Below are 72089 nucleotides of genomic sequence, written 5' to 3' on the forward strand. Positions count from 1 at the left end.
GGGTTTGGTCAAGTGGGTAGTTGCACCAGTTTTGTGTTTTTTTGGTCTCCCGAGGTAAATTTTTATAAGTACATTTCCTTAGTTATCAATAAAGATTAAATTGTCAAATACACAGTACGGTGGAAAAGGGGGGAGGTTAATTTGGGGAAGTGTGTGTACATGGATGGATGATGGAACTGTCCAAGGAACAGTTGTTATGACTTCAATGGGGGGGGGGGGAAGCAGGGTGGTGTTGTGGTTTAGCCCCTTTTTTTCTTAGCTGTTCATAAAGCATTGAATGTTAATGGATTACTAGGCGCTAGGGTGGCAAAAGGGGGTAGGTAGGGAATTTTAGTTTACATATTAACCCCTTTCATCATGCAGTATGTTTAACCAATATATAGGGGTTTTTTTTTTGCCAGACTAACGGGTTAAACATATACACATGTATATTTACATTAATATTTCAACACATATTTCATGCAAATTTGCCTTCTATACCATTTGTATCTTATTTGCAATTAATTTGGCAGTACATACATACTGTAGGAAATATAGGGGTAACGACAGCTTGAATTAGGTGATAAATAATGTACTAAAAATCTTCAGTTAAGCTTGTTACAATAATTATCAGAAACGGTATGAATGCATATTTTTTCTTAAATATGGCTATTATGATGGTTTTTACAAGTAGCGATATTAGTTATCTCATAAGATAAAAATGTACCTATTTATTTCGGTGCAACAGTACTGCATGCTACAGTAGTTGACAAAAATATATTCATTTTTTAGATTACACTGCAATTTTGCTTTCCTACTACTTGATGTATGCGGTGTACGTGTCCTTTTTTTATTTGCAGTTCCTGTAGGTTTTAGTTCATTGCTACTCCTCTGACAGGGAATGGGTAACCGGTACAGCACTACTACTATTTGCAATAATAATTGGGACTGCAAGAGCATCATAGGCCCATATTATAGTGTATAATCAAATGAAACAACTTAAAAATGAATTAGTGGAAGATATACTCACATTCTTTTAATCTAGTCCCTGTGTTTGTTATTATAGTTGCTGCTCTTATTTGTTTTACATATACAAGTCACACCTCTCCTCCACATTGAAGAGTAGATATGGCCTGGAGCACCCTCCCCCACAGAGGAGGTTATGTCTCACAGCTGGTGGAGAAGATAGAGCTCAGTAGTGAATACATATAGTATATTCAGGGAGTATAGTTGTGTATAAGCAGAAACCTACTTTCTTCACAGCAATGGACTGTGAAGTTGGCCTTGACCAACCCGGTGACATTAATGCTAATATTAATCCAAAAGACCTTGATGGATACGATTGTGCAGGTAACTATAACTCCTCTCAAAATATCTTGCATACCTTCTCTGCAAACACAAGATTGATTGATTTCTTTCTTTGCCATTTTCTCTATGGGAGCTCTATGCTTAAGTAAAACTGAATTACTTTGGGTTGTGAAGGTCACATGAGGTCAGTTGTCGCTGCGCATTCACTGCATGACTGTGAAATGAAATGACCAAAATGATTGAGACTTGGGCGCTTTGGCCTGAACAGTAAAATTGTGATTTGAAGTTCAATGAAAAACTCTCCATTGAAGTCTCTCTGACTGGGTTGCTGGTAGTGAGTGAAAGCAGCCCTGCAATAAGTGAGCGCTAATCTGTTGCAGATACTGATTCCAGCCTTAATGCCTGTGTTATTCGCTTATCCTGGTTAGCTCTTTACAAAAGTGAGGATTGCAGTCATGTGGAGTCTCTAAATATGTTTTTTTTTTCTTTTTTAATTTGAACTAAAATAGCCCGCTTAGTGTCTCTCAAGACATTATAAAAAAAAAATAGCCTTGTAACAGACCATTAAAGGCTATGGCGTTTCAAATTAGTTTCTATGACAATAAACACATATATAAAAAATATTGATTAGCTGTTTTAGTACAACTTTTTCCACTCAAACCCTTTATCAACCTCTAGACTTTATTTTAAGGTGTAAATCTTATGCTCTGTCAAGATCATTAGGTTGGGGTACATTTGTTAATTGTATGTTATGTTAATTGTAACATTTGGCACTTATGTTGTCTTTGGAAAGCAAGATATGTAGTCTACTAGCCTCCAATTTAAATTATCATTACTTTAATTGAACCAATTTAAAAGCCATATTTTGTCAGTGCTGTAACTTAAGATCTGTCTAATTTTGGATTGTTTCTATTCACACAAACATTAGTATGATTTACAGACCAATTTAAAGCTAATTGCTCAACTTTCTTTTAACCTTGGTAATGTTTGCTTGAATTTTCCTGACACTTCGTGGCTAATAAGACTATTGTGTTACTTCAGTGAGTTATTTTGCTGCGTGCAATGGGTTGAAATGCATTGCGGTGGTTTCTGTGGACGTGTAGCTTACTATCTCAGGAGAGTATACCTGTGTATAAGCCTGTTCTGTCTTCAGCTCTGTTTTTCTCCTGTTGTTTCTCGGTTGCCTTGACCCAAGTTTCTGTCTCCTTTGGTACTATGTAAAGTGTACTATACTGTAACAGTCGATCAGAGCCTGTTGTCATCAGCAACTACCCTTCCCAGATCCCAAGGGTTTTGGTATGTTCCTCCCTCCCTAGCACTTGGTAATGTCCTGCTCTTCTTTTTTTCTGTTTGGCCAGCCTACAGTGTTTCCTTTTCAAAGCATGCAGCCAGGGCCGCCAACAGGGCGGGTCAGCCGGGGTTGGTGACTCAGGCCCGGTGACTTATGGGGGCCGCCCCTGGGCCCATGTCAGAAAAAAAAATGTCTGGAAAACAAAATGGCCGCTCCGCCTGCAGTAGGGGCCCGGGCAGCCGGGCCCTAACCCGTACCCTCCCCAAGTCCCCAGCCACGCTCCTCAGCGCCCCCCCCCCACCATCCCCAGGCCCCTCACCGTCCCCATGCCCCTACCAGCAACCCCTCGGCTCTCCCAGCTAGGCCCTCCCGCCCAGCATCCTTCCCCACCCCTCAGTCCGAGGCCCTACTAGGATCCTATCCCCTCCCCCTTCACCCCCTACCGCTATCCTTTAGGCTCCGCCTGCAGTAGGGGGCCAGGACTTAACCCGCGCTCTCCCTGAGTCCCCAGCCATGCTCCTCAGCCCCCCACCACCATCCCCAGGTCCCTACTGGTATCCCCTCAGCTCCCCCAGCCAGGCCCAACCTCCCAACATCCTTCCCCATCCCTCAGTCCCTACTAGGATCCTTCCCCTCCTCTTCCCCCACCCCTATCGGCATCCACCATCCTCCGCGGACTGGGGCTCCAGTTCTGGGTGGGACCCGGGCCTGCGCCCAGCACCCTCCCCAATCAGGCGGCTACTTAGACCCCCCACCGGCCGCCAGACCCCGCAGCCACCTGTCCCAACCATCCCCAAGGTATGTCTACATTTTTTTAATGTATTGGGGGAGAGTGGGGTCTTTTTATATGTAGTGGGGGTCTTTTTATATGTATTGGGAGGGAGTGGGGGCTTCTTTATATATCTTGGGGCTTTTTTATATGCATTGGAGGGGTTTTATATGCATTGGGGATTTTTATATATGCATTGTTTTTTTGTTTTGTTTTTTTTAAATATGTATTGGGGAGGTGTTTTTTTAAATTTTTTTAATATATATATATTTGGGGAGGTGTGGGGGTTGTATATATTTGGGGTTGCGGTTTTTTTTAAATGTATTTGGGGTGGGAAGTTTTTTTTATTGGGGGTGTTTTTTTGGTATATATTTTGTGGGAGGAATTATGTGAGGGGGTAGGGAATTGAGTAAGAGTGGTGTAATTTATGGAAGGGGAGGGGGAGTGAGGAAAAGAGGGAGAAGGGGAGAGAAATAAATGTGAGGCGGAAGAGGCAGGGATTGAGGGAGAGTGGGGTAATTGATGGAGGGGGTAGAGTGAGAGGTGAGATGGGGGGGAGAGAAATACATGGGAAAAGGGAGGGAAATAGAGGGGGCTAGCGAGGTGTAAAATGGGGGGCTCGCTAGGTGTGAAATAAGTCTCGCGACACTGCCATTTAAGTAAAAGTTGCACCTTTAAAAAAAAATGTCATGGTAGGTGTGCTATGGGGGAAGAGGGGGCCTGCTCCTTGCATTTGTCATGGGCCCCAAGATTTCTGTTGGCGGCCCTGCTTGCAGCCAGCTAAATTGTCTCCCTTCAACTGCTCTCCCTGTCACAGTATTGTTTTTTCGCTTTCTCCTAATTTATGTGTAACGGGTATTCCCCCACCCAATTGCATATAGAGTGTATGTGCGGGGAACCTAATGTTACCAGGTGTGGTGCTTTAACTGTTAGGCTCACAGGAGGCCTAAGCCTCCGCCACGGAGAGCCTGGGGTACGTTTAACAATCTGAGTAACCTCGTACTTGGTGCAGCACCTCCACCTGCGATGGCTCCCACCAGAGGGGGAGTGGTTCCTCGCCTGACAATATATATCACTCCACACAAAGCATGTAAAACAACCAATGACTTTGCTAGCGCCAACGTACTTATGCATATGATCAACAGGTGTCCCTCTCTAGAGGAGACACTAGCTACTGCGTCTCGCAGGACGCTCCCACCTCCACCGGGTGATCCCATCCCGTGTCCAGTAACCCCACACTATGTCCCCCACCCTTCAAGTGAGATAGATATGTGTGACTGCGCAGCCACTTGTCCCGTATTAATAATATATATGTAGGATCGTTGGTGCACTTGTTGATGGTTTCCTGCCGAGCACTCCAGTGCCCGGGCCTGCCCATGGAACTTTGCAAAGGATCCGATGGCAGCTGAATACAGGAACTACCGTCCGGGGCGATCCCACCCGGATGGCTGCTGCAGCAACAGCGGAGGTCTGAGCCCAAACCTCTGGATGGACGGGCAGCGTCTGCTGGGTCCCTAACTGGCTCTGGATAGTAAGGGGCAGGGTCCCTAACCTGGGGCCTGTCCCTGACACAACTCACACTACTGGGTGGCTCAGGGCTATCTGGGACCTCGGGGGCTGCTGGCCTAGTGCAGGGAGTCACTGACTCCTGCACCCTACCTCCTTCCCCTAGCTTCCTGCTGCAACTCACGCTTCCAACCCCGTGAAATGTATATAAATTCCCTGGTGTCAGGAGGCCTAAAGCCCTATTGGCTCCCTGGCATCACATGGGGTCCCCTAAGGCTCATGGGACTCATAATCCTGTCCAAGAGCCTTCCCTGGTAGGCTAGCGTTCGCGCGCTGTTTCCGCGCATGCGCAACTGCCTCCCGAGTGGCCACCGCAACGGAACCCTACTGCACATGCGTGCGCAAACTAAGATGGCGGCGCCCTGCTCCGGGAGCCGCCGGGAGTCTCTGAAGCCGCAATCGCCGCACTGCAACCTCCTCCAGCATATCGAGGGGCACACACACCCTCCCGCACCCGGCCGCGGTGAGTGCAAGGATAAGGGGAGGGGGGTGGTCCGTTGCGCAGAGGGAACCTGGCTACATATGCATCCCCAAACATTTTCTTACATTTGTTTGTGCTTCTGAATAAAGAAATTCAGCATTGGATATTCAAGGAAGACTCCATTTTGCCTGAAGGAGATGAGTTTATCTGCCCGTCAAAGCTTGAGCTCCAGGACAAAACAAAGTCCCTCTCCCACAGTACATTTGGGGCAGTATCGTAAATCTCTAGCTAATAGTATACTTGTATTGAAGCATAATCATGTCTCCATTAATTGAATTGGAATTCAGGATAGAATTTTATTCTCAAACATAGCCTTGTGAATGCTGAAAATGGCATTTTTGTGACTTGTACAGTAAATTGGAGGACATTTTATTTGAAAGTGCTGTCTTTGTTCGATGTATATTTTGATAAAGGGAACCGCTCTAGGTCTGTCCTGTGGTTTGGCTTTTTTTTAAATGTTTTCATTTCCTTTAACAATAATAAGTGTAGCCCTTTTTCTGACGCCTCCCAAAGGGACTACTGGTCACTGTACACAACCTGCGGCTCCAGGAGATCTGAGCCTCCGCTAGCTGGGAGCCTGGGGTAACTATTCTAGCGCAGCGCCTCCACTTACCCAGGATGCCCGTCATGCAAGATTCCCCTGGGCAAGAAACATACCACCACAATGCGTGCAACCAAGTTTTACTATGCGATATACCTTATACTCTATATGGCATCACACATAACATATTCTTATACTATAATGCTTGTCTTGGCAGCAATAACTAACACCTTTTATAACTGCTACGGTCCTTATACTATAGTGGCTCGGCCACACCTCTAGGGAATATTGTTCTGTACAATAGTGGCTCAGCCACGCTCTTACAGAGTATTGTCCTGTCTCCGCGTGCCCCACACACCGTGTCCTTGTATTGTATTATATGGTACAGGCTCAGTTCTCTAGCCACTCGCTAGTGTCCCTAAAGAGTTAGGCCTAAGGCGGGATCAGCGCCTGATGACCGGTGTTGGTGCACTTGTTGTTACAATATAATTCAGGTCACGGCGGTGACCGGTACCTCTTCACAAAGGATCCGATGCCTCCGACCCTTGACCTCCAGATGTCGCGGTGTCCAGCCATCTGGTCCCAGATGACTGCAACTGGCCGCAATGCTGTGCTTTGTCCCTAACTAATGTATAGTAGGGTGACAATCACTTCCACTACAGGGCATCCCTGCAGTACAGCAGCCTACTGTGACTCAGGGGATGCTCCTATGGGCCTGAGGGGATAGCTGTCCTATGCAGGCGGGTCACGTACCCCCTGCACCCACACTACCTCCTTCAACTCCTTCCAGATCTCCTCTGACTAGTGTGGTCTCTCCCCCACGCTTCCCTTTCCTGCTCCCGTCATCCTAGCCTTCTGATTGGTTCTTCACATCAGGTGACTGCCCAGAAGCTCATGGGAGTTGTAGTTTCTCCACGGAGCCTCTCTGCCTTAATCTGCACAGACACACAGCTATTGCATCAGCCACTGCCTGTCTCACTCTGCTCTGTCACACTGCAACACTGTTGCAGACACTCCACATGCTTCTCACTGAACACACATATGAGGATCCTACCACATCCCTACATAAGCCTTAATTGTAAAGCTAGAGTATATATTTGTCACACTGTGCTCACCACAAACAAGGCGGGACCCTAAAGCTGAGGTGGGAATGGTATAAACGACAGCCACGAGGGCGCGTCTGGAGTGTAGGTTGGAGAGGTATGGGTCATCGGTATACTTGCCAGGGTCAGGGTAGGAGAGGTCCGGATCGTTGGAGGTACTATTAGCCGTGGTCATGGTATGTGAGAGGAGAGTTGTCATTGTCTGAGTGCTGAGGTCAGGGAGGGAGAGAAGCAGATGGTCAGGAGTACGAAGGTGTGGAGTCCAAGGAACAAGCCGGATCGGAAAACAAACAAGGTTCAGCAAGACAAGGCAAGACTGTGGAGGCAGAATAGTGGAGAACAGCAACGTAACAAGAACTATGCTCAGCCGATGTGCTAGTGGCACAGGACGTGAGGAACCAATGGGAGAAAGGATGGAACAGGGGTGCATCCTCAGCGGGAGCAGGGACAGGTAGAGATGCAGGAGATAGGTGTAGGCTATGGGAAGATGATCATACCTGTTGACACGGAGCTTGTGTGCGTTGCACACGCGTCCCGTGCGCACATTGCTAGTACCAGAGGCGGGACCTTCTGCCAGTGTCACCGGCAGGGAGCCGGGCACAAGCCCACATCTGGCGCGGCGAAGAGGAGGCGCGGGACCCGAGGCTGTGCCGTCGGGAGTGGGGAGCACGGACGATGGAGGAGGTAAGACGGGAGCGCACCAAGTGTGGCGTGACTCCCGGCCCCTTACAATATTAAACATTAATTTGTGAAAAAAATAGAAGTTGAAACCACCCCATTGTTTATCATCCATGTTGGAATTCATGGACCACCTGTGCATCCCTAACCTGGCTCTCTAAAGAGGCTGGCCTCCATTTTCTTCTTACTACTTTGTAGGGAGCTACCCCAAAAGTAAGTGTAGCCCCCTCACTAATTTCCCCCGAGCCTGGCACATAAGTCCTGGAAAGAGCAGGCAGTACTAGGGTTAATAGTTAGCTAGTGAGATCAGCTCCCCTTGGTTGCTAAAGTGTAGCAGTTTTACAGGCACAAGTCTGGGATAGTGGAGTTGCAAGGAGAGGGGGAGGGATAGTTTGTCCCCTCCTGCTGTATGTTATAGTGTGGTTTCTGCAAAAGGCATGAGTCTTTCCCTCAGAGCAGGTTCATTCCTCCCCTTGGGGGTGAGGACCAGGGACTGCTAAGTTAAGACTGCCTGGGAACCCAGCTCCTGTGGGGCACAGTCAAGACCAAGAGAATAGAAGTAAGCCCTTCCTGAGTGATATTCAGGCTGAAGTATTTTGGGATGCAGTGTGCTAGGAGCTAGGAAGCCCAAAAGAGTTGTGGTGGACTAGAGGCAAAGACTGACCCAGAGGTACTTACCTGAATGGGAGGGGGCACCGAGGAAACTTGCCCTGAAGAGAGCATTATACAGGGGACCTGTCTAATGAGGTATTGTGCTCTATAAGATAATAATTGATCCTGTGCACGCCTGGAGCTGGTGTGTGCCTGTGCATAAAATACCTGAGAGTTGCAAAATATCCTGGCACCCTATTTCTTATCTTGTCCTCCAACCCACCAACTACCCTCTATTACAGCCAAGGCCTGAACCTGACAACGGGAACCCTGAGATCACAGGTAACTGACCGAAGGCTTTATCATACAACATAAACTCCCTACATATATGTAGCACCCTTGCTAAAATTCCCTTGCCCTGCATGGCAGCCCTGGTAGCTGCAGGCTGTGCCAGGGTTAAACAGCCCTCACAAGGCTAGACATGTGGGCAGCTACTGCATGACTTTGGGCACTATTTCTTTGGGTATCACATTATTTTTTGTTTGATGTATTTCAGATATTTCTGCCTACATATTTTGTTCTGTACCACACTGGAAACGTCTGTTTTGTATTTTAAATTATTTCAGCAATTCAGGATTTGGCATCTCTTGAGTTGATTTTTAAGTAAAATGTGTGTTGATTTTTTTGCATTGTAAAGCGTAGCTGGCATTTTTAGAAGCTTTCCTATTGTGTTTTTTGCTAGTATAGCCAGGTCCCCCATTTCCCCTTACCTCCTGTTATGGCTACGGCTGGCAGCGGAGGCTGGGGCGAGTACAGGTGGGTGTGTGGGGGGAGAGCGGGTCACTGGAGGTCCGCGGCGGCTCCTGTTGCGGGGCGCTGCCATCTTGGCCACAGTCGTGCATGCGCAGTATGTCTCGCCCATGCGCAGAGATGCTCCCAGTTGCGCCGGCCATTGTGGGAGTTTTGCACATGCACATTGGATAGCGCAATCAGCGGCCAATAGGGAAACGCTCTATGCAGGGACTACATGTCCCATGAGCCTCTGGGACATAGGACACATGGCGCACATCAGCTAATAGGGCTGCAGATATTTCCTGCTCCCAGATATATACATTTGGTGTGCTGGGAGGTCAGTCGGAAGAGGGTGCAGAAGCAGAGAGGTAGTGTTCAGGGAGCTGTGCTTCCCTGGAATAGGCCTAGCTTGCCCTGAGACCCTGGAGGCCCTGAGACCCAAACAGATTGTGGCTGCTTCAGGAACAGGCCCCTTAGATAGGGACACTGCCCCAATTAGAGTCTATAGTGTCGAGGACGCAGCGACGCCATGCAGTACTTACGGCCTGTGGTCTGGGACCAGACCACCACCACAGGATAAGAGACTCTCTTCACAGTGGTACCCTCCAGTCGGAGTCCACACCACGTAAAGGCGGACGCTATCGCTGACGGCGACGGTGAGGGACCGGACGGATCCCTTTCTTTAGTTTGCGATACCGGGTGCTGGAGCACCTGGCAGGTACAACAGACAAAAAGTGCACCAACAGTTACCACTCTTACTGTGGGCAGCTCTGTCACACACACTTGGGGTGGGTTGTGGCTCCTGCGGACACCGTGGGTTGTGGCTCCTGTGTGTTTAGGTGCCCATGGCACCTCAGTACATTGGGTGGTGGGGGGAAAACCTCCCCAGGGTGTGGACTAGGTGGTTGGAAAGTTTTCTATTCATTTCTGTTTGTGAATAAAGTTATTCAGAAATTCAAGGAGGACTCATCTTGCAAGAAGAAGGGGATGAGTTTAAAAACTTCCTAAAGCACACTGAGCCCTAGGAACAGAACATACATAGGCCCTGTCTTCACTGGTTTACAAGACAGCCTAGAGGGCTTTTTGTTTGGTCATTCTTATAATATCAGAGAGACCTGTGGACCATTTATTTTTAGATCTGACCTGTTTAGAAAAAAAATTGGACCAAAGAAATCCATGAGGTGTTTTAGTGCTGGATCGGCACATCCATCACAGCTTACAGAATAAGGCCCCCTCTCTTAAAAATGTACTTCTGCTCTCTTCTGTCTTTTAGACTCAAGAGGTTAAGAACACTGTACTATATAATTTAACCTTTAACAGCTGTTTGTTGGTTAATTAAAACATTCCACAATGTGTGAAAAACCTATGATTAGAAATATAAAGAGTGCAGGTTAGAAATTACTTTTTTAATGACTAACTGATTGTCACGGGAGACCAGGTTTATTGTGCACCTTTTTAGCAGGATCATATATTGAGCAAAACACGATAATGAAATAAATTGTGGTTTATTCACAAAAATAGGCATACACACAATGATACACAAAATACAGACGAAAAGACACACTTACTTGGGTACTGGGATCAAAAACGAGACTTTCTTAGCTGTATAGCACTCTAAATCAGAGTTTTTCCTTTACCAGGACTTAGCACTAAACATCCTGGTACTAAAATAGTCTTGCAATCTCAACCGCGACCACTACGTTCCTTTCTTGGAACTTTGTCGCAAAATATCTTGGACTTTAGAATATTTTTCAGGCAGACTTTTCTGAAGCCGGTGCAATGTTATTCGCGCAAGAGCACTTTCAAAAAGCCCGCCCGCACCTCTGGCGCTCAGAATCTCACCAGTCATTGGCTTAGAGGGTGCTTATAGTATTTTGGAATTCATTCACAAAATACTACAGCCAATCAGAGCGTGGGAACATTCTCAGCAGCCCATCAGAGGGAAGCTGGTCTGAAAAGCCGGGTAAGCGAGGAATCGGAATCTGCCAAGGGACATGCGCAAGTTTGCCACGTTAGTCCCTGGCTGTACAGATGCCACCCGTTGGGTCAGACATCTCTAAGTCTGGTGAGTCAAATGGCAGCCCGGACGACTGCCATTCATCCCAGGATGTGGGTTCTTGAGCTCTTCCCTGCTACCCAAATAGTCTTCACACCCCTGGCATCCTGTGGTGGCTTTCATCTCCGATGTTCAGCAGACGTACTGGCACCAACTTGGTAGCCCTTGAAGCCTGTCTGAATATTGGTTTCGAAAGTCCCAGCTCATTTACCGTGCACAACAGTACATACAATATTAAACCCAATGTTAATAAAATATACTTTTACTTTATCCTAAGTCTCTGGGCATGGGGGAATAGAAAGCTGCCCTTTATTTTCTACTAGCCTTTATTCCCCACACACTATCTAAGAGGCTTGGACTGGACTCTGAGTCCCCTCACAACCTCTTACTTATGGTTGGAGTGCCCATGGACCCAATACAGGTTCTGGGATACCTGGACATTAACTGGGTATCCGACTTAACCTAGTTACAGGGACCCTTTGCATCCCTTTGCCCCATTTACCTTTCTGGGCTGTGCTGAAGCAGGGAACCCTAGCCGTGTGTCGCACAAGTGTTTTTTTAAGGGGAGCGATTGCCCGGACAATGTGCCTACATGTATCCGAGAATCAGGCATGATTCTTGGGGATAATTTTTAGGGGAACCAACAACTCCGGACCCCAACTACCTAGGCCAATTCTGACAACAATTTCTCCGCAACCCCCCCCCCCCCCCTTGAAACTCATACCCCAGAAATCCCTGCTCGCTGGCATCCCTGGAAAGGTAAAAACACAAATTCTTTGTTGCAAAATACACATTATAGATGTACTGTTGCTGGGTTCAAGAGCTGACACTTCTTGAACCCCAATACACGGATCAGGGGTAACCATTCATGGGCTTGACCTTTATTGAGAGCCTGGTTACCCCATACCATCACACTGATATTATAGGAAAGGCACATCCCAATAAGACAGGGTCTACAAAATTTGAACAAAATTTGTGCTAACAAGTGAAAGTTCCATTTCCTTTTTCATGCAAGCTGTCAAAGACAAAATCCCCTGCCAGCAAAGCATACACAAAAAGAGTAATTGCAGCAAAGATTTCACTAAAAAGAAGTAATTGCATCTTAAACTGCACAATTGCTAGTTACTAGATGTTATAATATAGCCGATTTCACAGTACGTTTTGGACTGACGTGACATATTTTGATGAATTGCAAGGCAGTTTGTCCTCCCAAACACAATAAAGCTCTACTATGAAATGTTTTATTTAATGTATGTTAGTTTGCATTTCGATTGTGTGAAAATGGTTAATATTTTTTGCAATCTGCAGTCATTTTTTCTTCTTCATGTATAACCAGACCTTTTTTTATAATAAGCCATGTTATTATGTACCAGTTTCCTTTTATTGAGCAAATTGAAATAGCTAGTATTTGTGTAACTTTTGTGCCCCTAGGAAACCTATTAATACTTTGCTTGCAAAGCCACATTAAAAGTATGACAAAGTATTTTCTTAAGGACAATAAGGTGAATAATCAAGAAGTTTTCTTGTCTAGAAAATAAACTAGGGGTGTGTACTGTACTTGACGTGTTTTTTTTTTTTTTTTAACTTTTTTATATGTTATTACATTTTTTTCAAACATATATGGGAGGGGAAAAGGATACAGAAAAGAAAAAAGGATGGGGGGACGGCAACCATTTTGTATCAACATTCTTTACGAGCATCAACAACCACATTATAGACCGTACATTACGCACAATGTGCTCCAAAATCATCTCTTCCTCCGGGGACATCCCCTATCCAACATCACAGGGAACCTAGACACTAGCATACCTCTCAGTAATATGGTTCAGAAACAAGGTGAGTTTCTCCATTAGTTGGACATCATTAACCCTTCTAAAAACCTCTCTTCTGGATGGCGGGAGTGTTTGTTTCCATGCTGCTGCTACAGCACATCAAGCCTCTATTAGGATATGCAGGATCAACTTAAGTGAATAGTGGTTCATGTCTTCCATAGGTTTAGCAAAATAATTAAAATTTGGATCTAGAGTAACGTAATCTCAATCTCTGTTATGTCTTATCAATTTCAAAACTGTTCTCCAATATATCTGCTTTAGTGGACAATACCACCAAATATGTGTCATATCTCCTAATTGTCCACATCCCCTCCAACATCTATCCGAGGTTGCCGGGAACCAGCCACTCATCCCAGTTTTGCGGCCAGTCCCTACATGGATTGGCCTGGCGGGCATATGGCCCTACTTGGGTCACTTTAACATCAAGCATATTAGACTCTTTACTCACCCCCACATACCGCCACTACAACTGTAAGTCTCCATCTCCGTACTGTACCTTTTTGTTTACCTTACTTGAAACCATAGTCATTGATTATTTGTCCCGGGCTCACGAAAAGTTATTTCCCCTGCTACAATGGTGACCGGAAAATAAAAATCACCCATGGGAAAACCTCAGGTGCTCGGCCAGTTTTGCTTATTTGCTTCCCTCAGCTGACCTACAGATGCAGCCACCAGTATTAGAACACTTACCTGGGAAATTCTGGGAGATTCTGGGGCAGTCTCACAGTAAATGCCTCAACATTGCCTCAACATTTCTGTGAGATTCTTAATGGCTCATCGGATTAACACAGCGGGGGGTCCCTGCAGTCCCATTCAAACTGATAGCGAATTCCCTTTTCTTGTAAAATCAATGTTACCGGTCGTAATCCTCTTCGCCTGTCTATAGTCATCCTTGACAAATCTTGGAAGATCTAGATGGGGGAGTTTTCTAAGTCGATAGAACCCCTGTTTCTGCTTCCCTTTATTATCTTGTCTTTAGCCGCGTATTGATGAAGCCGCAGCACCACATCCTTGCTTCTTTTAGCGTCGTCAAATCTTGGACCCAGCGCTCGGTGAGCTCTGTCAATTAACAGTTCGCTGTCTTCTAGTTGGGGGTCAATTGAGAGAAACAGCCTGTTAAGATAAGGCTGCAGTGCCTCCGCAGTCACTGACTCTGGGATGTGGCGGATTCGCAAATTTTGTTTGCGCTCCATATTTGTAACGCTTGTGCTGCCCACGAGCAAGACAGGACCCCGGTACTGAGATGGGGAAGTAGCAAACCACGCACCCACAGCAGCGGAAGCGCGCCTGGTAGGCGGATTGTCAAACGTAGTCGGGTCTGGGTTGGAGAAAGTGGGTTAGTTGATGCTTGCCAAAATCTTGGAATGGAGAGTTCAGAATAGTCAAGTTCGTTACCCGTGGTCTGGGGTTGGAGAGGTCAGAATCGTGGAAGTCCATATAGCCATGGTCTGTGGTTGGAGAGGTTAGAAACGTAGAGGTCCGTATAGCCGTGGTCTTGGTTGGAGATATCCGCAGAGTCGAGGGTAAGCCGGAGTCAGTATCAAGAGGGGTTCCAAAAGTCAAGCCGGGTCGGTACACGGAGTTAACTGCAAGAGAACACAGGACAGGGAGCAAGGCACAACAGACGCAGGAGCTCAAGGCTACAAGTTATGCTCAGCGATGTGGGAAAGGAACTGCAGGGTATTTAACAGGAACCAATAGCAAAGGAGGCGCGGCCTCCATGGAGGCAAGGATTGGCTGCAGGAGACAAGTGGGCTAAACATGTACTTGCCACACAGCTGGGGAGCGGTGCATGTTGTCACGTGTGCACGCCGCATGTGAGAGAAGTGCGGCATGTCCGAGGGGGCGGAGCTAAGCTCCATGGCACACTAGAAGAGCTGCACGTGCGCGCTCAGTAAGCAGAGGGGGGGTGCGTGTACGCGCTGTGCCAGAGTGGAGGTCTGAGATATGACAGGAAAGGAGGGAACACGTCGCAAAGGACGTGTTCCCCGATTCCTTACACTATATTCTAAATCGTCCAGATTGTCTCTCATGGCTCTTACCTCCTTGTTGAATCTCAAGACTTCATCTGCATTCACTTGGTTTTGCAGGGAGACGCCCATTTTAGATTCCAGATCCATAGTTCTTTTAGACAGGGCACATATTTCAGTTTTAAATTCTCCGCTGGTGTCGCGTGCTGTTTTTGTCCAAAATGGGACAAATCCAGGGTGCTTACCTTCTTATCTATGCGCAGAGGCATGTCGGGTGGTTCCCCCGTCCTATGCCTCTAATACAGCGGCTTATCTTGGTGCCAATCGGAGACTCTAGTGAATTATATGCAGAAGCATGCACGGAGCTCTTCAGCAGACGTGCATGTGCTGTGTCATCATGTGCGCCCCCCGGTATGTTTGTTTTGTCTCTTAACAAAATGTTTTGGGGCTTTTGGTCTTGCCTAAAGTCAATTGGTTTTGAATTATGGAGAAAATGTGAATTTGGTTAAAAAAATCCCAATCTGGAGTTTTTTGCCTCTTTAAATCTTTATGTACAGAAGGAATCTTTCCTTATGGCCCAGCGTCCACGGAAATTCTAGAGCACATCGGGGACACTCCACAGTATAGTCCATGGCAGGCTGTAATGGCCCATCGGATTGACATAGCAGGGGTCCCTGCGTTTGAATGGGCCTCATGCGGTATAAATCCGACAGGGCTGCACCTGTCCGTAAGAGACACGCACTGAGTGAAACTGAATCGGTCACTCTCCCTGCACGCCAAACACAGCTTTTATTTTACTGTAATAGCACTGTATTGTAGCAGGGGCTCTCCGCAGCTCAACCGCATTAATTTCTAGTCCGGGGACCTCCTGCTTCCCGAGTTACAGGCCCCTATGTGGCAGTCGATGGGCAACCTAAAAAATAAAAACAAGCACCAAATAAAATACATTACATTAAAAAAAATAAGAATAATAATTTGCCAAAAAATGCACTGCTTGTCACTGTGCTAATTGTATATCCAGAAAAGGGCATCCTAAAAAAATACACAATGAAATAAAATACAATTAATGTGTTTCTTACCTTTGCTGTCTTCACCCTCCAAATCTTACTCTGTTACCATCTCTTGACCCACGACACAATGCTCCTCGACAGCCAATGGTCCTCTGTTGATTGAAGACATGTCTACGGTAAATTCTTTCCTTTTCTTCTGTCTTCTGTGCTTTATACTGTAATCCAATAGGGGTGGATGTTGTACCATCGTCTTCTTGGAGACAGGGAGAAGGGACAGGCCTTATATCAAGCCTCTGGCGTCACATTTTGAATGTCAAATGGTACAACCCCAATCCGATTGGTTGGTGTGACAGGGTCTTTTTTATTTTTTTAAAGGATGTGTTGTCATCTTAAAGGAGGGAAGCCAGCTAATCGGGAAGGATATGCTTCCTTCTCTTTTAGCACCCTTGCTAAATTAGCTCAGAGAGTTGTGACCCCTACAGGGTAGTTAAAGGGATACTTCCCTATAGGCCCTAGTTGTTACACTTTGTATCTTAATTGTTGACCACTAAAGCTTAGTGCCTGGCACCACCTTAGTTCTGGATGATGCCAGAAGGTTACCTGATATGGGATGACCTTATTGTAATGTGGAGGCCTATCCTCTAAATTTGTACAGTAACAGGGGTGGGATTGTAGTCCACACCCAGGGTATATAAGTATAGCCATGCATAATAATGTATACTACTTTCCTCTCTGTTGGCAGTAAGTCCTGATAAGTACAGGTATGCCAGCAGTAGTTATGGAGGTTTTCCCTCACACCCTGGTGAGGTGCCCTATGTATGGAGGGGAGTGGCTGTATGCTCTGAGTCCCTGGATAGTGACATCAGAGATGCGCCTGCCTCCTGAAGTATATAAGGCACAACACTGTCAGTTAGTGTAGTGTTGACCAGCATTTGTGTGAAGTAGCTGGTAAAGTGTATGCTCCTGCATAAGGGATTGTAGGAACACTTTTGTGACCCTAGTGCAGTAACTAGCGGTACAGGTTGACCAATCAAGTCTGTCTAAGCCACTCTGTGTCCAGGGACCTGGCACAGGGGTGATCTCCCTAGGAGAAGAGGGAATCCCACTTCAATACGGGAGGGCGTACCTGGCAAAGGGACAGCACGGAGAGATGTGCGGCTAGTGCCGGCAGCTGCATGGGGCAGTCTGCTACATCCCAAACTACAATAAAAATGCCTTGTTAATGAAAACCCCACTGTGTGAGTGTGAGATTACTCTACAGTGGCAGTCACCACGAGAAGGAGTTCCTCACCAGGACCATCTCCCTGCGGAAGCATAGATCCTGATGAGGTGGAGGCGCTGCACATGATGTAAGTTGGACTCGCACCCACTACCTCAGCTACCTGTCCTGATGACATCCCCTAATACCATCAAGCAGGAGACTCAGGAGTCCTGTTACTTGCAGGTGCACCACCATACACGATCACGTAATGGGGACCGGTTACACCACACGGGCCAATGTGAGATTGGGTGGGTCAGACAAGGGGGGTCCAGCCGTTACATAAGGTTGGGATCAGCCATTTTGTTTCAGACCCTAATTACCATCAGGAAGAGCCCCACTATCAGGAGGATTCCCAGGAGGTCTCTAGGCTCTCCTAGATTGTAAGAAGGAAACCTTTTTTTGTTTTTCGTATAGGGCCAGTATTAGGGGCTCCCTAGAGACGGTGCTTGGAAGAACCTACACTACAGTAGAGAGTAGTTCCCAGCTGCAGGGCTAAGAAGAGTCCTTGGTGGGCTGCTGGTAATTCCTGGATGCAAGGATCTAGGTCTGTACCAGACAGGGCAAGAGGTTCTATAGAAGGAGTACACCACTACAAATCTCATAGTATGAGGAACTAAAAGTACCAGTCTCAATATACTAAAAGCCTGTCCTGTTTGATGCTACAAGTTGAATAAACAGTTAAACGTTCCTGGCGCCCTTTTTTCTTTATCTGCACGCCTTGTCAAGAGCCTGTACGGATCCACAAGTACCCCTAAAAGGACCAGGTAAATGAACAGAACCAATACACCTTTTAAACTCTGTTCATGGTCCCAAGGTTCAACAAAGTATCCGGCCGCTCCTCCTTCTCTTACCGTGCACCCCAAAACTGGAAAAGCCTACCAGAGACTCTTACATCCACCACCAGTTTAAGTTCTTTCAAAACTAAGACTGTCTCACACTAGTTAATTTGGTCTGTAACAGTTACATACGCCTATAATATATATTATCTCTAACTGTGCATGCAATGTCTTGTATATAATGTATACCATGTTCACATATGTAACTGTATTTGTAACCATGTATTATTTGTCTTAACTCTATGTCCAGGACATACTTGAAAACGAGTTAACTCTCCATGTATTACTTCCTGGTAAAACATTTTATAAATAAACAGCAATCCTGTTTAAAGAGACAGTAAAGAAACTTGGGGCTGTTTCTGTATTCATGTTTTTACATGTGCACCCTATGCTTCATGCCGGGGAGTGGGGGTGGATGGGGGGGTTACATTCATATACAATCTATGTAGCAAACATTTTTAAAATATGTTTGTATAGTACAAGAAGTAGAGTAAGGGAATGTTTGACATTACGTGTATTTAATAATAATAATAATAATAATAATAATAATAATAATAATAATAATAATATAGCCAGGGCTGGTTTCTGGCTACCAGTCTGCCCTTCTTCTGGCAGTAAGCCATGGTAAGAGCAGGCCTGCCAGGACTAATTCTGGGTTTTCCCCACCCCCAGCAGCTTCAGTAAGTCACAGGGAAGGCGGTGCAACTAGGCCTATGTGTCCAATCAGGGACTCAGACCTGGTTCCTGCTTTTCCTGTATTTAAGGAGCTGCACGCCCCAAATTCAGCATTTGCCTCTACCTTTGAGAGAGGCTGGTCTACCCAACAACTGCACAGGGCTCTCTCAGTTTGTACTTCCTCCCCAAGGGGAGTGGAGTGGGAGACTATACCTCTTCACCAGGGAGTAAGGGAGGAGCTATAACTGCTTCAGGTTCCCTTGACTTGGAGTGAAGGTCAGGGTACATCCTTAGGGAGAAGCCCTAAGAATTGCCTGCTGTCATGAAGCTGTAAGATCTGCAGTGTGTTAATAAAGTGTTCCAGTGATTTACTGTACCTTCCTGCCTGAGACTGCTATCGGGGAAAGGGTAAAGAAGTTCTCCTGCAGGGATTGTCCCCCATATCCCTGGGTCTGCAAGAGATGGAGGCGCTGTCACCGTGAGTACGATCAGTAATTACCCCAGAAGCCTGTTCTGACCTCCTCCACAACATAGCAGGAGACTCAGATCTACTGTGAGCCAGCAGGTATGCACCACACCATGTAGCAGTGAAATCTCCCAGAGGTGGTGTGGGGGGGACGGGACGGGGGAATATGTGTTACAATAATAATAATAACTATATACAGTCTATACTGTATCATCCCTTTTCAATTCGATGATCTTCCAGGTAGTGCTCTTAACAAGTCTCATCTCCACATCGCTCCAACAAATTTTCTGATTTTATCTTCCCATCTTACTTTTGTTCGTCATCGTCTTAGTCTTTTCTTATTCCTAAAATAGTAATTTCCTGATCACCCTGGCAGTGGGCACCATTGGGTTAATCCCTTCTCACTCTAGCTAGGACAGGAAATAGACTTTTGCAGGTAGGCCATATAAGGCCCCTCCCTATACCTGCACCTCAGTCTTTTTCCTGTCCTCACAGCTAGGAGTAGGATTTTTTATTTTCTAACAGGACTTACCTACTGCACCTTGTGCAGATAGCCAGGGTCTCAGCCTCTCTGCCCTGAAGCTCCGGTCGACGCGCCCTACGGGTGGCAAGACGGAGACCCTTAGAGTCGGGGGAGCCCCTGTTGGGGGGGGGAGCAGCTGCAGCCGCGGGCGGGGAAGCTTAGGTGCAAAGCCCAGGACCGATCGAAGGCGCACAGCAGCTGCAGCTGGGAGCCGTGGAGGCCCAGACTCACCGCATAAGCGTCTGGTACGCTGCGGTAAAGTACCCAGCAGCCCGCACAGGCGGAGGGGGGAGCAGCCATAGCTGCGAGCAGAGGAGGCTCAATTGACCGCACTAGCGTCTGGAACGCGGCGGTGAATTACCCCAAGAATTCTGCTGCGAACCGAAGGAGGTTCATATTGACCGCATGTGTATCTGAGATACTGCGGTAAAAGGGTACAGTGCACGCGGCCGCTCGGGAGCGCGCGCGTCACGGCAGGCTGGCAGATGCGTGCACAGACACGCGAGCCATGCACGAGCACTTGATGACGTCAGAGAAGCGACGACCGCACTGTGTGTATGTGTGAGTGAAAGCTGCAGCATGGAACGCTCAGCAGGGAGAAGCCAAGTGCTTGATATGGATTCAAAAATGGAAACACCCAAAACTTCAGTTCCCAAGACTAGGTGAGTCCTTAGTTTTAGTTCTACATGGGAAAGAGAGATGGTATATATATGCATCAGGGTGTATGTTTAGTATTTATTTTGTTTTTATAATTTAGTTCGGTGGTTACCCTCCCAGAAGCAGAATCTTCAAAAGGGACAGGGGAATCCCTGCAACATAAAAGAAAGGTTGCTAAAAAAACGAAATGGTGTTCAGCTTGTGAGAAACCAGCTCTAATAGGGAAGAAATTATGTAAAGATTGTCTTAAGACAGCAGCAGGTGATGCTAATGAACAGATGAGCACTTTCCTTGTATTGATGAAGGAGGCAGTTAAACAGAGTGTGGATGAAGCAGTCCAGCAAGCTGTTAACCCTACGCAAAAAAGATCTAGATCCCAAACCAGTCTGGATAGGGGGAAAGGTTTTTCGTCAGATGAGTCTGAAATTGATTGTTTTCAAGTATCAGAGGGAGAAATGGATTCATCAGATCAAGATATTCAGGAGGAAGAATCTGAATTTGATGTAGAAGTAGTGGATCCACTTATCAAGGCCATGAGACAGGCGTTAGAGCTAGAGGACACCGAGGAGTTAGCCCACAAGAAAGATAAACTTTTTGGAGCAAGACAAAGAAAGGGTAGAGTTTTTCCTATCCACCAAGTGATTAAAGACCTCATTCAGGTGGAATTGGCCCGACCAGACGCCAAAATATTTGCGCCTAAAAGATTTGGGAAGATGTATCCATTCCCGCAAGAAGAGGTAAAAAATTGGGAGGTTAGCCCAAAGGTGCATACTGCTATTTCCAGAATAGTAAAAAAGACCACAATCCCTATAGAGGAAGCGGCATCACTAAGGGACGCTATGGATAAAAGGATGGATTATGTATTGAAAAAAGCATATGTTACCGCAGGAACAGCCTACAAACCAGCCATAGCAACTACATCAACAGCAAGGGCTATGCGAGTGTGGATTGCCAACATTGAAGAGGCAATAAACAAAGGCGTAAAAAGAAGTGCTATTCTTAAGGCACTGTCAGAAGTAAAATGGGCAACAGATTACATAGCAGAAGCCTCATTGGATGCAGTAAAATTAGCTGCTAAATCTATGGCGCTGGCGGTATCAGCAAGAAGTGCTTTATGGCTCAGACAGTGGATGGCGGACACAGCATCAAAGAACACCTTGTGTGCATTACCATTTGAAGGTGAATTCCTCTTCGGCAGCAAAATAGATGCAATAATAACGAAAGCATCAGGAGGGAAGAGCACTTTTCTACCTCAGGAATACAGAGCCAGAAGATTCGGCTTCCAACAGACTAATAGAAATCAGTATAAAGAAGCAAAGGGATATAAGCCTGGTAGGTCTTTTCCAAGGCAAACAACATGGAGAGGTGGCCAGAATCGGCTTTTTCGTGGCTCCAGAGGAAGAGGATCATTCGCAAAGAATAAATCCACATGAAGGTCAGAGGGCCCAGCAGTTGTCCGTAGGAGGGCGGCTGAGAGTTTTCCGCAACATGGGCCCAAACAATACAGGACGAGTGGGTATTACAGACCATTCGTCAAGGATACAGTATAGAATTCAGGGAGATACCAAGAAGGAATATGGGCGTAATAACATGTATACAGTCCAAAGAGAAAAAAAGACAGATGAATTCGGCTTTAAAGAAAATTATTACAAGCAGAAGTAATAAAAACGGTACCTCAGGAAGACAGAGGAAGCGGAATTTATTCCAGGATTTTTTTTAGTAAAAAAACCTACAGGGGATTACAGAGCAATCCTAGACCTAAGAAGGGTAAATTCATTCTTGAAGATAAGAAAGTTCAAGATGGTGTCTTTAAATCTGATTATTCAGGAGGTACAACCAGGAGACTGGATGGTGGTGATAGACTTAAAAGACGCTTATCTACATGTGCCCATAGCAAAAGGACATCAAAGATTCCTAAGGTTTGCAGTAAATCAGGATCATTATCAGTATACAGCACTACCATTTGGTCTGGCAACCTCCCCAAGGTCGTTTACAAAGGTTCTAGCCCCTCTAGTGGCAGAAATGAGAGAAAGGGGGGTAGAGATATACCCTTACCTGGACGACATCTTGGTAAAATCAAAGGATCTGGAGAAACTCCAACAAGACCAGAGAATGGTAATAACCTTCCTAGAACATCACGGTTGGTTAATAAACAGAGACAAGAGCCATCTCGTACCCACTCAGCTGTTAAGATTTCTGGGCGTAGAATTCGATACAGAAAAAGGAGAAGTGAGACTACCAGAGTCAAAGAGGCAAGACATAGCCGTACAAACAAGGAGGCTCAGGGAAGCTACCAGGACTTCAGCAGAAGAATGCATGAAACTCCTAGGGAAATTCACTTCAACATTAAGCGTCACAAAATGGGCAGCGCTACATATGAGACCACTGCAAAACAATTTTCTACAACAATGGAACGGGAATCACAAAGACACAAGACAAAGAATCTTGTTACACCCACACACAAAACAGGAGTTAAAGTGGTGGGAAGATACCCGAAACATGGAGAAAGGGAAAACGCTACAACCAGTACACTGGTTAAAAATTACAACAGATGCGAGCAAGACAGGTTGGGGGGGCCCAGATGGGAGAAAAGGTGGTGCAAGGAGCCTGGGGAAATCAGGGAAAGCACCTGCCATCAAATCTACTGGAATTAAAAGCACTACAAAGGGCCCTAGAAGCTTTCCAAGACCATATAAGAGGTGGCTGTATAAAGATAGAATCAGACAACAGGTCAGTTGTCCAGTATATAGCCAAACAAGGAGGAACCAGGAGCAGAAAGCTGATGAAGCTCACAGCAGAAATACTCTGTTGGGCAGAGTGCCACTTGTCAGATATTACAGCCATACATATCCCAGGACTGGAAAATGTCACAGCAGACTTTCTAAGTCGGAACATCATACACCCAGGAGAATGGGCATTAGATCCAGAAGTAATTCAAGAACTGGTAGAGCGATGGGGTCAACCAGACATTGATCTCATGGCGACACACCAGAATCGCAAAGTAAGGAACTACTGTGCCAGACAGTTTCATCCAAGCGCACAAGCTATAGATGCTCTCAGTCTCAAATGGGACTTCAAGTTGGGATACCTGTTCCCTCCAATTCCTCTGATTCCGAAAGCAATCAGGAAAATCAGGGAAGACAGAGCAGAGGTGATATTCATAGCCCCATACTGGCCAAGAAGGCTTTGGTTTACACACCTGGTAAATATGGCAGTAGATACACCATGGCACATTCCAGATCGCAAAGGCCTGATGAGACAAGGGCCAATATGCCATCCGAATGCCAAACAATGGGCTTTGACGGCATGGCGATTGAGCGGGAAACATTGAGACTGAAGGGTTGTTCAGAGAAAACAATTCAAACCCTGTTACAAGCAAGGAAAAGTTCCACATCAAGAGTATACCATAGAATCTGGCTTTGCTTTTGTGATTGGTGTGAAAAAGAGAAACAAAATTTCCTTTCACCAAGAATTGTATCTATAGTGGAGTTCCTGCATAAAGGATTTGAGAAAGGTCTCAGTCTCAGCTCATTGAAAGTACAAGTGTCTGCACTATCAGCGTTGTTGGAAAGAAATCTGGCAATGGAAAGATTGATAATCAGGTTTTTTCAAGCAGTTAAAACCTCAAATAAAGAACAGGGTACCTACATGGGACTTGTCTTTAGTGTTGGATGTATTAACAGCAGCTCCGTTTGAACCTATACAGGAGATAGGCCTAAAATGGTTGTCATGGAAAATGGCGTTTCTGATAGCAATCACCTCAGCAAGGAGAGTGGGAGAACTACAGGCTCTATCTGCCAAGGAACCATTCCTAATCATACATCAAGACAAGGCAGTTCTTAGACCAGTACATCAATTCCTGCCAAAGGTGGTATCACAGTTCCACATGAATCAAGAGATTGTGATTCCGTCATTTTGTCCAGAACCAAAAAATAAGAAAGAAGAAAGACTACACAAATTAGACGTAGTAAGATGTCTTAAAGTGTACCTAAAAAGGATGAGAGATATCAGAAACTCAGACAAATTATTCGTCATTCCAGAGGGACCAAAGAAAGGACAAGCAGCATCAAAGACAACAATTGCACAGTGGATTGTATCTTGTATCAAAAAAGCTTATGAAAGCAAAGGACAAGATAAACCTTTGAACGTGAAAGCTCATTCTACAAGGGCCATGGCTACTTCATGGGCATTTAAGGCCCAGGCTACACCAGGACAAATATGCAAAGCAGCTGTCTGGTCCTCATTTAATACATTCTTGAAATACTAAAGACTAGACGTACAATCATCAGCTGACGCAAGCTTTGGGCGTAGAGTGTTAGAAACTGTAGTGAAATAAAGTGTAAAGTGTATTAATAAAGGTTGAACTGATAAGACATTAAACTGGTGTTGTCTATTCTGATGTATCCCTCCCTAAAATTTGCACTGCTTGGGTATGTCCCAATGGTGCCCACTGCCAGGGTGATCAGGAAAGGAGAAAATTTAAACAACTTACCGTAATTTTCTTTTCCTGGAACCATGGCAGTGGGCACATAGTTACCCTCCCTATGGATGTCTAATGTCTATCAGTTATATATTTTCAGCTATGGAAGAATCGTAAGACTGAGGTGCAGGTAGAGGGAGGGCCTTATATGGCCTACCTGCAAAAGTCTATTTCCTGTCCTACCTAGAGTGAGAAGGGATTAACCCAATGGTGCCCACTGCCATGGTTCCAGGAAAAGAAAATTACGGTAAGTTGTTTAAAATTTCTCCTTTCTTCTTGTGATACTGTATTTTATTTCTTCGTCTTTGTCATGATACTGTATGACAGACTTTTTAATTTATTTTGAATCCATTCATTTTCTTTCCTTTCTCTCTTTGTAATACCCCACATACATCTCTCCCTATATGTTTGAACTGTCTAAAGCTATATATTTTGGTGTATGTTTTTGGATTATGAGGATTATAAGGTAGAGTATTAAGTGAGATATTGAAAGGACACAAATAGTTATGAACGAGAATTATGGTCAATAAAAACTTCAAGATGACTTACAAGCATATATTAAAAATATACCCTATAGACTCATTATTTCAACTGCAGACAATTAAAACCATATATTACATTTATGAAGCAGAGATTTTAGGAACATTGTTTTGACATTACAGTACGTGTCTAATAAACATTCTATGTACGCAAGCGGCTTAACAATTATGTCTATAGGATTTATTTCACTTTGTCATAGACACAATTCCTTTAAAACATATGAGAGATGTACAGTATTAAGATTTTCTAGGTCATTACAGTTACATTGCTGAATTGTTCCACTTTAAAGTCGGTTGAAGGAAATTAAAGCTGCAGTTCAGGCTTTTTTTTTTTTTTTTTAAATTATTTTTTTTACTTCAATAGTTTCATGTGGGCAATCTCTAATTACCTAAAGAACTGTATAGCTGCCAGTCAATTCGTTCTCCATGTATTGATCGGCATAATTTGGTGACATCATTAGAGAAGGGATATGTTTTTCATCTGCTACTGTCAGTCAGTGGAAGCTCATGAATATTCATGAGCACTCCTGCACTGACATGTGCTAGAGGGAGGGCAGGGCTGACAAAGGGGTGTGCCAGGGCTTGTGACAGGACATGAAGTGGCTGTGCCTTAGTAAATGGTTGTTAAAATAGAATACAAGAAAATTGGTCTTTCAAAGTTGTTTTTTCAAAAACAGAAAATGCTAAAAGTATTTTTTCTTACTACAGAACTGATTTATTAAAAAAACACACATGCAGGATATTGACTGAACTGCAGCTTTAAGAGAAAATCGATTAGCTGGAACTACCAATTACTGTTTTATTTAAAGACTTGCTACAAATATTAACTTTCCTAGCAGGTGATTCTTTGATGGTAACCAAGCTAAAACCAAACCATCATTATTTGAATACAGATATTGCATAGTTACATAATAGAAGAGGTTGAAAAAAGACATATGTCCATCAAGTTCAACCTATGCTAAATTTAGATGACGGATACTTATTCTATTTATGGTATTTTGATCCAGAGGAAGGTAAATAAAAAACCTCAGTGGAATATCCTCTAATGATATCTCATGAGGGGAAAAATAAATTCCTTCCGGACTCCAAATAATGGCAATCGGATTACTCCCTGGATCAAGATCTTTCCCATGTTTACTTATTTGGTATATCCCTGTATACAAAGAACATATACAGACCAGCGCCCAAAAAAGTCCAATAAGTCCCAAATAGAGTCCAAACAGATGGAGGGGGAGAGAATCCAAATGGTCCAATCACTGAAAGATCTCCAATCCAGGGGTCCGTGACATAGGGACAGAAACAAAAGAAAATAATAGTGTAATACGTAATATTAAAATTGAACAAACAACATAAAACACTTAACAAGAGACATACACTAAACAAACAAGCTGAAAGTAAAATAACTATTTATTAAAACAAACGGAGCCTGCTGCAGCGGGTCATCAAGGGGTTAAAACCCCAAACCCTCCTTACAACAGGACTGGAATAACATGCGTGTGTGACCAAGTGAGGCAGACGCCGGCAGCAGTAAGGGTCCTCGCGGGCTCCCCGATGTGTGGTATATGTCCCTCTGACTTCGGAGCACTCTCCAAGATGGACGCCGAGTAAGGGAAATCCACACACTCCTGCATGCCTGCAAAACAGCCTCTCTCGTGATATCTCGATGACGCTGCTTCCTGCTTCACTTGACTGACACGTTCTCATAACCAGTGTTTCTCCAAGTCACAGACCCCTGGATTGGAGATCTTTCAGTGATTGGACCATTTGGATTCTCTCCGCCTCCATCTGTTTGGACTCTATTTGGGACTTTTTGGACTTTTTTGGGCGCTGGTCTGTATATGTTCTTTGTGTTTTCTCTGGTGTTGTTCTGCTAGTGTTCCTGGCTGCCCTGTATACATTGTGTATTGTTACATGTTTTATTTAGTTTTTATATTGGTTGTATTTTTATTTTTATGGTTTATAGCGCCTAAGCACTTTCTTTTGTGTTATTTATATCCCTGTAGACGTGTCCTTTTTTTAAAAAGATTTCTATCGTATCTGCCATCACAGTCTTCATGAGTAATGGATTCAACATATATTTATATTTTTTTTATAACTCAAATTTTATTGAAATTTACTACTATACAACATGACACAAGAAAAAACAGCGCACACTGCAAATAGTGAAGTAGGTTCAATAAAAGTGTTATATTAAAAAGGTATAATATCTGTGTACATCAGGTTAGAACAAACAGGCATATCATGTACTAGGACATGTTTTACCAGACACATAGCTTACAGCGTAGGATTATCTGCATACGTTTGATCCCCTACTGTGCAAGTGTGCCTCTAGGCAATCTATCCATTCCCCGAGGCTCAGCGGGTGTCCAAGTGCTATTGAGCGACGCCGTATCAGCTGATGGCAGTCACTGCTTGGCGGCCTGCTGTAAAATCACGCGAAGCAACTGGGCTGTAAGTGTGATTGCGGACATTACTCTCCCCACACTGTAAGATATCTATCCTATAAGTTGGTTACCGGATGGGAACTTTTCCAACATCAGACGCAAGTTCCTTGATGACAGCAGTTACCTATCTGCAGAGATAATACTCCGAGGTTCCAGCTGAACACCGTCTGAAGGTGTCGCCTGTGAGACTGATCCTGCTACCGTCGGCATGTGGTGTCTGGTAACACATGTCCTAGTACATGATATGCCTGTTTGTTCTAACCTGATGTACGCAGATATTATACCTTTTTAAATATAACACTTTTATTGAACCTACGCACTATTTGCGTTGTGCTCTGTTTTTTCGTGTGTCTTACTATCTGTAGGGGTGCTGAGCCACTCCAATACTAGCAGCTGCAGATGCCTTTTCATCTATAGAGGTTGTTATCTCATATTTATCACAGAGGTGTTTATTCAATGTGTGGTTTACTGTTTCACACAATTCAGTAGAGGTTTATTATAGTAGCGCACTTTATTATTCTTTCTGTGTACCATACAACATGACCTAACTTCGCATTAATTTGAAACACAAATGTTATACAAAAATAAATACATATATGAAAAAAAAAGAAAAAGTTGGATCCTAAATCAGGTGGGGGGGGGCCCGTCCCGTCCCGTCCATCCATCCTCCTCTTGTCCTTCTCCTCTCCTTTTGTCCTCTGTTATGATCTTCTCCTCATTCGAATTTCTAGGCGAAGTCTCCCGCGTGGCCCGCGCTTCTGTCCTATACCCCGCATCCTACACTAGTCTCCTCCCTCCCATTTTTAATTACCCTTACTGTAAAGAAACCTTTCTTTTTGTTGCTGGTGAAATCTCCTTTCCTTCAACCTTAAGTGATGACCCCGTGTAGTTTGTACTGCCCTTGGGATGAATTGTTCTTTTAAAAGGTCCTTGTATTGTTTCTGAATATATATTTGTATATAGTTACAGTATTATATCCCCTCTTACATGCCTCTTTCTTAATGTAAACAAATATAAATTAGATGGCCTCTCCAGGTCAGATTTTCCATCTTTTTAGTGATCAAAACTGTACTCCATATTCAAGGTGTGGTCGTATGCTTTATAGAGTGGCATCCTAATGGTTACTTAACTTCCATCCATTCCCTGTTTAATGCAAGATGAGATATTTTTTGACTTTGCAGCTATTGCAGGTGATTGGGCACTATTGCTAAGCCTGCTGTCTTCAAGCACTCCTAAATCCTTCTCCATCAAGGATTCACCAAACTTTTGTAAGTGGCCTGTTTTATTCTTGTTTCCCAAATGCATAACCTTACATTTATCTGTATTAAACCTCATCTGCCTTTTCCCTGCCCAAGTTTCCAGTCTATCCAAGTCCTTGAGATAAATTATCCTGCTCTGGTTTTACTACCTTACACAATTTAGTTTAATTAGCAAAGATGGAGACACTGCTCTGTCTGCCAACCTCACTATCATTAATAAATAAGTTAAAAGCAGTACCAATCCTTGAGGTACTCGACTCGCAACTTTAGCCCCACATGAAAAGGTTCCAGTTATGACAACTCTCTGTTATCTATCCTTCAAACGGTTTTTAATCCAGGTTCAATTATTTTTACTGAGTTCAATTCTCTTTACTTTGTACACTAACCTCTTGTGTGGAACCGTATGAAAAGCCTTTACAAAATCTACGTAGACCTTATCAGCTGCATTTCCCTGGTTCATATTCCTATTTACCGCCTCAAAGAAACTAATAAGGTTAGTTTGGCACTACAGTATGCTGACTATTACTAATTTTATTATCCCTTATGTATTCCTGAATATTATCCTGTACTATACATTCAAGTAGCTTCTCCACAATTGATGTTAGGCTTACAGGTCTGTAATTCCCCAGTTGGGATCTAGCTCCCCTTTTAAATATAAGCACCATTTTGGATTTTGCCATTCTTGTGGTACTGAGCCTATGGAAATTGAGTCCTTTAATATTAAATGTAATGTTTTTGGCTATTACTGAACTTAACTCCTTGAGAACTCTTGTATGTATGCCATCAGGGCCAGGTGCTTTATTTACTTTAATTTCATCAAGCCGCCTATGCATAAGTAAGCAATTGTTTGTTAAAATAGAGGTTATGGCTTCCTCATGTGGCCCTATTTTTGCAATTGATTCCTCCCTGGTAAATACATAGGCAAATAAACCATGTAATACTTTTTTACTTATCTCCAATAATTGACCTCATACTGAAAGGGTCTTATATTTTCTTCTCTTATCTTTTTATTGTTAAGGTACTTAAAGCACTTTTTAGGGTTGATTTTACTACTTTTTCATTTTATTTTTTTTAAATAATTTTATTGCCCTCTTGCAACTTTTGTTATATTCCTAGTAATTTGGATATGATGTCATGTCTCTTCTGACTATTTAAGACTCTAAAAGCCTGCCTCTTCCTTTCCATTTCCTTCCCTGCCTGTTTATTTAGCCACATTAGTTTAGGTCTTTCTTTTATAATTATTACCAAAGGATATACACTGATGTGTACTTTATCTAACAATGTTTTAAAGACTGCTCATTTGTCATCCACATTTTTCTCTGCAAAAACGTCATCCTACTGCTACTGTGCTTCCTGTTACCATCGTTTGTGTCCCTCTTCCCAGGGGGTTCCTTTAATGTGAGCACAGGAAGTGGAGCTTTCTGATTGGGAGACTGCACTATTTATTGGATTATCTTTCTGATATCCGTACTCTTCGACAAAGCGCTACGATGCATGAAACGTGTTAGAGGTTGCCCACTGTGTTTTTTTTCACTTGTTGCTATGTGATCGGTTGAGCAATAAATATTTTGTACAGCGATCCAGTTTGCAATCCTGTCATGCTGTGCACCGTGTCATCCCTCCCCCATGAGAGGACTTCCTGTAATTTTATTCCTTGCAGATTATTTCTCAATTTATTAAAATCTGCCTTTCTAAAATGTAAAGTATCTGTTGAACATACATAATGTGTTTTTTTTTTCATTTTCAAATGACACCATGTTATGATCACCGTTTTCCAAATGTTCCCGGACTTGAATATTTGTTGTTACTTCTACATTTTTTGATATTACCAATTCCAGTATTGCCCCTCTTCTGGTTGGTTCCTCAATAATCTGGGTTATGTAATTGTCTTTTACAATGTCCAAAAACCTGTTTTCTTTCGTTGTAATGCTAATCTCATTACCCCTGTCTATGTCAGGATAATTAACACCAGCCATTATACAAGCATGACCTAGTTTTGATGCCTCTCCATTTGCTAAATTATTTTTGCTTCTTCAATTTCACAGATATTCGGTGGTTTATAGCATATTCTTACAAACATTTCCTTTTATACTTTTACCTCCACTGCTAATTTCTATCCATAAGATCTCTACATTTTCATAATTCCCTTCATTATCAGAGGGAATAACCATCTAAATGAACTGCCCAGTTAGGAATTTCACCCCACCATGTTTCAGTAATGCCTATAATATCATATTGCTCCCTTGTAGCTATTAATTCAAGACCCCCCATTTTATCTGTCTGGCTTCTAGCCTTAGCAAGCATGCATTTAAGGTTTTTTTTTTCCAGTCTGTACTATCGTTATCATCTTATTTGCTTTTGCCTTTCTACTCCAGTTGGATTGAGTCTTTAGAAGTGTTATAGTTGTATCTGTATTTTAATATGGTTGTCTCCCTGCTTGCCAAACTCACACTTCTCCCCATTTTTACCTTCATGACCCCTAGACATTTACCCATTCTTATCTATTCTGTCTAGTTCATTATCGGTTTCTTGTCCCTTTCCCCTCATGCCTATTTTAAAATCTCCAACCATTTTAACATCCTGCCCCCCTAGCACAGTAGATCCCTCTTCAATGAGGTGCAGTTCACCCCTACCATAAAAATATCACATCCCTGAAAAGATCTACCAATGCTCTAAAAACCACAAACCCTCTTTCCTACACCCCTTTTTTTAGCCTTTCATTAACTTATCTAAGCTCCAACTGTCTCCCTGGGGTAGTGCATGGCACTGGTAGTATTTCTGAAAATACTACCTTGAAGATCCTTGTCTTAAGCTTGCGGCCTAGGTACATAAAATCCTTTTTTAGGACCCTCCATCCTTCTCTAACTTTGTCACTGGTGCCAACGTTTACAAAGACTGCCAGGTCAATCCCAGCACCTCCACACAATCTGTCTACCCGATCCACAATGTGCCAAGCCCGAGACTCTGGGAGACTACAAACTGTTCAGTTCATGCGGTCACGGCAACATATTACCCTATTGACCCTCCTAATAATGGAGTCCCCTACCACCACAATCATTTTTTTTTTTTTCTCTCTGAGTATTCTGAGTCCCCTCTGTGCTGGAGGAACTATTCCCCTAGTTGCTAGATACATCCTCTCCTCCCTGCTTCCCCTTCTATGTGTTACCCAGCTACTTACCTCTTCCTGGTCCTCACAGAGTTTCACCCTCTGCACCACTCATCCCAGCAAGGGCCTGCTCAGTAAGTACTAAACTCCTTTCAAGGTTGTCAATGTCCCTCCAATGCAAGTTGTCTCTTCAGATAAGCAATCTGAGACTCCAAAGAGAACACCTGCTCACACTTCCCACAGTGGTATACTCCATGGAACAGCTGCTCCATGTGCACATATATGTGGCAAGATTTACATTGAGTGGCATGCTCAATCCTGCTCAATGTTGCACTATGGAGAATAAAGTGCTAACAATTTACTGTACTTCAATATTCCTTTCTTCACACCTTCGTTGTTCTATCTCAACACAATACAAAATGGTCTTCAATCAAACTGCAATCTAGTCACACAGCTCAGAATTAAAGGAATGTAGTTATATAAATTGTTCCGGATTTCTTTCACAGATATATTCAGTGCAAGTGTTCCATCTCTTGATTGTATGAAGAAAAGTGTTCTTCATAGTTGTTTCAGCAGGTGTTGCTCATTCCTCGATTTACATTATTTTCCAATATACATTACTATTAATATTGATTTATAGGATACCAGTACAGCCTGTCACAGTAAGGGCAACAGAAAAATACAATGTTTTCTTCACTATTATTAATGTTTTAAATTAAAGTTTATTTTGTTGTCCATTTTGTGGAGAATTATTTTCTTTTTGCCTTCTATTCCCTTTTGATCTTGGCCAGACCTTTGCTATTTCTAAACTGTTTCAATGTATAGGTGCTAGATTGTCCAAAGTAAAATGGTTGCTTGCCAGAGGGCTGTAGTCACAAATAATCTTTAGTTCAGATGAACATAATACATAATTTAGAAACAAAACCTCAAACGATATTTACTTGAAATTTTACAGATGACAGCCCACTCATCTGTTCATCTCTTCAGCAGAATTTAAGGAGCTTATATACTTAGGTTTTCTTATTAATATCAAAGTTAAACTTACTTATGAATGACATTTTTTTTCCAGTCCTGGATGAAGTACAGTAGAACATTATTTGACAAGGTGGGAGTTAACGGCCTTTTTTATTTGTGGAATTTTCTGTGCAGCAAGAATTTTAGTTGAAAAGACTCCATTACAAATATATACCCATATAGCAGTAGTGTACCCTATAAATGAGCATATTATTTGAACAGTACTCAGAGTTTTTCTCTCTCCTGGTTTCAGCAACAGTAAATGAAATATCTGATAAGCCTGTGAAACATGAACAGCGAAAACTAATAATGGCATTGTTATTTATCTTTGATGATAAGTACTGCTGGAAGCACTGTCTAATTTTCTTTAAATTGTGCTGGAGATGCCACAGATTATCTCGATAACCATCTAAAATAAAACAATGAATGGTCAGTGGAATATAGGGAAATGGCTCAATTGTATTGTTCAGCGACTTGATCTAAAATGGGATTCTCAAGACTGAACGCTCAAAACAAAAAAATTGCAGGGAAGAGGGCTTTGTGAGAGGAGTCAATAATCTAGCCCATTTCTCATCACACTTGGCTCTATTCTTGATTGAGAGCACAGAGACTGAATGTTCAATGAAACAGAATGACCTTTCATATCTAGTGAAGGTCTGTTTAGAAGGAATTACAGTTCTACAGTATAGCTTTATTTTACCTACCGATAACACAGAATATAGTATAACAGCAAAAATGCATAGAGCATGAGGTTATATAAGCATTTTGAATACATTTGATTCTAAATAAAACAAATGGTAACGCTTATTTTAAGACTGCATAATTCTTATTGCCTTTTCATGTTTAATTTTTTAATGGGTAAGGCCAGTTTTTTTTTTCATTGTGGAGGCAATGCATATAAAGCATGAACAAAGCAAGACTAGTCTGTAGCGTATGATTTTGTTTGCTCTTCTCAGGGTTAGCACAAACATGCATTAATGACTACAGTATATACAGTAATATCTCATTTAACTACAGATGTAGCAAGACGTTCTGTTTTTGGTACCATGACAAGGTGCAAGATTATAGCCGTGTGAATACTTTGTTCTCAGCGTATGTGCACGGGTCGGCTATGGTCAGTCAGCAGAATTATTTGTGGGGTTATTTATGTAATTGCAGTGCAGTATGTGTCCGGTAGATGGTACACCTAATATCTTTTCCTATGCCCGTAAAATGACATGCCCACTCGTGGTCATCCAGCAACCAAAAAGAGCTCAGTTAAATAAATAAATAAAACTTTTATTCATTATACATTAGAATAAATTCCAACGCTTTTTTTTTTGTTCTTGGAAAAAAATAGCATGCAATGCTTCCAAGATTGTGGTACTTGTACTAGTGACATAGGGAGAATTTATGAAGGCCTGAAGAAGTACAGAGGCCTGAACCTCAGGAAGCAGGGGTTCCCGGGGGTTGAAATTAATGTGGTTCAGCTCTGGAGACCCCTGATTCAATCCTCGGCCAGGGTTAGCAGCACATGCATTATATTTTATTTAATTGTGTATTTTTTTTAGGCTGTCCATTGATTAGCAATGTGTTTATCTATGCCCCTTTGAGGGTATAGATAACCACATTGACAATCAATGCATTTTTTGGCTAATTTTTGTTTTTAATTGTACAGTATTTAATTTTTTGGATGTGGGTTTTCTTTTTTACGTTTCCCATTCATTGCCATTGTGGTAATCCTTGCCTCAGTTGTGGGCATAGCATACCACAGTGACAGTCAATGGCTACTGTGTAATGTATTGTACAACATTGCAATGTCAATTTTATTTTATTGTGTATTTATTTTTAAAACAAATGGGCAAATGCGCTTTTAGCCCCATTTGGCTACAAGGGGGTTTGCCCCTTTGTATGTGTGGTGGTGGGGGATAGGACTAGTTTCCCTGAGTAGGCTGGTTATGCTTCGTGGGTGGCGAGAGCGGTCATTTAACCCCTTAATTACCATCGTAGTTAATAACCACAAAGGGGATTTAAGGGGTTACAGGCCAGTAGCTAGTTTGATTAATTTTAGTGTTGGTGCCACAGAGGAAGGATGGTAAGGGCCAGAATGATGAGGATGGCCTTCATCCTGGCAGGGGTTAATACAACTTTTATTTACTATATGCTGGCTGGATAATGTTTTCTTGTAAACGGGCAAATGCACTATTATCAGATCTGGATAATAGGGATTTTGCCCATTACTGTATGTGTTTGGAGGGGGGGGGGGGGTAGAGGGGGTGAGTGCTGATTGATTGCCAATGTGGTTATCTGTTCCCCTGTTTAGGACAGTGTTTACATTTACGGACACATTTTGCTACAACAGATTTTGTGTGTTAACGTGCCTAGTTTTTTCTATAATAAAAAAGGGATCTAGGACTCAATCAAATATTAATTTTACATCTTTTATTTGCATAACTGTCTCGGGTAGTTGAAGCCTGTCCATTTGAGGGACCTTTTGCGGAAGTGAAAAATGGGACCGTTTGCAAGTGGAGTATTAACCCTTGTTCTGTGTGCAGGTCACATGTTCATAGGTGTGGCATACATGACAATACTTTACTCTAATCTTCCATCAAATACAAAATTATGGGTGTTTCACTAAAATAATGCTTGTAAAAAAAACTTTAAGGCACTGTATCTTTAAGCCGTCACATTCAGATACAGGGCCTCATGCAGAGAGCATCGAATTTTCAAATTGGCGAATTTCATAAAAAGTAGCTTTTTTGGAGAGTTTTAGTCTCCATATGCAGAAAAGTTCGAATTCTGCTATATTTAACATGGATGCGTGTGGCGAGTTTAAATGGGTAAGATGCGCGCTTCAGAAATGTGTAAAGAAAAAATCGCGCATTTTTTGTCCCCTTTGCTATAGGCGGCGAGCGCCATCTTATTGCCAACTTTTCCTGGCGCGGCAAAAATGAGAAAATCGCGCCATTTTCCTGGCGCGAACAGCCGCTACATGCTGTTCGTACCTCTCTGCATTCGGAGAGTTTTAAAAATGGCGAGATGGAGGTTCTCGCCAGCCGCGAGGCGAGTTTTAGAAATAGAAAAAAAAAATTGGCGCGTTTTTCGTAACTCGCCATTTTCTGCAGTTTTCTGCGCGAAATTGTACAAAAAATGGCGAGTTTTGAAATAACGATGCTCTCTGCATGAGGCCCACAGTTAGAGTACTACTGTTCAGAACACTGAAACTAGAATGTACCTGACTTTTTTATATTACTATGGATCCTAGTCCAGAGATTGCTCCCACACACATGACGCTTGTGTGGATGATTTGGCCGAGGTTTCAGGGATGCCATAGTGGAAAATCTTTCCAGGGGCGACAGATGTCTCATCAGAAAATATAACATCCTCAACACGAGACAAGCATTTTGCTTTTGCAACGCTTGCGCTCACCGCGAACAAGGCTGGACCACGGTACTGAGGTGGGAAAGTATGAAACTGCGCACCCACAGCAGCGGAGGCACGCCTAGAAGGTGGATAGTCAAGATCGCCGTGTATGGATTAAAGAGAGTGGGTTAGTCGTAGTACTTATTGTAACAAAGTGAAAAATAAGTGCAAAAAATTTAGTTTGTGATTCTTACTTAATAATAAAAAAAATGTATAATTATGATGAAGCCGATTCCTCTGGCGAAACGCGTAGAGTGGGAGTTCCAGAGTACCTTGGAGCTTTGGGGAGAGAAGTCGCCAGCTGCCCAGATACTGCCAGACCCTATCCGGAAGTGACGTCAAACGCTACACTGGAACGTGCCAGAGCTGCGGCAACTGATCACCACACACTGTTCACACTTGGTCAGACCCAGGACTAACAGACATCGGCGGGGGCAGGACGGTGAACCAGTGTGTCTCTCTCTCTCTCTTTCTCTTTCTCTTTCTCTTTCTCTTTCTCTTTCTCGTTGGAGCCAGGAGAATTGTCGAGTGTCCGTTAGCCATGGTCAGGGATGGAGAATAGTGGAAGGTCAGAGGCAAGCCGGGGTCAGTAACCCAGAGAATGGTCCAAAGTCTAGCTGGGTCGGTACAAAGGGAGACAAGCAGCAACAAGGTACAGACAGGAACAGAAACAAGGCAGGCACAGGGAAGTGGGAACACAAGGTCACCTATGACTATGCTCAGCCAAAGAATGAGTGGAACGGCTGAGCATATATAGTGAGGGAAGACCAATGGAAGTGAGGGGAGGAGCACAGGTGTGAGTACAACGGAGACAGGGATAGGCTGTAGACGGTGCAGGAGACAGGTGAGGGTGATTAGAGTTGCTGGGGAGCAGTGCACGCGCGTCACGTGTGCGTGCCGTGGGGGACGACCGCGCATCGTAAACGGAGGGGCAGAGCCAAGCTCCTTGAAAGCCTTGCATGGGCGCGCGTGCTCTGTAAGGTGCACGGTAGACTCACAGCACAGGGCAGAGAGGTGAAGCACGCCGCAGAGGACGCGCTCTCAGGTTCCTTGGAGCTGAACGCTGTATAGCAGGAGGTAAGGAGGGAGGGCGCCGCAGGGGACACATTCCCCCAATTCCTAACAGCTTACAAAACAGACAAAAGGATGCGGATGAACAAAACTCGTGTACACCTGTGGATGGACCAAATGTTGAAGAACATCCATGAGCCTCCATGCAATGCAAGATGTTAGGAAGCACACCCAATATCCCAGACTGCGAGGATAAAATTGAGGCTTTAAGCCAATGTGGTAAAGGGACTGTCTGCAGGAAAGTGGTATCCCAGAGCAGTTACCTGTACCTGATTTCCAAAGCATACCTGTGGCACCACGGTTGCAAAAATGCATCAGTATCCCTGTCCTCCATGTTCGTGGTGATCCAGTAGATGTCTTACCGCTTTCAGTACTACCAGGGGAAACTTTGCATAGATATGTTACATATGACAAGTGACAGCTTAGTCGATTTTGCCCAGCTTATATTTCACCACCATGTGAGTTTTAATTGCTAAGGCAAGTGGTACAAACATGTGAACTTTGACTCCAGGTGTAGGACGGGTATTCCTAACATAACTATTGCATTCCCCACAGTGTAATTCATGCATCTATTTCTTTGTTATTTATTATTATTATTATTATTATTATTATTAATAATAATAAAGATCTAACAATTATTTTACAGGTGAAACACAGGCGACAGTCAGAAGATATCGTTGAATAAGATTGTATTCTTGTAAGAAGGTTGAAGATGACTTCACAAAGTCTTTGTTAAACTGTAATTTTCACTAATCAAAAAAAAGTAATATTTAAAAAAAACAAAAACAACAAAAAAAAACTTCGTATTAAAAGGTATTTTTTTATGGGAAAAAGTTGTGGGTTACATTAATATAAATTGGTTATCATATGAAATGAATGGGAATAAGGGGTGGGTTACTTTGCCTATACTGTAGATTAGAGAGACTGCAGATGACTGTGGCCACTGTTAAATTGAATTTTTGCTGCTGTGGCGCAGTAGTGGTCGTAAGGCCACAGCATGCAAATAAATGCTGGGGATTTACACTTAATTTTGTGCAGCAACGAAAACTGTATATAATTATTAATATATAGAGGAATTCTACAATTGATGAAATATGTACCGTAAATAAGTGTTCCATATATTTTGTAAGCTTCTCAACAATTATGATTATATATTCAATATTATGTTGTCTAGGAATGTGGCCATTACTTTATTAAGGTCCCTACCTCGTCACCACAAATCACCTAACCCCATATTTTTTTTCTTCTTTGTTTAATAATCCATTTACCCAAAGTTATAGTGAGTAAAACCGTGACAAAAAACCTCCACCGCATTGCATAATTGTATGTTAAACCTCAAACAGACCGTTAAAAGATATAGGGTACTGGAATAACAATAGCAAGACTCTCTGCTTTCTGGAGCATATACACCACTCAGTGTTCCTTGTGTTGGAGGAAGAAGTAGAGATAAGATGAGTAATTTATTTTATATTGACTTGGTGGAAAAGCTGGTTAAATAAGAGTGTTGTCTTGGATAATAAGACAGATGAGAGTATCCACTGGTTCGTTATCCATCTACTTTTCAAGGCTTATTACCTTTCCTAAGACCAATGCTTTTCGCTTTCCAACTCCCCTTCGTGTCTCTCCCAGCGCTTCTGAAACCTTTTATTTTTATTGTTTCAAGCCCACTGATATGGCAATTTTGAAAAACATGTTTTAGTTATGCAGATAACTTAGACTTCATTGTTACCCAGAAAACACAAAATATCCCTATATAATGCTGAACATCAGAGTTTAATGTAGTTTTGGTGCAACATATCCCATTATATCTCTCCAAAACTGAACAATGAAGACTGCTAAATCTGTATTCCTTCTTAACATCAGTTTCAACCTTTTTTGTTTTCCAGTTGACTCCCTCTGTAATGAAGAAATAGAATTACTGGAACTTCCTTTCTTCCAAGCAGATATTTCAAAAGTGTTTGAAAGTAAGTGTAATTTGCCAATCTTTAATGCCTATTTCTTGCAATACTGTAAATTAATTTTGTCTATCGTGCTTATAATCATGATATTAACAATCAGAGTAATAAGTAAGAACAGTGACAGAAAAGAAGGTAGTAGGGACTCCAGTGTGATCAAACACCAATTATGTGTGCAACTTTCAATCCTACAGCTGAACTTGCTTATTTTTTTTTTTAGTGTATTTAATTCTATTGTTATAAGACCTGTAAATTGCTGTTTCATAAGAATGTCTGTGTTGAACAAACAATTCTGAAGGAATCACTAAAAAAAAAAAAAACAAGCAGTACAAAAAAAATATTAGATGAGACAGCAATTACTGAGAAAACTACAAGAAATGAAGCAATCTGAAGATGCAAGAACAAGAAAGGAATATGCAGAGCTGTGAAAGAGGATTGGCAAATGTACAACTGAAGATGTAAGTAGATTGAACTGTGACATTGTCATGTCCCAACTGCTACAAAAAAATATTTTCTGGCGCCTCTAGGAAAAAAGTCCAGATATCAAGGTATTGAAAATAAGGATCAAACCATACACATAAGTCAAGCCTGGTAGGTCGGGATGTGCTTCAGATGACCATGGAGAAGTTCTCAAGACATGTGGAGATAAGCACATAGAAAAATCATAGTCTATACTGCTAATAAAATTCCCCACTGGATGAGCATCAGCATTGCGTATTTTACAGCTGCAGCGGCCATTATTAGAATAAATCACGCGTTGTATAAATCAGAATACCCATGTCATGGCGCGTGATGTTTTCCAACCGTACCGCCTTAGACGCGTGTTGACTCGGGTTTCTATCGGGTGCAGAAAATTGCATTTTAGCGCGGGCTGCAATACCGTCGAAACTAAAGTGGGCGATCGTGAGTTGTTGTCTTAAAAATCTAATAGCAATTCAACCTGTCTTTTATTGCCGTACAGTTCAGCAAGTGTGTGTAATTGTAATTTGAAGATTAACATTACGAGTTTATACTGTATAGTGTACATGGGAAATAAGTCCTTTCTGAGGCTCCTTAGCCATACACAGATTAAAAATATGATGACACATATACAGGATAATAAAGGGAAAAGAAGTAATACAAAAATACATTGTCGCTTCTTCCGAATGTAAAATATGTTTTCCGCTCGTGTGTACAGTATGTCTAAATGGAACCTTGTTGAAACGCATATGCGTCTCATCACATTTCTATATGTGTTATTTATTATTTATGAATCAATACTTTTGCTAGTCTTGCTCTTCATTTCATACTGTTTTTATTTTATGTGCATGCGTGTACTGTACATACTGTATGTCTCATTGGAACCTTGTTGAAACGCATATGGGTGTCATGACTTAGGCACATGCGTGTATGACTTGTCATTCAATGTGAATTTAAAGTCTGAAAAAAAAAACCTTTTTTTGTTTTTGTTTCTCGACATGGGCTTGCATAACAATTTTTCTATTCTTAGAATCAATCACTAGCATTTTAATTCTACACTAGTCATGTATACTGCACTTTATGAGGTGGATGGCATACTTTGATTTTTATTTGGGGGTGTGGGGTTCAAAATATGACCTGTTGAAAATATTTATTTGAACTAATAATCCAGCATACAGCCCTCTGTCCTCCCCACCCCCACAAAAGGCTAAAGTATTTCTATTGCTTATAGACACCCCCCCCAAAACCATTCATTTGTAATTGGGTATTGCTCTTGTTGGCTGTGGCATATTTCCATCTGTGTCTGTGTGCTCTGATGTCAGCCTTCTTCACTATGTCTGTGACAAAACAATCAAGGATAACAGAAGCTTTAATAAAAAATAAACAGGGACATCATTGGGAAGAAGCAAATCATGGCACTCAAACACAACAATGGATTCACAATAAAAGATTGTGCTCTGATGAATCTTGAGGACTTCTACATGAAATTATGAGAACACAGACCACAGAGAGCATAATCTAGCAGAGAGAGAGAGAGAGAGCGAACAAACCATCAATTATGTACCTTGCACCCTTCCAGATGAAGTGGCAAATGCAATACAATCCATGAAGAATGGGAATGCCCCCGGAGAAATGGAATAACAGCTGTAATCTTGAAACAAGATGGGGACAAATTACAGAAAATCCTTGAAAAACTGTGTATGTTCTGCATGAACAGGAAAATTGAACAATGGAATAATTCCATCATTCTTCTCATCCACACATATGGTGAAAAAGACCTCAAGAACCACAGACCAATCGGTCCACTTCCAATCAATTACAAGATTTTTATATAGATAACCTCTAATCCACTACAACGGACCCTGGACTTCACCCAGTTTAGAAAACAAGTGGAATTTCGTAGTGAAAGCAAAACAATGGAAAACATCCAGGTCGTACAAGAAGTGATTTCCCAAATAATGAATATGATCTGCCCCCTAGTTTGGGATTTGTAGACAACGAAAAAGTATTTAATTCTGTCTATACCTCCAAGTGGTTTTAAATGCATTAAGAAAGCCTTGTTGAACAAGCGTACATTGATATTCTAATCTTTCTCTATCTCCCTCAAATTATGAAGCACAAATTCTGTGAATTCTTATGTACAACTTAAATATAAAAAGAAAATAGAAAATGAATACTATATCTTCATGATGCGCTACTCTACCCTCACACAGTAAAAAAAAGAAAAAGAAAGTGGTATCTCATATTATTATTTCAGAAGACCTCGGCAAATAAGAGGGCAAGTGGAGGAAGGGAAAGCAAGAAGGGAAACCCCAGTGGTGTCACACACAAGGGCGAAGTCAGTAATACGAGGCTTCAGCGTTGCAGCACACTGATCCACACTGGGGAGAATGGAGACTGGTGGACTATGAAATCTTATACATCATGAAGCCATTCTTCTAAAGGAACCCAAATAGAAAATTGGCATGGAATGAACACAATAGAATCAAGAATGTAATTGTGTATATCCTTGCTTGTTTAAAGACTGCACCATATTTAACTGTTTTAATACAAAAAGTGGTCACTGGGGACTCCAGTATGTTGTGCGAGTGAAAGGTCTCCAGCTTCACTAAGGCTCCCTGGATCGCCTTGCAATAAAGAGTCAGAAATAAAAACAAAGCCGTACTTAAACCTGTCAGAAGAGTAGAAGACCATACTTGATTAAGGAGAAATTTGTTGGACCATTTATGACCACACTGCATAAACATCAAAGGGGAGAGAGGGAAGAGCAGAAGAGTGGGGAGCCTCTAATGGCAGAGAACACCACTAAGAGCTCTGAAAGAGTGTGTTTCGCAGCCTCAGGAAATGAAGACCTAGTAAGGGCAGTGAAACTAAGCATGGGACTTTCATTCGTAGTACAAACTATGCACATTAAACCAATAATCAAACAAGTGAAAGTGCATATTACACAATTAAGTACAAGACTTTCCCAACATGGAATTGATTAAACTACTGAATATATTTCACAATTAAAAAGGCAAATGAGAGATGTAAAAGGTAATAGAGTAAACTTGATGTAGAAAACTGAAGCTACTGTAGTTGGAGTCCTGGAAGAAATCAAGGGAGAAAAACTATTTAAGTTTATTTCTAAAGAACTTGCACTGATCCTTGGTCTAAGAAAGGATTCCCATGAAATAAAATAAATAGAAAATTATTACAGAGAATGGCAAGGAAAAGCTTTGATTTGAGAGGCACAGGAAATAAAAAAAATACAAAAAATACAAAGATTAAGCATATTAATTAGTGCATGTACTGTAGAAATCCATCTGTTTTTGTTTTAATGGACTACCTACTGTATATGGTAGCAAACGTTTGGTTGCTAACCTTATTACCTGTTAAGTTTGGAGATACTGTGGCTCAATATAGCCTGTCAATATAAAATTCTAAGTGTATATTTACCAGACATGGTAATTTCCATCCTTTCTTTCACCTTTTTGGATAGTCCATAAATAGTTAGTGGTTATGACTGGTAAACATGAATCCCGATGACTACTAGTGCAATTTCAAACTAAGAACTTTGCAGGACCATGGACAAGATATATAGGCCCATTTTTACTCAGCAGTTCTGTGTCCTATTGGAAATCCCCTAACATCCCATGCGAAAAAATGTGCTAGATGGTGTCTTCTGGCATAGACCCACTTGATGAATATGTGCCATAATGTACAGGTGCGCCGACGAGTATTCTAGAACTTGCCTTGGAAAATCTGGGGCAATCAACAACAAGACCCAGGTACATGCTGCAACATTTCAGTGACATATCTGCAGAAAGACTAATGGCCCATCGGATGAACACAGCAGGTTCAAACTTAATGGGACTGCCGGGGACCCCTGCTGTGTTCATCCGATGGGCTATTAGTCTGTCTGCAGAAATGTCACTCACATGTTGCAGCATATACCCAGCATGTACCTGGGTCTTGTTGGTGATAGCCCCAGATTTTCCAAGGCAAGTTTTAGAATACTCGTCGGAACACCTGTAGATGTATTATGAAAAACTTCAATACCATAATATTGGCCATAGAGGCATAATATTCTAACTTGCATAGAATCTGCGGTTTCCTGGGTTAATAAATCTATAGAAATGATTAAATATACTGCATCGTAGGTGAGGTTGTGAGTTCTTTATGAACAGAAGAAATATAATTACACATTTCATACAGAGAATAAACCTACAAATAACTTGACTTGCTATTTTTTTTTCACTTAAATTTGGCTGGTATGAAAAAGTTATGTGACTTGAAATGGGATATTGGGCAGAAAATGTTTCTACTTTTAAACAGTTGAATACAAAATATTAGTATAGCAGGCACGTATTATTTGCCTCTACGGCTTCTTCAAAATTGCTACTTTAGAAAGCATGAAATACACTGGAAATTGGACAACATTTCACTGCATTGCTGATTAGTTTATCTAGACCTTTAACCAATATATATTGTTAAAGCAAACATTGCTACCAATTTTAAATTTTTGTCTCTGTTTACTGAAAAAAAAAATACTGCTTGAAAATTGTTTCCCAGCATTGTTAGGAGGCTAGATACAGTAACAGCAATGCAGAATCCAGTAAAAAGAGAAAAAGTGCCCTCTTGGGAACCTGATGAAAGGGGCTGTGCTTCCACATTTCTGGTTTTCTGCCAAATTTAAATATATACTTCTAAATACAGACTTTTGAAGTAATAATTGTATGTACAGCAGAGCATTTCTCTTTTTACAGGATACTGAATGAAGCGGCTAAGGAACAGCTTCCAGCTTGGGTTCCAGCACTACTATTACTACTGTACGACAAAGAAACATCTACTAAAATCTACCCATGCCGTCGCTGAACCACGACTTTCTACGCCAAATCTCTAAGGCAGGGACTCCCTCATCTGTCGGGGGTTACTCAATAAATGTTTTATTCAATTTGAACTTGTCCCTTTTCGTTTTGTGTCTCAGCATTCAAAAGCAGCATACATCATGTCCTTGTTAACTGATGATGCCTTGGCGTGGACATCTATCTGGGAGCAAAGATCGGATCTCACCAACGACATATCTCTCTTCACACGGGAGTTCCGAAGGGTCTTCGACACCCCAGGGCGTATGGTAAAAGCTTCCTCTTCCCTCCTGCATATTTCCCAAGGCAGTCAAACTATGGCTCGCTACGCAGTTAAATTCCGGACCTTCGCCGCAGAAACCAGATGGAACGACGAAGTAGCAGTATTTTGGCAAGGTCTTACGGAGAACCTCAAGGATGAACTTGCCGCGCTGGAATGCCCAGCATGTTTAAAGGATCTCATCACCTTATGTATCCACATGGACCTGCACCTAAAGGAGAGAAGGGCCGAGAGGGTTCAGCGCAAAGCAAGTACAAAATCTCTTCATAATTCTTCAGCGGCTCCCACTAACGACTATTCCATGGATCCAGAGACAGCAACGCAGCTCGGGGGTAATAGCCTATCGACCATCGAGAAGCACCTCTGGTCTCTTTATCTATTGTGGTGTCGCCGGACATCAGGCCCTCCTTTGTCCCAGTAAGTAGGGAAAAGCCAAAATCCCAGTGATTGAAGGGAGAATCACGGTGGGAACATTACACACTTCTCCCTCTAGTCTACCTAAAAGGTTGCTGCTATCAAGTTGACCGGGAAATCCTTCGCGGTCAAGACACGGGCCTTTCTGGACTCTGGGTCAGGTGGTAACTTAATCTGTCAGAGTTTCGCAGAGAAACATGAAATTCCATTGGTACGGAGAAAATCTCTGATAGGTTTGGAGGCAATCTCAGACTGTTACATTCATCATTCATTTCCTTATAGTCGACTCTACTACAGTTGGAGACAGGTATGGATCATACAGAGAAGATTTGACTGGACGTAATCCACTGCCCCAATATTGCCGTTATTCTGGGTTTACCGGGGCTTCAACTTCATAACCCTTTCGTTGATTGGGCGGAGTCTTGACTCATCCATTGAAGTTCACAATGTCTAAAGAAATGTTCCGTTCCTTCCCAAATGCTGACTGGTGTTTCAGTACCGTCTGAGGTGAACCCTGGCCTACTCACCATCTACTCCACGTTTTGGCATGTATTCGACAAAGTTCAGTCAAAGGAGTTACCACCACATCGGTTGTTTGACTGTCCCATTGATCTTTTGCCCAGCTCGGTTCCTCCCAGAGAAGATTCTTATCCACTGTCTGGAGAATCGCTCCATGAAGGAGTATATTCAGGAAAACCGTCAGAGGGGATTCATTCGTAAGTCGTCTTCTCCTGCTTGCGTTGGGTTTTCTTCGTTAAAAAGAAGGGTGGTACGCTACGGCCGTGCATTGACGACTGAGGACTCAACAAAATCACGGTTAAAAAACGCTATCCTTTACCACTCATTTCTGAACTGTTTGACAGGTTGCAAGGAGCTTCAATTTTGACCAAATTGGATTTACGAGGGGCTTATAATTTGGTGAGAATTCATCAAAGTGATGAGTGGAAGACCGCTTTCAATATGTGTGATGGACACTATGTATATCTTGTTATGCCTTTCGGACTCTGTAACGCTCCGGCAGTATTCCAGAACTTTGTGAATGAGATATTTAGGCCTCTCCTTGACAAATATATTATCGTATACCTGGATGATATCCTGATCTTCTCTAAATAAGCAGAAGAACATCCAAGCCATGTAAAGCAGGTTCTAAAACGCTGGTGGGAGAATTATCTGTTTGCTAAATTAGAGAAATATAAATTTCATCAATCCAGTACCTCTTTTCTGGGATATACAGATGCAGCCACAAGTATTAGAACACTTGTACCTGGGAGATTCTGGGGCAGTCTCACAGTAAATGCCTCAACATTGCTGCAACATTGCCTCAACATTTCTGTGAGATTCTTAATGGCCCATCGGATTAACACAGTGGGGGGTCCCTGGAGTCCCATTCAAACTGAATGGGAATCCAGGGACCAGTGCTGTGTTAATCCGATGGGCCATTAAGAATCTCACAGAAATGTCGAGGCAATGTTGCAGCAATGTTGAGGCATTTACTGTGAGACTGCCCCAGAATTTAAAAGGCAAGAATTCGAATACTCGTGGCTGCATCTTTATAATCTCGGAGACTGGATTAGCCATGGATCCAGCCAAAGTGAAAGCCGTTCTGGAGTGGTAATATCCCCTCATCCTGAAAGCTGTTCAACGGTTTCTAGGATTTGCAAATTTTTACCGCCTATTTATCCAGAAAATGTAATCTGTCTTGATAGTGGTTGACAGGTTCTCCGTGCAAGCTCATTTCATTCCTCTGAATTGATTACCTAATGCTGCTAAACGTTCTGAAATTTTAATTTGGGAGATATTCCGAATCCATGGAGCTCCTCAAGTAATTGTCAGATGGCGGCTCTCAATTAATCTCCAAATTCTGGAGGGCCTTTTGCCAACAACTTGGAGTGGCCTTACACTTTTCATTCGCGCATCACCCCCAGTCTAATGGGCAAACTGAGTGAACTAATCAGTCCTTGGAACAATATATCCATTGTTTCGTTTCGGACACTCAAGACGATTGGGCAAACCTCTGACCTTGGGCAGAATTCTCCCATAATAACCTACGGAGTAACTCATCGCAAGACTCTCCATTCTTCGCTAATTACGGATTTCATCCCTCAGCTCTTCCCTCTTCAGTGTAAGGATCCGGGAGTCATGCCGTTCCCGGCGCGCTCCCGCCTTATCTTCATCTACGATCAGGGCTCCCGCTCCCTGCAACGTTCCGCCCGCGTCCACCGCCGGTGGCACTACGCGCAGGCGTGCATCTGGCACACTGCCTAATGCCGTAGGGAATGTCCCACCTCCGAGGTTGCGCTGGAGTGGACGGCGTCGGCACACAAGTGCATGTGACGCTTGCACAGAGCACACAAGCTCAGCGTCAACTACCCCATCAGCAGTTTAACTAAACACCTGTCTCCTGCATCACTACCCAATCTCTGCTTGCACAGAGGATGCACCTCCAGTCCGCCTCTCCTCCCATTGGTGCCTCTCCCTCATGTATGCTCAGCTGTGCCACTGGCACATTGGCTGAGTATAATCATAGTTGCGTTGTGTTTACCTCTTCTCTGCCTCCACAGTCTTGCCTTGTCTTGCTGTCCCGGCTTTGCTTTTGGACTCCGCTCTTCTGTACTTCTGACCCCGGCTATCTATGACAATCCACATCTCTCCAACCCTTACCTCAGCACTTGGATAACCTGTCCTGGTGGAGGGACAACAGGAGTTCGAGTTTCAGATGATCTTTCACTCCAGGCAATCCACAGGCACTATCCAGTACCTGGTCCATTGGAAGGGTTTTGGCCTTGAGGAACGTTCCTGGATCCCCAGGGATCGACTTCACGTCTCTTCCCTGATTCGGGAATTCCACCGGAGACACCACTTGAAACAATCCCTGGAGCACCCAGAGGTTGCTCCTAAAGGAGGGAGGTAGGGGGGAACTGTGAGGATTGCGTGCAAGCTCTGCTCCAGAATTTGATTCTGACTTGCTGCAAGCTTTCCTCGTCGGCTCCTGCAGTGTGCATTCTGAACACCAACGAATCAACATTCTCTGGTTTCACTTTCAGCCTCTGCTGACCAGCAGTTCACCTATTGGCTGTTTCAACCTTTATATGCTCAGTCTTTTCCTCTGCAATTTGGCTGAGCATAATACTTTATTTCTTGTGACATTGTGCTGGTAGAAAGCACTCTGTTATTTCTAGTCCTGCCTTGCTTTGCCCTGTCTGTTCTGCTTTGCAGTTTCATCTGAACCTGGACCACGAACTCATCGACTATTCTACCATCTACTGTCCTCAACCTTGGCTACGTGACCTGTACTATCCTCCTATTTCCAACCCCGGGCCACGGCGTGTATACCTGCTACTTGACTTCTCCTACCCTGACCCGGCTACATGACTATGAAACTGCAAACCTGACGTGGCTGTTTGGCTCCGGGTTGGTGTTTACCAATCCCCACCTCAGCCTCACTGTTTCTTCTTGTTTGAGGTGAACACTTGTTACAACTATACTTTATGACCAGAGCAATACAGAGCATATATATTTGTTGTTCTATCCTGTGTCAGTGGCTCCCAACTCCTGTCCTCAAGAACCCCCGACAGGTGGTTCCATCAACATTTCTGAGCCAACTGTGATGAAGCAGAGACATTCTTAATACCTAACCAGTTGGGGGTTCTTGAGGACAGGAGTTGAGAACCACTGCTTTACATGTTGCTGCAAGAAAAATAGATACTTTCTTGGCCAAAAGAGTCTAGAACCTGAAGCTGCAAGAAGAGACCGCATGCCAGAAAATAGAGAGAGATGCTTCAGCTCTAGGATACAGGTGCACTCCTGTAGTGAAAGAAAGCATTGAGTTAAGACAAAAGTGTAGACAATAATATTAATCCTCACCTGTTCAAATTATATATGGTAACCTGGTGGCACATATACTGTAAGAGATCAAAGGTTTAGGAGAGTAGAAAACAAGTTGGTTTCTATGAACCAGTTAGGGAATGACTAAAGTACCTTTAAATAGCTGTCCTTTTTTTTAATTTTAATATAAAACTTTTGGCTATCGTGCGGCTCTTGATTAACTTTATGCTGTCCGTTGGCTCTCTTCAATTCTCTCTCTTTTCCCCCCTCTTGCTTAGTTACCTTTGATGGCAATAAGCAGCATTTGGACATTACTAGTGTGTGTTTAAAATTCCTGTATAAGGGTCCTTGATTGTGGTTCTGGTAAAATCTAGTAGTGCATCCTGCCGACTGAAGAACTGTTTGAGCAATCTCTTTTAATTGTCATGACTGGCAGAATCCTCAATTGCCCTTCACCTTTTGGCTATACAGTACCACCCCACATACGGATTTAGCAGGCTGCATTGTTCCCTATTGGTGGGATATGTTGACTTAGTTTGCTCCAACACTGCTATTGAATCTTCCCATGTTTCACTCCTACAGTACACACAAAATGCCAAGACCCCAATAGGAGGTGAAAATGGTTACAGCATTTGAATCATAATCTTCTACATAAATTAAGAGGCCATTGCCAGCACCATGTAAATGTCAAATGAGTTCCGACTTGTATATCAGCTACCGGTTGTACCTGTTTAGTGGGTCAATTCAAATTACATAACCAACATTCCATGAGCGGAATCACCATGCTGTTTACAATAAAGAAAAATAAAAGTGGCGCTAGTCCTATTAATGAAGTGCAATAAATAAAGTCCCGCAGCTGGTGTCCCAGGAGGTAATTCAAACTCCTCCTTATGTAAGATTTGTAGAAAATAAAGTTGTCCTCCAGTGCGTGGTCTTATTGCTCTTTTCTTCCTTATGTAGACAAAAAGACAACAACAAAAAACACCACACACAAGTGGTATAATAGGCATCGACACTCAGTTTCTTAATCTATAGAGAAGTAGAGAACTTGACACTTGCCTGTGTGTTTGTTCCTGTAGTGCATACTCCTTTATTTTCCTTCTGCTGTTACCTTAAAAAGTGGAGAGAGGCATAGCATAATACTGTTTATTACAAAAATAAGGGAGGTGAGATAAAAATACACTTACAAACGACCAACCTTATGGATTGTGGTGGTTTCTATTGCTGCAAGTGTCCTTTAAAAACGTCCTTGCTGGAGGTGCTTTTCAGTCACTTATTCTCAACTCCTGACTTGTCCGTCTGGGTCCACGGGAATGGGAGGCTTTCTTAGACTCGTGAACAGTCTGTTGTGCCTCTCCTCGTCCGTTTCTGTGCGCCGCGCATGCGCAGAGCTCTTTGCTGCTTGTCAGTGTTGGTTGGCTGATCCGCAGACTCCACAGGTATGGCGGCTCCAAAAGACCAAAAAGTGGATGTCCACATCAAACGCGTTTCGCCAGGTTTGGCTTCATCAGTGAAACGTGTTTGATGTGGACATCCACTTTTTGGTCTTTTGGAGCCGCCATACCTGTGGAGTCTGCGGATCAGCCAGCCAACAACCAACACTGACGAGCAGCAGGGAGCTCTGTGCATGCGCGGCATGCAGAAACGGACGAGGAGAGGCACAACAGACTGTTCACGCGTCTGAGAGAGCCTCCCATTCCCGTGGACCCAGACGGACAAGTCAGGAGTTTAGAATAAGTGACTGAAAAGCACCTCCAGCAAGGACGTTTTTAAAGGACACTTGCAGCAATAGAAACCACTACAATCCATAAGGTTGGTCGATTGTAAGTGTATTTTTATCTCACCTCCCTTATTTTTGTAATAAACAGTATTATGCTATGCCTCTCTCCACTTTTTAAGGTAACAGCAGAAGGAAAATAGAGGAGTATGCACTATGGGAACAAACACACCGGCAAGTGTCAAGTTCTCTACTTCTCTATAGATTAAGATACTGAGTGTCGACGCCTATTATACCACTTGTGTGTGGTGTTTTTTGTTGTTGTCTTTTTGTCTACATAAGGAAGAAAAGAGCAATAAGACCACGCGCTGGAGGACAACTTTATTTTCTACCATGCTGTTTACCACTGAGTTTTTTTATTTGCTTTTTGGTTTAAATATGAAAAATGCAATTTGTGGTTCCTGAACAAAATATTGATTAGTGACCTAGACCTAGTAGGTGATATTAATACTTTAAATAACATCTCTATCTCAGTTGACTACTATATAACTTGTTTAATTGCGAAGGATCTGTCCTTTATACGTGGCTCATGATTTTTTATTTTCTTCAAATAAGCTAATTATATTGCACATAAGTATTTTGTCAATGTCCCCTATGCAGGACTTGCTAAAAGTAATATAAACGGGTACTTTTAAACATAGCATAACACAGACCTACATTTTACTTATACAGTACATGATTTAAGCTAACTACATTCAATCCCAGACTATGCTACATTATTTCTCAGAATTATTATTTCTTTCCGTTTCAGTCAAGACTAATTTGAAACCTAAACGTAGCTGGAGACGGCGCTGGAAAAGAAAGGACCGCTTTAGAAAGTCGAACATTTTCTTGCAACACAATGGAAGTGATGTAAGGCCTAAGTTGATGGATGTTCGGCCCAGAGGTGACGAGGAACACAAGATCACAGATATGCAGCAACAAGATGATGAAAAAAACAAAAGGTCAGAAGACTTGTTCCCTGAGGTTTCTGAGCCATCAGTGGAACAGAAATTATGTGAAGGGAAAACCAACAAGATCGCAAAAGAAACATTTACGGCCCATGAGATTCCAAAGAATTTTGAACACCATCACAAAATTAGGAGAGCAATGAAACGGACAGAAGCCAAACAATTTAGAATGGCAACAATTCAAAATCTTGCTAAGTATGAAAGCGACAGTATAAAGCAACAGGGGCCACATGAAGAGACCATGGGAAAGATGCAAGAGCACTGTCCTGATGATGAGATGACTGAAAAGCAAGGTGAGGCACAGTCTGATATGGCACAGGATACACCAAGACACATTGAGGAACTGCATAAAAAACAGGAATGTGAGAAGTCAATGATAGAAAAGCATGAGCATGAAACTAAAGGGGAATCTGATTTGGCAGATCATTCTTTGTGCAATGCAAAGGAGCACATTAAAGATTCAAGAGAAACATGTATTGGTAAACCTAGCACAGAGATGACTGAAGAACAGCAGAAGGTACAAGATGTCCAACAAGGTTCTAATGGAGAGAAGAGACAGTCAAAGCCCCGGCCAAATTATTTTGTTGCCATTCCTATAACCAATGATCAGGTATGTCACACATTCACACTTTAACAATGATTTATATAATAGTTGACCTCTTCATCCCATCCTGAAAACTACACATTTTATTTAGACAAGGCTAGAATTGAACAGCTAGTTTCGTCTCTGGTTTCAACATACTGTATAAGGAGATAAATTGTAGGGTTTTTAGAAATGTATACTTGGCCGCATGAAAAAAGCACTAGAAACTACTATATAACATATGACCAAAGAGAGTAGAAGACTGATGACACAATTGCATTGAGTAACATATTGTCTAGAATGCTGACTTTAGAAGTTCAGCGTTCACCTTCTATCAAGAGAACCAAAGCTAAAAACGTATAGATATAAAAATATATATTGGTAATACTTTCAACACCAAAGGAGACACATAAAGCATGCAGTCACCTCCTTTGGCTTATGAATGTTATCTAAGAATGTAATTCCAGATGCAACCACTCAGGGCACTGTTCTCCCATGACTAGTACCCAAAAGAGAACATGCCTGCAAAACAGAGCCAACAACAGTAAACCATGTTTTGAGTAAAACATTATATGAAAATTACATGAAAACATGAGTATAACATTACCTCTTTCACAAGTGAATACCCAAAACCTGCAAGGCAATGCAAACCTAGCCAATAATAAATATATTGGTAGCATGGAAACATAAGTATTTAAAGTTTTTTGGAGACAAGAAATTGGCAAAAAAAAGGTTAAGCATACATTTACAACAAAAGACAAAAATACTCAATGCTACATCCAATGTGACAAAATATATAGTTAAATACTTCAATGTTAGTATTCTCATGAATAAGGGTCATTTAGTTAAATCCTTTGGCCAAAGCGTTCTGAGAATACTAACATTAACTATGTATTTTGTCACATTTGGATATAGCATTGAGTATATTTGTCTTTTGTTGTACACATTTGGCCATGCTCAGAAGCACTCCATTTAACACTAATATATATATGTGCAGCTGCGCCAGCCTTTATTCTAAAGCGGCTGAAGCTGAGCCGCTCTGATAACCGCGACCTGACGCGCTCTCTTTTCCAACCGTTTAGAAATTTACTTTTTTTTATATGTTTGCGATCGATGTTTTAGCATTGTCTGCAATACCGTCTAGAAACTCAAGTAGGCGATCACGAGTTGTTGTCTTCAAAGTCTAATAGCAATTCAACCTACTACAGCCGTACATTTCTGGACTGTATACAGTTCATACTGTATACAGTAGTATGTATACAGTAGTATGAGGCTCCTTAGCCATACACATTAAAAATATGAGGACACATACAGTACTGTACTGTATACAGGATACTAAATGGAAAAGAAGTACAGTATTACAAAAATATAACGTTGCGTCTTCCGAATATAAAATATTTTTATCCTGGATTATCCCGCTCATGCGGATACTGTATGTGTGTCATCACATTTCTATATGTATTATTTATTAATCAATACTTTTGCTAGTCTTGCTCTTCTTTTCATACTGTTTTTATTTTATGCGCATGCGTGTATGTCTCATTGGAACGTTGTTGAAACATATAGGCTTGTTACAGTATCACATTTCTGCGCATTAAACATTATAATGACCTGTCAATGACCTTTGAACTGACAAACCATCATACAGCGCTCTCCCCCTCGCCCCTGCATACACACAAGGCTAAAGTATTTCTACTTCTTATCTACACCTCTCCCACACCACTCTTTTGTAATGGGTGTCTTTCTAGCTGTAATCTTCCCAAGCCTGTCATCACATTTCTGCGCATGCGTGTAGGACTTCCCATGCAATTAGAATTTAAATTCGACATGTGCCTGCATAACAATTCTTGATATTCTAAGAATCAATCACTACTGTAGCTTTTTATGTGAATATGTATGATGTGGTGGGTTTTGGGGTTAGATATTGCTGGGATTGTGTGTTTATTCACTTTAATTTTCAACTGGTATCAGTTGTTTGGAGGTTAGTGGCCCCTCCTCCCATGTTTAAGCTCACCCCTCCCCAATTTTTAAGTAGCAGGGTTTTCCATGTTCCTGTGCAGGACAGGACCATTGTGGCCATTCTACCTCCAATGCAGAGGTTACTATACCTCTGCCTCTGCTAGGGAGGTGGGGAAGAGCTAGGATGGCTGCCGGTGCTCTAGGCCCGTATTGACTGTCTAGGGACTATCTCTGGTTATATCTGAGAGAAGAGACTGTGATCCGGCAGGTGACTGCTGAGTACCTGTATTACTGCAATAAGAGTAGTAATAAACCCATTCCTGTTTTGCAATATACCTCCTGCCTGGTGTGTGATCTAATTGGGGGGAGAGTTACAGTTATACTGTGGGAGATTGCCTCCATATCCCTGGAGCCTACAGCAGATGGAGGCGCTGCACTGCTAAGTATTACATGGGGTATGGACCCCAGAAGCCTGTTCCTGTGTCCCAAAGTTACCGCGGACGACTCAGCCCTCTTGTTACCAGCAGGTATGCACCACCAACACCCAGTAATGGCCCCGATATGTGATTCGGGGGGTTGGGTCGGGAGCCCTTACATAAGAAAACAGAGCAGGAAAAGCTGGTTACACAGAAGATGTACAGTAATGTAAATTAATGCATTCACTCACTAAAAGTTACAAAACAATAACAAAAATGAATGTCAATTGCAGTGAAAATCTAATAACTTCCATCACTTCTTTTGGATTTATTCTTGCAGTATTATGATGCATGATTCATGTTCAGGAAGAGCAATATTTGTATTCCAAATATATATTATAGGCAGTGGGAAGGACAAGATCTAAATTAGGCTGAATTGTGATTCTCCCAATCGTGTGGTTCCCCCAAATTTAGTATGCTTCTTTTCCTGGCCTAATGTTACAAAATCTGTATGATAATTTAGCAGATTTAAGCTATTACACCAAGAAAAGAGATCAGATGTTGGACAAAGGAAACGCAAAGATAAAGCAATGGAGCATTTCTCTATTACATGTCCTTTGTCTTAATTTCTCTTTTCTGAGCCTGGTTAATATGGTACTCTGACTTATTCATAGACTGCACAACACAGCTATGTGAACTTTTTTATTACTGTGTCTTGGGAAGTGATTAAGATGAAGGAAGTGGGAGTGGACATCTATTCTAAACGATCCCTTACAAGATATGAACATACAAGACATTACTTATTATCGAACATATACAGACCAGCGCCCATAAGAGTCCAATAAGTCCCAAATAAAGTCCAACAAATGAAGGGGGAGAGAATCCAGATGGTCCAATCACTAGAAGATCTCCAATCCAGGGGTCCGTAGCATAGGGACAAAGACAAAAAAGAAAATCATAGTGTAATTCGTAATATTAAATTTCGACAAACAACACAAAACACATAACAAGAGACATAACACTTAACACACAAGCTGAAAATAAAATAACTATTTATTAAAACAAAGGAGCCTGCTGCAGCGGGTCATCAAGGGGTTAAAACCCAAAACCCTACTTACAGCAGGACCGGAGTAATTGCGCGTGTGTAACCAAGCAGAAACAGATGCCAGTAGCAGCGAGGGTCCTCGTGGGCTCCCCGATGTATAGTATGCATCCCGTTTCCCTCTGGCTTCAGAAAACTCTCCAAAATGGATGCAGGGGAAGGGGAAAGCACACGAAACTGCAAACGTCCAATGCAGCCTCTCTCGCGTTAGCACGATGACGCTGTATCCTGCTTCACTTCTGGGACCAGTGAAGTACCCGCAGCACTCACGAGAGGCAGGTCTCAGCAAGGCATCCTATTGGTGCTTAGTTCTAACCAATGGTAACTCAAGCTTCCTAGATCGCGCGAGTCTTCGGCTCGTGACGTCACTGTTGTGGGCGGTGGATCACATACATAATCGTGAAGCATAACAGACGCAAACTAGCTCTTTGACAAAGGGACCTGTTCCCAAAACGCGTCAGAGCAGTCCTGTACCCCTCACTTGTTACTCATTAAACTCTTTTAAACCTTTTTGCTGGTCTGTGGCCCCCTTTCTCTTATTTTGCTGTGTTCCGTTTCCTGGATTCCACAGCATATCTATCTGATCTTTTTGCATTATATTCCCACCCAAAAAATGTCAGATGTAAGAAACGATTGCATATGCCCACAGCCCTGTTACAAAAAAATGGAGCAGTGAGTCTAATCCCACTTTTCTTTGCGTTGATACATAGACCCATATGTATTTCCATGTGGTGTACAAATTTATTGCGATTTTTTTGCATTTGGCAATATTGCTGTTTAATGAACAGGCCGCTATGAGTACTCGTGATATTCATAGTGGCTCTCTGGACAAAAAAATCTTATCTGATTCCCATCAAGGTGGTGTCAAGACTTCCATTTTATTAAGGAGCTACGGTCTTTGATCATATGATGTTGGCTTCAGGATAGTGTCACATACTGAAATGGTCCTTTCAAAGCACTCTCTGAAGGCTTGCAACTAAACTACAGTTGTTTAATGTGCGTTTCCAAACCGTAAAGTACTTTAGATGCTATTCATGTGAAGCACTGCCTAGCAACTATGGCTCAAAATGTGTAATTCAAACGGCTACAAATTACACTAAGGAAAAGAAGCCTGTTGTCACATACAGTAAACAGTGATCAAACTGCATATATTACTTTTTTAAATTGCCATCAAGAAATAAACACGTTGAAATTATATACAGGCATACCCCGCATTAACATACGCAATGGGACTGGAGCATGTATGTAAAGCGAAAATGAACTTAAAGTGAAGCACTCTCTTTTTCCACTTATTGACGCATGTACTGTACTGCAATCATCATATACGTGCATAACTGATATAAATAACGCATTTGTAGCAGGCTCCATAGTCTCCCCGCTTGCGCACAGCTTCGGTACAGGTAGGGAGCTGGTATTGTTGTTCAGGACGTGCTGCCAGGCGCATGTGTGAGCTGCCGTTTGCCTATTGGACGATATGTCTTTACTTGCGAGTGTACTTAAAGTGAGTGTCCTTAAACCGGGGTATGCCTGTAGTCCGTAATGAAAGCTGTTTACTTGTTGAAAATCTCAACATTATCAGACAGCTGCAGGTGTTGATAGTCACACATTAGTCTTGCCACCATTTTGTCTGTGCTACTTCATACCTGCTGAGATAAATAAAATAATAATGATGAAATCTTACAGGCCTCCCTAAATAATGACAAACGTTTGACCAAACACCCTGCTTTCCATAGATTGCCTTTTGTTTCAAAACCAGGATGAATAAAGACTAGAGATGGACAAATCTGCTGAAAAAAAAATCATTTTTTAGAATATGGTTTTGGGATTTTACCAAATTATGGAAAAAGATTGAAAAATCACATATGCATGGATAAATGCTTAAACTTTTTGTAAAATCATAAAAACAATTTGGAAAACTTAAACTAATTAAAAAAGATATGGCGAGAAACATGAAAAATGGAGCAAATCCTACAGGGTCCTCTTTCTCCAGGACCCAACTTCCCCGCCATCCTACTCCTAGGGGTTAGTTTAAGCCATGGATTACAAGTTGTCCTAGATGTTCAACCCAACTCAAACGTTGCCTTTTGGTGAACTCGGTCACAGGTTTTCTCTCTTATTTGGAGTTGCATCCTGCACATTAAATTACTTTTTTGTGTTTGTAGATTTTCGCAACACACAGAAAAACATAAAACCCTAAACCAGGAGAAAGGAAGCAGACTAGAAGAGCAAATTACAAGAAAAAAATATCTATGAAGTTTTGAGATGGCAATCCACCATTTCATATTCTTGAGTTGTTCCTTAATCTGAATCCCAGGTCCAAGCTTTTGACTCTTCCCCCTTGAAAACGATCTCTCTCCCATTTTGGGGCGTATCGCACAAAGGAAGGGGCATTTGAGTACTTGGTAGATCTTTGAAACCCCCTGAAAGATATTAACCACCTCAACCATGTGCTTGCGTGTGCTGAGCTGTTTGATTTCAAGTTTAGCATTTAGCAGCCACGCTCTACTGAACCCTGGTAGCCAAACGGAGTGGCTTCTGACACCCCCTATTGAGGTCTGTATCAACGGAAGCAGGGGTTGCCCGGAGCTGAAATTAATGGGGTTATGCTCTGGTGGATCCCTGTTTCAATCCTATGTTAAAAAATAAAAAATGAAATTGGCAAAATTGTGCTTTTGGATTGCTATTTTAAGTGTGGAGAAGGAGGAAAGTGCTGTGCTGTGTATACTAGCATTGATTGGTGAAGGTGGGCAGTGTGCAGGGGTTTAATTTATTGTGATTGTGTGGGATTTGGAAGTCTGCAGCAAACATTTTTTTCTCTCCCTGGTTTGAGACTGGAGTGGGTGTGGTTTTGTCAATTGCTAAGCTAACGCAGCTGATTGGTGTGTCTGTCTTTAAAACAGAGGCTGGAAACAATTTCTTGCCTTTGCTGAGCTATGTGATTGAATTGTATTTTGATTTCAAGTGCAGTTTGTATTAAGTGTGGAATTCTAACAAGATGTAGAAGCAAGGAAGGTGTGGAACAAGGTATACATAAATACAGTAGATTGTTAGGACTTTATACTCCATAGTGCAACAATGAGTAAGATTGAGAATATTGCTCAATGCACATCTTGCCACATGTTCCAGGGAACCTCCACCTCCATCCACACCCGTTCCCCATTGTCCAGTCTGGCTTCCGTCCCTCCCACTCTACTGAATTTGCCCTCCTCATCATCTACAACTTCTTCTCCAAACCTTCTCTTCACCCTCATCCTCCATAACCTCTCTTCAACCTTTGACACCGTCAATCACATCACTCTCATCTCTACCCTCACCAAAATTGGCATCAATGACATCATCCTTTCGTGGCTCTCATCCTATATCTCCCACTGCTCCTACTGTGCCACCTTCAACACTTAATCCTCTCTGCCCACCAACCTCAAAGTGGTCCTCTTCTATTTTCCAACTACACTGCCCCCATCTTTGACCTCATCTCCTCCAATGAATTCAACATCCATTTTTTTTGCAGATGACATCCAATCTATTTCTCCTTCCCACTTTTCTCATCCAAACTTTCCACCCATATCTCTGCCTGCATTTCTGCCATTTCCACCTCTCACTTCCTAGAAATTAAACCAGCTAAGACTGAAGTGTTCTACTGTCCTGCTTCCTCCTTTCTTCAATCCCCACTATCTCATCCCCTCTCACCATCTCCCCTACCCTTTATGCCCTCAACCTTGGAGTCACCTTTGACCCTTCCCTCCTCTTCACCCAACACCTTACCTCTTTGATAAAGGGACAACTGTCCTGAAACGCGTCAGAGTGCTTGCTGTAAACTTCAGATAACCACTTAATAAATCGATTTTTAACTGGAACTGGTGTGCAGCCCCGAATTTCTTCAAACAGCAGTGCTCCGCCGTCGGACCCCACGGGACCACCTTCTACTTACCTGAGACGCAGGCGTGACGCACGCATACTTCTGAGTCTGAGCAGCTGTTCTACTGAGGCTCCATCATACACCATGGGTATGTACTTTAGTTTTCTGGGGATTTAGACAGTACCTTTATGGTATATATAGAGTTCTGTGTATTGTCTCCAGTCATACCTGTACACCTATTTGCATTATTATATATAGAGCCTCACACAGCTTTAAAATATATGCTCATATGACCAGACACCTGTTTAACTGAAACTTCAATCAAGTTATTCCCACACACAGCTGAGCCCTGAGGATTGGGATCATTTCCCATACACACAGCTTACCTCCATCACTACTACAACATAAGAAAAATGTTTCCACTCATTTCTCTCTCCTAGCAAACTTCTTAGTCTTCACCCATCTCGACCACTGTAATTCCCTCCTCCTTGATCTCTCCCTCTACTCCACCATACCCCTCCAACATATCCAAAACTCTGCAGCCCATATACTTCTAAATCTCCCCTGCTCTGCCCACGCCACCTTTTTCCTCTCGCGCCTTTATTGGCTACCCATCCAACAATGTTTCCTCTTCAAATTCCCCACCCTGGACAACAAATGTCTCCATGGTCTTACCCCCCCTCACCTTTCAACACTCATCTCTCGCTACACCTCTTCCCTTCCTCTTCCCTCCCTCCCTGACTGCCACAACCCTGACTCCTCCCATCCCCTGTTCCTCTTCTCAATTCCGATCATTTGCCTTACTCGCCCCTCACCACATCAAATCTGCCCCCTCCTTAATGATCTTCAGAAGCCAACTCAAAACTCCTCTCTACTCCATCACATTCCATGATCCCCTGTTAACCTTGCATCCTCACCCTACCCTCCCTAACACCCATGATCTTCCCTACTTTTATCCCCTTCTAAACCTTCCTATATTCTCCCCAGAGCCCTCAAGTCACCCACCTCAACAATCCAATTGCCTCAACTTTCTTCACTGACAGACCATCACCATGCCTCTGACGAGACTAAATCCGGAGACCTGATCCCAACCCCTAATCCATAGTTTGACCATAATGTTCCTACTCATATTCACCACAATGATATATTAACAATTACTCTATACTGTAATCCAATCTATATGTAACCACACCCTTGTTTTACTAACTGATGAATAGCACCCTGGATAAGGGTGCTATATACATTTTGTTACAAATAAAAATACAACCGTGGGAAGTGTGAGCAAGTGGTCTCTTTGTAGTGTCAGCTTGCTGATATGAAGAGGAAACTTTCAACATTGAGTGACATTGACAATCTTGAAAGGAGTTTAGTGTTCACTGAGCAGGTCCTGGCTGAGACTAGTGCTGTAGTGGGTGGATTTGTGACCTGAGGACCAGAAAGAGGTTGGTAGTTGGGTAATAGTTACCATATAAGGGGAAGCAGGGAGAAGAGGAAGAAGCAGGCCAGTTCTTAACTGACCCATCCTAACAGATTTACCAGATTGAGTGAAGATATTGGGGGGGTGTCAGGGCAGGAATGGCAAGGTTGGGGAGACGGATTCCTCTAACAGCCAGGGGAATAGTTCCTCCAGCACAGAGGGAAATTTGGATACACAGAGCACAAGAAAGGTTGTGGTCATAGTGGACTTCCTTATTAGGAGGGTAGAGAGGGCAATCTGTTGCCATGACTGCACGAACCGAACAGTTTGCTCTCTCCCAGGGGTTGGGTTGGGCACATTGCGGATCGGGTGGACAAATTGTTGGGAGGGGCTGGAACTGATTCAGAGGTCTTGTACAAGGTTGGCACCAATGATAAAGTTAGAAAAAGTTGGAGGGTTCCAAAAAAATATTTCAAGGTTCTAGGCTGCAAGCTTAAGGCAAGGACCTCCAAGGTAGTATTTTCAGAAATACAACTAGTGCCCTGCACAACCCCAGGGAGACAGTTGGAGCTTTGGGAGGTTAATGCATGGCTAACAAAGGGGAGTAGAGAAGAGGGTTTGTTTTTTTAGAGCACTGGGAGTCCTTTTCTGAGGTCTATCTTTATAGTAGGGATGGATTACTGGACATAGCGTGATGTCATCGCATCTGGCGACGCTCGTGATAAAACGATGCGCGTTATGGGTCAGAGACGTCTTTACACATGGTGCATGATGCGTTCCAATGATGTCATGACGTACGTGCGACACAATAGAGTCCTAGGGGCATAGCAGCATAATATTGCAAACAGGGCTGCATGCAAGGCAATCGGGTCCTACACAGACAACCAGGGATTACAATGGTACACTAATAGAGGTACATATAGCGGAGATATACATAACACATTTTAAAAGCGAGCACAAAAAAAATATAGCACACACGTGGATATTATAAACAGGCGATTTTCATATTCATTACAATGGAGATCTCTATAACTGGAAAAGAGATATTAGAACATGCAATGATTTAATTCAAGAACTCTATTTAGGAATGTTGGTTTTTGAATATGTATCCCTTACAACAAATTTAAAAATGTTAAAAATAGTATTTGTCACTGATAATTCTTGCAAAAGCAGTGTGATTATTAAAAGGAGGCTAAATTATAATCTAACAATTGATGAACAATAATAAAATTAGGTAATAGTTTTACAAGTTTACATTATATAGTAGATTTAATCATTTATAATCTTAAAAATTTGTATAAATATAACAATGTTTATAAATGTAATTTTGAATGGGAAATTTAGATGAAACTTATATTTATTTCATCTTAAAATATGTTTTATATAAAACAAATGAATTAACAGAACACATATTACTCAATGTTGGTTAAAGAGATTAAGATTACTTATGTCTAAAAAAGTCAACAACAAGAGGAGGAAGGGATGTTAAAAAGACTGAGCTAGGGGGGCGTGGCCAGGAGGCTGAACGAGCTGGTCATAGGTTTGCATAGCTCCGCAAACACACCTGAATAAACCTTCAGAAACCCCATAAAAACCGAGATAAAAAACCCCTAGGAGACTGCCCAAAAGCCACCAGTGCAGATAACCTGGTCCTTGGTCCGGCATATTAACCCAAAAGGGGAAAAAAGCGCTGCCTGAGCTTATGGTGCGCAGCTCCCCTCTCCGGTGGAATCAAGATGGCCGCCGGGACCGCGCAGCACATCTAAAGTGAAGATCCTGACCACGACAAGCGGCTAAAAGGTAGGGGGGAGCCCCATTGCAGCTGCAGACACGGAGGCAGGTCATTCCCGGCAATAAAGGCAAATACCAGTAGCCCCTCTCCCAAAAACGCGGCGCATCCCCGCTTTCCCGCCGAGACTCACAAAACGGCACCGTCTGGCGTGTGAGCTGCCAAGCCTAGCCGACGGGAGAGAAATTGCAGCGGGGGCCAGGGAGCGGGTCCGCACCTGTGACTCAAAGGTCTTGCGGGTCCCGGAGGAACTGACGGTTGAGCGGGTGGGGGGGGGGGGAGTTGCTCAGGCGGGTGTGTGTAACGGGTGGCCCAGCTGAGAGGAGGCTGGCGGCCATCTTTGTCCACCCGACCATGCTGCCCACTGTGTCCGTAAATCCTGGGCTGCAAACTGCAAAGCAAATAAAAGATAAAGTGTGTGGGCTTTTTTCAACAATCTCTCCCCCCACTCCAACTAAGTCCCAATAACCAACATAAAGAGACCACTGGGCAGGTGCAATTCTTGAGGGTAGCCCTGAATAGAGATAGAAGACCAAAAATACCAGGGTATAAAGGATCAACTCCCCAGGAAAAAATTAAAAATCCAACAAATATGTGAATGATGGTGTCACCTCAGAAATTAGGGGATTTACCTCAATGTAATAAGTAATAAGGAAAAACGAAATTTACAAACGACCAACAACAACAAATATGCCACCCACCAAATTAAAAAAAAAAAAACCCACGGGAGGCCGCAATCTTCTTTAAAAAAACAAAGACAGGAACTAAAGATCAAGAAGTGTCTATCGCAGGCGAAGACGCAGAGCCAGAACCAGACTCTGAAGAAGAGACAGATACTCCGCTTACTCGCAAAGAAATGCTGCTGTTTGTCCAAGACATCAAAAGCTCCTTCCGCTCCGAAATGCATAGTTTTCGTCAGTGTCCGAGCGGAAATAGCGTCTATAGGAGACCGTATCGTGGACTTGGAGGAGAAAGTGGACACCACCGCCTCTGTCCAGGAGACCCAAGCCCAAGAAATCCACGAATTAAAAATACAAGTTAAAACAATCTTCGAAAAATTGGAAGATACGGAGAACCGCTCAAGACGCAATAATTTGCAGATCAGAGGAGTTCCAGAGGAAGTGGACAATGCTCAACTGGATGCATATCTCATACAGCTCTTTGGGTCTTTATTACCAAAAATATCGGAAGACAAACTCCAGATAGACAGAGCACATAGACTGCCTAGACCTAGGGGCTTGGACCCCAAAAAAACACGAGATGTGATTACACGTCTACACTACTCTCGTATTAAAGAAGAGATACTGAGAGCCGCTAGATCTACTCCAAGGATAGAACAAGACAATGTTCAACTTCTCATTTTCCCAGATTTGGCTCAAATCACGTTGAACAAACGAAAATTGTTCACACAGATCACAAACACATTGATAAATAATCAAATACGCTACCGTTGGGGTTTTCTGTGCAAGATAATATTTATCTACCAAGAAACAACACATATATTTCTCTCTCCAGAAGAAGGTGAAGAGAAATTGAGAGCAATGGGTCTCCTTGAGCCAGAGGAAATGGAGGCCTCCCAGTGGATTCAGCCCCCACCTAAACATCAGCGCCCTACATGGGTAAAGACCCCAACTCCACGAAGAGAAAAGAACCAGCCCGCATGAAATTTGGAGCTGATCACCCATTGCGTTTCTAGTTAATTCTACAGACTGACGGAATGTTGTCCGGAACATAAGGCATAGCTGAACTTGTCTTTTATTCCAGATACGCTCTTTTTCTTGAACAGGAGTGGAGACACCTGACGTCAATTTACTAACTTGAACCACCCTCAAAGACCAGGGCGATCTGGTTATCAAGAATCTTTCGAAGATAACTTCCCATACTGTGAAAGGTTTTAGTTTTAAAATACAGGCTACCACGATGGTTGCTTTGGAAATGTTTTTTCAAAATTGACTGTGTTTCTAAATGGACTGAAAGTCTCAAAGCACCTAGAAACTGATAGACAGCTTGATCTAAGTTGAATGTTTTTGTGCAGTTGACACATGTTGGCCTAATTTGGGGGTTTTCGGGCTCGGTCCTCGGGGACTGTTGGCGGGCCGGCTTCTGTGGGTGTCCCTGTTTCGGTGCGGGTGGCTCGATCGGTGGCTCTGTCTTTGACTGGGTCACTGGATGGGCCGCCTGTGCTGGGAAGCGGCCCACTGGTGGCTCTTGGGGCCCGGGTTTGTACACCCTGGGCCTAATTTGAAACTGTTTCCTAGGTAGAAGTATGTCCTGGTTGCGGGTTTCTATGTTATTTACCTCAGACCTGTTCTCCCAATACTCTAAGAATAATTTTTGTACTGTTCCTTTTGTGTCTCTCTTCCCCTATAGACTAAATATAGATTTTGAGATGGCCGAGCACTGGATGCCAGTCTGATCTATTCAATGTGAGAAAATTAAGGAAAGATAAGGTGATGTAAATAGTTACAATGTTTCATTTCCCCCTCATTTTTCTGTATCCTGATGTGACTACACATACAATCCACCCTGTACTTTCAGGTGTGTTGCTTTTGCTTTTGGTTTATGAAGGTTTGGCTCCCAAACAAGGGAGTACTGCGGCATTAAGCCATTGGGCTGTGGCCCGCCCCCCCCCCCAGGTTTGCGCATCCCGTGACTGTGATACACTCGCATCACGGGACCTGAAATGGTGGTCCCCCCAAACATAGTTTTGAAACCGGGGTCTTCTTACCCAGTTCTACAAGCATTTGTTACTGCAGAAAGTCAATATGTGTTACTCTCAATGTGTATGTTCACGATACAGACTGTTTACAATAGTTAAGATACTGTTTCTTCTGCTATATATAAGTCATCACTCTGTTTACCTGTATCATAGACCTTTAAAGCATCACTATGCCGATTAATATAATTTCCCAAAACACCAAGGGCCTCAATACCCCCCGTAAGAGACAAATAGCCCTTTCAGAGGCTAAAAGACTAGCAGGAGATATTATTTTGTTACAAGAAACGCATCTGAAAAAGGAGAATCAATCACTGCTGTACAGTAGCGACTACCCTCTAATCTATCAGTCATCATCCCATACAAAAAAAAATGGGGTGGCTACACTTTTCCATAAAAATCTGAACTTCAAAGTTGACAAAATTAAAAATGACCCTGCTGGGAGAATTCTAATTGTTACAGGATTACTAGACTCTACCCATCTAACAATAGCTAGCATCTATGCCCCTAACGAAAATCAAGAATCCTTTTTCCGGGAGCTCACAAATTTGAGAAAGGTTTTCTAATTCAAATTTGAAACTCTGTCCAGAAAGGTTTTCTAATTCTTGCAGGGGATTTAAAATTCAATCATGGACCCAAATTTAGATAAATTTCCCAGTCTTCCATCACCGCAAAAGATAGTCCCCTCCACTCGTGGTCTTGTGTCCATGACCAGGGATCTGATGGTAGTAGACTCCTGGAGATTAATGAACAATAAGGTAAAAGATTTTTCCTTCTTCTCTCATCCCCATAACAGTTACTCACGTATAGACTATATTTTAATTGACCAACAAATTAGCGATAACATTTCCTCAGCAACAATTGCCCCCTCTGCTTGGTCAGACCACTCTTCAATTATAACTAAATTGGGTGGCCTCACAACCAAAAACAAAACAAGGTTGTGGTCCTTAAATGAATCATTACTGTCGAACCCACAAAATCTCCAACGATTGGAAGAGGAGCTTTGTCAGGAATCGGCGTCCTCTGCGCTCCCCACACAGAGCACTCTCTCCCCCTCAGGGAGTCCCTGGACACACACATCCTGCCTTAACAACCTCTGCGGCTCCCCGCCCTTGCCGCCGTCGCGGGATCACTCCCCTCGGCGATTCCTCTGCTCAGCGCCAGGCGCGCCCGCGCCCTCCCGCGCACACACCTGCACCATCCACTGGCTCAGTCCGCGCGCGTACACGCGTTACGGAGCACGCTCATTCTGCACACTCTTCTTCCCGTCCCCCGGACCTCGGTTTCCGCCCCCGCACACCACACGAGCATACTCCGGTTACCAACAAGACTCACCTAGCCTGTTATGCCTGCACCAATCTGCAGTGTCTTCCTGTAGCTCTTCCTGTCCCGCCTCCGTTCCTAATTGGACCTTCCTGCTTTATCTAGCTCCTCTCTGCTCTCAGTCTCTGCTCGACATAGTCTCTGTATGGAAGTACTTCTGGATTCTCTCAGTGTTTTCACAGGTTATAACGCGGCTTGTACGACTACCCCCTCTGGCTTTCGATCTCCGCACTCCTTGGACAACGCTCACTCTGCTAACCCCTTGAACACGGCTTGGACTACGACCTATCTCCGCTCTCCACTCCCTGACCTCGGCAAGGCATTCTTCACTCTCTCTCTCTACAACCGGTACCGGCAAGTATTGTCTACCTTACTACACCTGGCCTGGCAACACTTTATACCACATTCCGGACACGCTCCCTTTGCTGCGGGTGCGTGTATTACCACTTCCCCTTTCAGCTCAGGGGATGGGTCTGGTCTGCGGGCAGCAATGGCGTAACAAGCTGGTCCAATATTTTGATATAAATAACACCCCAGATGTTTCCCCTTTTACCTTCTGGGAGGCCCATAAATCTGTGCTTAGAGGTAAGTTGATTGCTCTGGCTTCTCGGAAAAAGAAGGAAAAAGCGGAACAAATTGTGACACTAACACAAAAGTTATCAGAACTAGAAAGTATCCATAAAGCAAATCCCTCCCGAAAAAACTATAGACAAATAATCTCAGTTAGAGGCCAATTAAATCTTTTGCTAGTGACAAACGCAGAGAGAGCTATACAATGGACCCAACAGAAATACTACGAAAAAAGCAATAAGGCAGATAAAATGCTGGCACGTAAGCTAAAACAAAAGCAGGTTAAAGCTAAGATCCATATTATTTATACTAAAAATGGAAAGATATCTCATAGCCCCAAAGTTATAAGTGACGCTTTTAAGGAATATTATGCATCTCTTTACAATCTGCCTGGCCCAGTGGGAGAATCGACTAAAAACAAAAAAGCGAAAAAAATTCAAAACTTTCTAACTCAATGCCGGCTCTCCACGCTGGAACCAGAAGATATAATAAATCCTGAAAAAACTATAGATCCCCCTGAAATCTTGGAGGCTATCAAATCTTTGAAAAATGGGAAGGCCCCTGGTCCGGATGGATTTTCAAATCTTTACTACAAAAAATTCTCCATAATACAACTCCCACACTTAACCAAGGTATTTAATGAGATGCTTTTAGGCCTCCCCCCACCCAGAGATATGCTACGAGCAACCATAGTCGTAATCCCAAAAGATGGAAAAGATCCCATGATGTGCTCTAGCTACAGACCTATATCTTTGTTAAATACAGATCTAAAATTATACGCAAAAATCTTGGCCACTAGATTAAACAATATTCTTCCAAGATTGATCCATCCGGACCAGGTTGGCTTTGTTTTAGGCAGGCAAGCCCTTGACAACACAAGAAGAACGGTGAACTTAATACATGTAGCAAAACAAACCACACGCTCATCATTATTACTTTCACTAGACGCTGAAAAAGCTTTTGATCGGCTGGATTGGCAGTTTATGAAGGCCACACTCTCACAAATGGGATTTACTCCCAAAATCTTAAACAGCATAAACTCGCTATACTCTGTTCCAACAGCCATAGTAAAAACGAATAACTCCTTGTCTGACCCTTTCCCAATATCGAACGGAACCAGACAAGGGTGCCCACTGCCCCCCTTGTTGTTTTCTTTGGCAATAGAACCATTAGCCTGCCAGATAAGAATGAACCCCAATATCACGGGTATCCATGTTGGACAGAAGGAATTCAAGATAGCTCTCTATGCGGATGACATACTACTGACGCTCTCAAATCCTCTTATTTCACTCCCCAACCTTTTCCAAGCTCTATCTGAGTTTGGCTCCCTTTCAGGATACAAAATTAATCACTCTAAATCTATGGCTCTTAGCTTGAACCTTCCCAATGATATGGTAAAATTACTTCAACTTAATTTTGAGTTCAAGTGGAATCAGACCCACATTAAATATTTAGGAGTCCAAATAACAAAAGATTACTCATCCCTATACAAAATAAACTTTAAACCTTTATTCGACCAAGTTGCAAAGGACTTGTCCACCTGGAATCCATACATCATATCTTGGTTTGGAAGGATTGCCACTATAAAAATGAATATCTTACCTAGAATACTGTAACTCTTCCAAACTCTCCCAGTAAAAATTTGTCAGAAGGACCTAAATAATATTAAAAAAAAACCCTGAAATTTGTATGGCAAAATAGACGTTCTAGAGTCCGCAAAGATATCCTTTATAAACCTAAATTAGAAGGAAGCTTAGCCATCCCAAACCTACAAAAGTACTATAGAGCCGCACAACTAGGGTAACTAGTTATTTGGCATTCAAACCCAACCGAAAAAAGATGGGTCGAACTAGAAGAATTGATCTGCTCCCTATTCGAAATGAAGACTCTCCTCTGGCTTAATAGAAAATCCAGACCAGCTGAGGTTTACACAAACCCTGTGTTATCCTTTGCATGTAATCTTTGGGACCCCATTAAAGTTTGGTTCCAACTGGCTGGTACCCCATCCCTCATGCAACCCCTGTTTTCAGACCCCTCCCTCCCTTTTTACACTAATAACCAACAATCTAACCTTAGGGTCCAAAAAGGACTCTTAAGAGTTAATGATATTCTCATCAAAGGTAAAATCCCTCCATTCACCTCGCTACAAACGAGCCACGACATTCCCTCCTCTGAATTTTTCAGATTTCTCCAAGTTAGGCACTATATTCAATCCATTTACAAGTCAAACCAACCACATGTGTTAGCGCTATACGAAGACTGGTGTGTACGTCAGCCTCTTATGAAGGGCATTACTTCCAGGCTATACCATAGTTTGACTCCCGTCAAAAATTGCCAAACTCCTGATAAATATATGGTGTCCTGGGAGGAAGAGCTAAATACTAATTTGGACCTTGATGTCTAGAAAGATGTTTGGGAGGCCACCTCCAAAAATTCTTCCTGTGTGGTGACTAAGGAGAATATTTACAAGCTAATATTTAGATGTTATATGACTCCTACTAGGTTGAACTCTTTTCTCCCAGGTGTCTCTTCTTTATGTTGGCGTGGTTGTGGTGAAATGGGGAATATACTACACATATTTTGGTCGTGTCCAAAAATTCAGCAAACATGGAGGGAAGTGTTTGCTCTAATACACAGGATTTTGGGAATCACTGTCCCCCAGGACCCAATATATACAGTATTGGGAAAACCAATGGCCAATCGTAACAAAAAAAGAAATTAAAGTTATCTCCCAAATTCTAAATGCTACTAGATGCACCATCGCCAAAAACTGGAAACAACCGACTCCCCCATCCTTACACCAAATAAATAACAAAATCTGGCATAAAGTTTATATGGAAAACTCACTGCCTACCTAACTGGTTCCACTTCACAATTCTCCGAAACATGGGCTCCTTGGTTTAGACATGCAGGTACTGTATATCCCCATATTTAGACAAGATTATTCTGAACAGAGTGATTTATGTTGTATTTAACCTGATATTTAAATATGTTACATGGTTTCAAATGCTGGCCCCTTCCCCCCTTCCCATTCTCTCCTCCTCTCTTAATGTGTAATCAGATTATTTGCAAAACTGCACCGTTGTATTGTTCCCTTCCTTTTTTCTTTTTGTACCCCTCTTACTTTTGGAAAAATGATTAATAAAAAATCTAAGTGATAAAAAAAAAAAAAGACTGAGCTAGAACATACAGAAGGAATTTTTAATATTGGCAAAATAAACCTAACAACTTACAGTTATATCCAAAGGGTTAAAATGTATCCCTATCGCAGGTCAAAGCTCATTTATTCTCTTTATCGATGATTTTTCCGATTGACCAAATTAATGTACTACGACATCAACAACACAGATGAGTGGCTCAGAATTTGCACACACTGGCCTAAATAACAAATCTACTTTCTATCCCAGCCACGACAAGGGAAACTTCATAGAAACCTTTTATCATTTACTAATCAATGAGTTTGATAAACTGACGATAGTAAAAAAGCCATAGGTAAGAAGAACTTAACAAAAAAAATAGGGAGAAATATTCAAACAACTTTTAGACAATACCGAGCTGGTGATCAAATCGGCAGTCATTATGGACATGGCATACTACCTCAAAGAATCCCAATATTTATTGGGGGATCAAAAAACATATAAAAAATTGTAAAGCAACCGAACAAAAAATTACAGGAATTGGAAATACAAGGGTAAAAATGTGTGAATTTTAAACGACCATGAATTTAAATTTGTTCTTAATAACTTTCCAAAAATTCCAATTTTTTACTTACTCCCAAAAATTCATAAGGATGCGATAAGACCCCCAGGGAGACCTATCATCTCTGGAGTGGATTCAGCTACCTCAAATTTATCCCAGTACATCGACACATACTTACAGACTTATGTTACCAATCTCCCGTCTCATATAAAAGACTAGCTGAGAGACCCGGCGTTGCCCGGGATGTAAATGCGTAATAGGTAGTATTATTTATAAATGGTGGAACAATAGGTGACTATTTGTTGGAAAGGTTGGATAATAATGTTGAAAAGAAAGATGGAAGAAAATGTAATACGATGTTGTATAAAAATGGTTTATTGTAAACACACCACAGTACAATGTATATTTTGGTGACATAAGTGATGTGAAAATGTGAGGCGTGTGTCCTGCTA

General features: G+C 42.6%; 1 protein-coding gene across 1 annotated transcript; it reads left to right on the plus strand.

The window, feature by feature from the left end:
- Positions 1-1204: 1204 nt before the first annotated feature.
- LOC142488146 (uncharacterized) lies at positions 1205-59666 on the plus strand. Its single transcript, XM_075588519.1, has 4 exons — positions 1205-1329; positions 39587-39664; positions 52009-52817; positions 59394-59666. The coding sequence occupies exons 1-4, from the start codon at positions 1245-1247 to the stop codon at positions 59664-59666; spliced, it is 1245 nt and encodes a 414-aa protein (XP_075444634.1). The 5' UTR covers positions 1205-1244.
- The last annotated feature ends 12423 nt before the right edge of the window (positions 59667-72089 follow it).

Source organism: Ascaphus truei, chromosome 2 (assembly GCF_040206685.1).
Source record: "Ascaphus truei isolate aAscTru1 chromosome 2, aAscTru1.hap1, whole genome shotgun sequence".
In the NCBI taxonomy this organism is placed as follows: domain Eukaryota; kingdom Metazoa; phylum Chordata; class Amphibia; order Anura; family Ascaphidae; genus Ascaphus; species Ascaphus truei.

Bases quoted from the DNA above. Each gene is read 5' to 3' on its own strand.
- LOC142488146 (XM_075588519.1), top strand. From the start codon at position 1,245: ATGGACTGTGAAGTTGGCCTTGACCAACCCGGTGACATTAATGCTAAT. The intron at 39,665-52,008 runs GTAAGTGTAATT...TTTCCGTTTCAG, and splicing joins TATTTCAAAAGTGTTTGAAA to TCAAGACTAATTTGAAACCT. The intron at 52,818-59,393 runs GTATGTCACACA...CACATGTTCCAG, and splicing joins TTCCTATAACCAATGATCAG to GGAACCTCCACCTCCATCCA.